This window comes from Eleutherodactylus coqui, chromosome 5 (genome assembly GCF_035609145.1).
Source record: "Eleutherodactylus coqui strain aEleCoq1 chromosome 5, aEleCoq1.hap1, whole genome shotgun sequence".
Taxonomy (NCBI): domain Eukaryota; kingdom Metazoa; phylum Chordata; class Amphibia; order Anura; family Eleutherodactylidae; genus Eleutherodactylus; species Eleutherodactylus coqui.
This window is the reverse complement of record NC_089841.1, coordinates 208,016,292-208,088,380: the sequence shown is the minus strand read 5'-3', so window position 1 is coordinate 208,088,380 and position 72,089 is coordinate 208,016,292. Positions and strand designations below refer to the sequence as shown.

The 72,089-nt window shown below is 44.8% G+C and overlaps 1 protein-coding gene across 4 annotated transcripts; it reads right to left on the bottom strand.

Annotated features, from left to right (window-relative positions):
* Positions 1 to 12,653: 12,653 nt before the first annotated feature.
* Positions 12,654 to 69,719, bottom strand: LOC136628323 (transducin-like enhancer protein 1). Of its 4 annotated transcripts, none has more exons than XM_066604132.1 (20): positions 69,227 to 69,719; positions 66,856 to 66,956; positions 61,902 to 61,965; positions 61,766 to 61,810; positions 48,289 to 48,351; positions 46,475 to 46,579; positions 39,889 to 40,090; positions 39,263 to 39,279; positions 36,333 to 36,449; positions 32,145 to 32,198; positions 31,851 to 32,003; positions 30,526 to 30,670; positions 29,454 to 29,644; positions 27,143 to 27,219; positions 24,451 to 24,700; positions 23,345 to 23,592; positions 19,175 to 19,322; positions 17,080 to 17,230; positions 15,360 to 15,436; positions 12,654 to 14,731 (listed from the first exon to the last, which is right to left on the bottom strand). In XM_066604132.1, exons 1-20 carry the CDS (start codon positions 69,248 to 69,250, stop codon positions 14,624 to 14,626), a joined length of 2,340 nt encoding a protein of 779 aa, XP_066460229.1. In that variant the 5' UTR covers positions 69,251 to 69,719; the 3' UTR covers positions 12,654 to 14,623. The 4 variants fall into 4 exon arrangements, with proteins under 4 accessions (XP_066460229.1, XP_066460230.1, XP_066460231.1 ...); XM_066604133.1 differs by having other exon boundaries at positions 39,889 to 40,093; positions 46,505 to 46,579; XM_066604134.1 differs by having other exon boundaries at positions 46,505 to 46,579.
* Between the last annotated feature and the right edge of the window lie 2,370 nt (positions 69,720 to 72,089).

Sequence of the window (72,089 nt, the reverse complement as noted above, 5' to 3'; positions counted from 1 at the left end):
TGAAGAAGTAAGTAATGATTTTTATTCTTTGCTCCACTGTATTGCCGGCGTATAAGGTGACAGTTGGGGGGTCGTCTTATACGCCCCGTCGCCTTATACGCCGGTATATATTTTTATTGTAACACATTTCTGGATGAATTGCAGGGAAGGGGTTATATATTTAACCCCTTCCCGACCATTCATCCTGCGATCGCCGGCAGCCCATTGCATTCAGTGGAACCTGCTGTATTGCTGGCTCCATTGAATTCAATGGGCAAACATCGTTCTTCTCTGTTACAGCTGTGCCAGAGGAGAACGATCTTTACACTGACAGTGCGGGGGGGGGGACCACTCTTGCCGCTATTGTAGCTTAATAGTGGGACCTGGGAACTTGAGATGCAGCCCACCATGTAGCCCCTCGCCTGCCCTCTCCGTTGCTGTGTCGTTCCCATCACTTTGTAGAATTGCCCAGATTTTCACACATGAAAACCTTAGCGAGCATCGGCGAAATACAAAAATGCTCCGGTCGCCCATTGACTTCAATGGGGTTCGTTACTCGAAACGAACCCTCGAACATCGCGGGAAGTTCGTTACGAATAACGAGCACCCGAGCATTTTGGTGTTCGCTCATCTCTAATTACAGCTGATGACAGCTATGCCCGTGTCAGTAATGGATGTTGTTCTATAGTCTATAGTGAAATACCGAAGGCAGATGCTAAAATGCTGCCTGTCAGTGTAACATTAAGTGATATAGTATTTTGTTATATAAGAATTAGTAAATGTAAAGCCCCATTTACACTTATAGATGATCGCTCAAACGACAGTTTGAGTGACAGTTTTGAGCGATCCTCTTTGCATAGTCTGTAGTAGCTAATTAGCTGCTAAAGAGCTATGAAGGTGCAGCAGGACACCGCCACTATCGCTCGGCGAGCAATACAGCTGTTTTGCATAAGCAAACAGCTGCATTGTTCTCCATGCTTACTGCTTGCATCCCGCTGCGAACTACCAGTGGGACATAAGCTGAAAGAATAGCATTACATCATACTTCAATCTGACAGGCGATCTATCAAGCCACCCCACGGGGATGGCTAAATAGGCATACTGCCAAAACAGCCCTGTGGCCTTTCAGAAGGCCCCCAGCTGCCATGACACCCGCACGGCTCCCTGCGATCTCATCTCAGAATTGGCAGCAGCATTTAAAGGGTTAACAGCCCCGATTGGCCACGGGGCTTGTCAGGGCTGTTGCCCGCAAGTGTCAGCTGTCAGAAACAGCAGCGCGGTCTCCCTCCATACACGTCCTGCAGCTGCAGGATGTAAAAACACTATGGGGTGGTCACTAAGGGATTACTGTTCCTGATCTAGACAAAAAAATTATGGAAAATGCAATTTACATAGACATTTGTTTCAGAGTTTGCTGCCAAAGCTCAATTTTCCTCCTATACTAATAGCTATGAAGGGAGTGTTATACTTCTGCACATATTTTTAAGCCTGAAAATGCAATTTCTTTCCATCCAAAGGCTATTTCTCACCAATATTCTTTATTTAATAAAATGTGACAAGCAACAGAGCTAGCAAGCAACACCCAAAGTCGAAATAAGACAACTGTGCCTAAAATGAGATTGGATGTATAGATGGAGTCCACTTTCCTTTTCCCAGGGCGAACTGTTACCTGCACATTTCCCCTAGGGAATTTCAGACTGAAAATTAATTTGTTACAGTAGTACATTTTTAAAAATAAAATTAAGAATAAACTGAGCAATTCCTACTTGCATAAGTATTCAATCCCTAAAAGTACACAGTTAAAAGATTCCATCCTAACTATCGTCTTATAGTTGGCCTCTCACTTAAAGGGGTTGTCCCGCGACAGCAAGTGGGGTTATGCACTTCTGTATGACCATATTAATGCACTTTGTAATATACATCGTGCATTAAATATTGGCCATACAGAAGTTATACACTTACCCCCTCCGGTGCTGGCGTCCCCATCTCCATGGCGACGATGAAGCCTCTTCTCTGGTCGCACGAACAGTCACGCTTGCTCAGAGTGAAATCCTCCGCTGGATGTGTCATGAGCTGCGTCCTGGCTCCTCCCTCTTCTCTGCATCATCGTAGCTCTGCCTCACGTGGTGCCGATCAGCCAATGAGGTGGCTGTAATCGGCAGTGGAACGCAAGACTGGAGAAGAACATCCACGGTGCACCATGGGAGAAGACCCGCGGTGCACCGTGGGAGAAGACCAGCGGCGCCATCTTTGAAAGAAGAATCTTCAAAGCTGCAGAACGGGGATCCAGGTAAGCGAATTTTTTTTTTTTTAAAATAACAAATGGATTTGTTTTTACTGTGCACAATGTGGGGGTCTTTAAAAAAAATTTAGGTTTCGGTGCGGGACAACCCCTTTAAGTATCATTGGTCAGACTGTAAAATGAAGCAAAGCTTTGAAAAAAGAGCATTTTAATGAAAATACTGAGAAAGTTCTAGGGATGCGCAAGTTAGAGGAAACACCTTCCTAAGAAGATTGAAGTGTCTGGATATCTCAGCTAGAACTATTGCAGCAAGTGTATGGTAAAAGCAATGCAGGAGGTGGAGCTAAAAAAGGTCAGTGTTCTACACAAGTCCACTTCTAAATCCAATTCACAAATCTGTGGCACTATTTGAAAATGGCATTCCCCAAGTGTCACCCAAGCAATGTGTGCCTGTTGTGTAGCTCTTATACACTCATAGCCTTAGACCAGAACTTATATATTAGAAATGTCATGGTGTAACATTCAATTCTGTCCTGTCCATCAAGCTGTACATACAAGTCCTTACCCCCTCCTGCCACTTCCAACTAAAGAACATCTCTCAGATACAATCTTTTTACAACCTCAAGTCAACAAAAAGGCTAGTTCATATCCTCATCAGCTCCTGCCTCGGCTACTGCAAGATCCTTCTCTGTGATGTCCCATCCAAATCTGTTGCCCGGCTAATCCACCTCTCCCCTCATTACTCCTCTACCCATATCTTCACTGGCTACCCATTGTGAGAGAAGAAGTTGAAGATGTTCTCAATGACATACAAGGCAGTCTGTAACATATACTCCCCTATACATCTCTACCCTAATACCCCAATACCTCCCCACATGTAATCTCCGGTCCTCCCAAGACCTCCTTTTTTGCTCTCTTCTAGTCTGTCCTTCACATAATCTCCAAGATTTCTCCCATGCGTCACCTGTACCCTGCAACTAACTACCACTACACATCAGACTCTACACCACTTTATAATGCTTCAAAAAGAAGCTGAAAACCTACCTCTTCAGAAAAGCCTAAAACTACAGTAGCTCTGCTGCTTTCACTATATGACCAGCTTTTACCCTCACTTATTGACTCCTCTTGTAGACTGTAAGCCCTTGCAGGCAGGGTCCTCCCTTCCTCTGTAAGTTTGTAACTCATTTAGTTCATGTTTATTGCTTCTCTTCTTCATATGTACCATATTTTTCTGACTATATGATAAAATCTTGTTAAAAAGCGTCTGCACTTTATCATCCAGAGGCAAGGGGGTCTAATAGATCCAGAGACCCCTGATTGCTCTTTTAATGATCAGGCAGTGTGTTGATCGATCATTGGGGAAACTCTGCAGCCATATATATCATGGCTGCACAGACCTCCCTCTTCATGTCTGATCAGTCCCCTCCAGCAGATAATGCTAGAGATTACTCACATATCCCCCCCAAAGTGCAGATCCTCCTCTGTACACACAGGGACAGACTATAGCAAAGATCAAAGGTTTTACAGTAGATGTTCACACACAGAAATTTGAGACTGTCTCACACTCAAAACTCAAAATAACACTAAACAACCTGAGAAAAAGAGATAAATACTTAATCAGTCCACTGAGCTAAGAAATGTGACAGTTTTATGATGTCTGTTATCTCTCCTTTAAAGTCCAAACATTTGAAAGAGATGGAAACACTAGCTCTACAGCACCACCTTATACAACAGCTTAATGTATATATATATGAGGGGGTACCCAAAACAAACAAAAAAAGATTCCTCTTCTGTTGCTAGGTGAATGTCTGTGCAACCTTTCTGAGCTGTAAAGCTTTGCATCAGTTTAAGAGCGGTTTCACACAGCCATATGTGCAACTATGCTAACTGCTCTCGGGACACTCAAACTTTACGCCATAGTGCAAATACATGCCCATGGGTTTAAGCCCTCATACGTTATGACTCATTTTGTGTATGTTTTCCCTATTTCTAATGCGCTATGGGATATGTTTGTGCTATATAAAAATGATTATTATTAAAGATTATAATTATAATGTCTTCTTTAGTCATTCAGATTTTGATTTGCTCATTTGCTATGGATTATTTCTGCATGATACATGCATATAGTTTAGGCCCCATCTGAGTTTGGTTGACGCAATCAGTTATACAAAAAAATTGGTCAGCTATGGGCAAAGACTAGTGATTATTACGGGTGTTCATTCCATGTAATTGTAATGAAGGAAATATACGCTCATAAAGTGTGAACATTCTATACGCAGCTATATAACTAGGAAAAAATGATTACAATTGAAAGCATTGGTCCTTTAAAAAATAAGCGAAGAATTGTAGAGGGTGATGAGAAAAAAGCAAATCTATTACATCATTTTTTCTCCAGTGTATTCACTGAGGAAAATAAAATGTCATGTGAAATGCAAAGTGATAAAGTAAACTCTCCATTAAATGTCACCAGTCTAACCCAGGTAAAAATGCCAACCGACCTTAAAAAGATTAAAATAGGCAAATCGCAAGGTCCTTATATGTTATAGTTACTAATTACTTTAGAAGGGTTGTTGATCCAGGGATTATTCTGATTGCCAGATTTGGAGTCGGGCAGGAGTTGTTTCTCTAAAATGAGGAAAAGTGGTTTCTACCTCCCTGTTTTTTCTTTGATCTTTGATCCTTCCTCTGGATCAGCATTGCAGGATAATAAGCTGAACTGGATGGACATGTCTTTTTCAGCTTTATACACTGTTATCTCTTTCGTAAGTGCAGAGAATTCTTCCTACAACTTATATCTTGTTTAAAAATGGAAACTCAGAACTCCACTGAAATTGATTTGCAAACTAGACAGAATTATAGATTAATGGGAGAGACAAAATATAAACATTGTTCTGACTATTTCAGACACTTAATCTGGCTCTATTGTTCAGAAGCGTTGTATGTGATGACAAAATAATTCACTCCTTTGATTCTAACCTCCTAAACTAAACACATCACTAAAAATAGGTATGAAAGAAATGCATTGCCAAGAAAATAAACACTCTATTCTGAAGAGGCAATAAAGAACATGAAAGCATCTTGCCAAAGTATAATGAGCATTTTGGCATTGGCTTGTAGATGTTATTGAGCACTAACAGCCCAGATCAGACCAATACAGCCTGTTCAAATGGATGCTACACATCAATATAACATACAAACCAAATAAATACATAAAGTGTTATAGCTCTTCTCCATACAAGGCTCCCTTTCCAAAAAGATGCTCCCTGCAGCATATGTTTATCTTAAACCTCGTTTGAAAGAAAGATTACTAGTATTAAATATGAAGCCACCGAGATGTTAGAAGAAAAAAAAAACACCTTGGTAGTTCTCCAAAAAAGCACAATGCAGTTAACCAGAAAATATGAGTTATTAGCTTATCATAATTACATCCAGTTTCTAAAGTAATGGAGCAGTCCACAGTGAATTTCTTCAGGGAAGTGTAACAAAGAGTGTGAAATGAGCAGATGGATTTAATTTTTGATGAATTTCGACTGCTAAAATGATCTCTCAAGCTATCCTTGGTTTGGCATGTATCGCGTTAGCGATTCTTAACCCTTCTGATGACAGGAGAAATTTGAAATGATGCAGCAGAAATTTGCTGTTAATTTAAAAGGCGGTTTCCATCACTTTAATATTGTTGCCCAATCCCCTGTATAGGTCATTAATATCAGATCGGTGAGGGTCGGACTCGTCTAAGCATAGCAGCTCCCTCAAACAACTGATCTGTCGGCATTAGATCCCCACCCATCTGATATTGATGACCTACTCTAAGGCCGGGCCCATATGGCCATACGCGGAATCCACTTGCGGAAGCCAGCAGGGGATATAAGCTGTGACCGTGCGTATGGCTGCATATGGCGGCTAAATTGTAATGTGCATGACCACGCAGTCATGCAGGCGGTTATGCGCAGTACACCTTTTTAAAAAAAAAAATATATATATATATATATTTTCCACGTTGTCGCTTAACGATGACGCGGATACCGGCAGCCCATATGCAATGTAATTGCGTATGGGCTGCGCGTATATCCACAACCATAGAGAACAATGGGCTGTATGCTGTAGATATCCACAGTAAAATAAAACATGCTGCAGTTTATTGTCTGTGAGCGGATTACACAGTTCTGACTTGTATGAGGGGAATTGCGGAATTCAATGCATTTGATTGATCCGTGCATTGCCACGGATCATACGTATGAGGAATTAACAATTTAAATCCAGTTGTGTGAGACCGGCTTAAGTATAGGTCATCTGTGCTTTTGGGCTTATTCACACGAGCATATATCGACCGCCGTTTTCACTTAGCCTAGCTCTGCCCCTGTCCCGCCCCCTCCTATTGCAAACAGCCGGAAGGGAGGAGAGAGGCAGACAGCCGGCGAGGGGGAGGGAAGGCATTGCAGCCTCGGCGTATATGCGCCAGGTTCAGGCCGTCTGAACGGGCGCACAATCGTTAGATTTTTGCACCCCTTCACACATTTTGATAAGACCACACCCCTAACAGACCACTTTTCAGTGCAGTTTTGGGTGGTCAGCTCAAACAGGTTTCATTGTATATCTAAAAGTTTTAAAATTTTATATTGCTAATAGCAAAACCTTAAAGGTGTTTTCTAGGCAAAAACTATTGATTAATGATGATGTATTCTGAAGATAGGCAATCGCCGCTGGCCCGCTGCTCAGGATCCCCAGCGATGAGTTGGTCGCCTGGCACATCGTCAGTGTAGCAGGTCGGACATGCGTCGTATAGGACGCAGCAGAGGTGCCCTAGCTGGCTTCACTCCCATGGAATCAATGGGAGCTGAAGAGACTATTTACTTCCGTAGCCGTTCCCACTACCGGAAATGTAATGTTGGCTTCAGCTCCAATTGATTTCAATGGGAATGCAGCCAGCTAGGGTACTTTCGATGCTGTCCCCTATGATGCATGGTTGCCCTGGAGCACTGACAACAGATCATGCGACCAGCCGAGCGGTAAACCCCTATCGACGCCCCATCCTTTATTTCATACATATAGCACATACATTCTGCAGCACTGTACATCACCAATAGCGGGTGCTAGCCCCATTGAGGCTCACCATTAGCAGGTTTTTGGACAATTATTTTGCAATAGGGTTTCATTAAAAGATTTGCACTGTTTGTATATATAGTGATATGTAGAAGCTGCAGAAAACAGTGTAAGGGCTTCGTCAGACGACCGTATTTGTGTGCTAAACACAAAAAAAGAGAACCCACTGATTTTAATGGATTAGTTACATAACATAGTATGTTGTGCTGAAAGGAGCCAATGTCCATCTAGTTCACCCTGTTTCCACCCCCCCCCCCCCCCCCTTTGTTGATCCAGAGGAAGGCAAAAAAAAAAAGCAGAAGCCAATTTAGGGTGCCTACCCACTTGCGTTGCCGATTTGCGCGCGTGAAAAACGCGGCGTTTTCCGCGCATTTTTTGCAGCCCTCCATTGACAATCATGGGTGCATTAAGAGAAAAATAACAAGACATATGCAGCTGACAGTTCCTATGTGAAAAAAACCCACGCAACGGAAAAAAACCCCAGATGGACAAGAACACATTCTATACTAATTGCTCTTGAGAAAAACGCAAAACATCGCAAGAAGGAAAAAAAACAAAAAAAAACCGCCAGTGGGGTAGGCACCCTAAGGGAAAAAAATATTCCATAAGCGCATTTTGCACACATGGAAAAAAAATAGGACCTGCTCTATTTTCCCATGTTTTGCGCGGCAAAGGCCCTATAGAAGTCTATGAAAGGAGTGAAAATACGCAAGAGGAAGCGTGAAATACTGCGCAAATAGCGGTGGAAAAAAAACACATCTGGACTTTATTAGACTTTTAATCCACAGAAAGTGCGTGTCATGCACATGTGAACGAGCCCTGCATGCGCAAAATGTACAGTAATATGCACAGAGACACATACAAATGTACCTCATTCAACCTCCATGTGCAAATATGCTACAGCGGGTGTTTTTGCGCATATGTATATGTCATGTGAAGCCCTAAGTAGGAGATTTGTCAGAGGCTGGACTGAGGGCCGATTCGCTCTCCTCTTTTGCACTTTATTAGCTAACTTAGGAGCACAACAAAAACTTATAAGAAAGTGCAGGAGAGGTGAGCGCAGAGGTAATCTAATCCATCAGTCTGGACTCACGGATATCTCCTATTGAGATTTACTGTAGACCGATTATTATATACAATAATATGCAGAAGCTATTAAGGCTGGCTTCACACAGGCCATTGCGATTTTGTCACGAGAAAATGCGGCAAAAATCGCATCTTTGCTCCCATGATTCATGTGTCAGTGATTTTTTTTTAGGCTAATCCCCCATCGCTGCCACCCACGTTGTTATAAAAAAAAAAAAAACACAAGAAAATCAGGCTTTTTATTTTTCTTTAACGCGAAAGCCGATAAGACTTTCTAATGTTAAAAATCACATTGCAAGTTTGTTGCGTTGTGATTCGATAAAAAGGAGGCTCCATAGGGAAACATGGGAGATTTAAAAAAAAAAAAAACCGCAAAACACAGAAAGATAGGACACGCTGCGATTTTTTTCCCTACTCAACATCTTATGAGTGAAAACATTGCAAATGGGAAGGAAAGCGTTGTAAATAGAGATTAGCGAACGTACTCGTTTCGAGTAATTACTCGATCGAGCACCGCGATTTTCGAGTACTTCAGTACTCGGGTGAAAAGATTCAGGGGGCGCCGGGGGAGGTGTGGCGGCGCGGGGGGTAGCAGCGGGGAACAGGGGGGAGCCCTATCTCTCTCCCTCTTCCCCCCACTCCCCGCTGCAACCCCCCACTCACCCACGGCGCCCCCCCAAATCTTTTCGCCCGAGTACGGAAGTACTCGAAAATAGCGGTACTCGGGCGAAAAAGTGGCGTGGCCGAGTAGGCTCACTCATCTCTAGTTGTAAATCATTGGATTTATAATCTGTTTTTTTTTTTTAATTTAATTGACTCTCGCATCAGGCGATTTTCTCGCCCATGTGAAACTACCTTAAGACCTCATGTCCACGGGTGGGTCAGATTAAGCATGCGGAAGCCTGGATCTGAATCCCACCCTGCCCACGGCCAAGGATACTATTTTACCTGTGTGGGTCTTGTGCATCCTGACCAGATCTTATTTCTTAGTCACGGCCAATGTCTGCAGGCACACATGCGCAGTAGTTTTATTTTTCAAACTCCTGTTTTCCTGTGATATCCGCAGTGTCAGCTGCAGACCGGCCGCGGATTGACTTCAATGGAAGCCATCTATGTGGGATCCGCAGTGAAATGGATGGCCCATGTATCCCTATGGGCAGTTTGATTTGCAGATCTTCTGTGCGGTTGACCTGTGTGGATTCCGCAAAAATAGTTAGCTCAAAACGCGTGCATTTAAATGGAAAAAAAAAAATTGCTAAAAAAGCGTCCGTAACCCTTGAAATACAACGATTCGGGCATTAGGAATCCAGTCGTAAGTCAATAAAAGTTTGACCAGCGCCCTAGATACAAAGCGGGTCACAGATGGAGAGAGAATATCAGCATGGATTGAATGATCTACATTTCCAGAATGAAAGCTTTATGGAGAGTGCAAAACCTTTGGACACCGCTCAGACTAGAGATCTAAAAGGTTCCCGTACGCCTTAAAAGAATAGAAGAGAACAAAAAAAAAAAAAAAAAGAGGACATGCTCCATTTCTAGGCGGATTCCGTGCAGTCAATGGAAGCAGTCCGACCCGTGGCCACTCCGCAATCATTGCAGAAATGCCGTGGGATCTGCGTCATCACTGTATAATCTGGACATCCGCAGTACGGAATAAAGAATCCGGACAGGTACGGCAGGTCACCAGCCAGGCACAGGTTCGGATTCCACTGTGGGATCCTGCATGCGGAATCCAACGCAGTTGTGTTCGGCCAGCATAAGGCTAGTTGCCTACATACCATGAAAGTTACGCTATAATCCTGCACATAATTGTCAAATCTCACTCGTCATATTGGAATGAATATGCAGGGAAATATTCACAAAAAACGGATCGTATTGTAGATTTGATGAATATACAAAAGGACTCCATCTGTAGTGGATTCTTTCCACCTATTGGTAAATGGGAATGATTAAAACACGATTCACTAATATCGACTGTACTTGGTTGTGGAATTTTGGTCTAGATACCCCCACCAGTATGCGGAATGTAAGACCATCCTTAGGGCTCCATCACATGGGTGCATATGTACACGCACTACGCATGGAATCCGTATTGTATGTGCAAATGGGTTCATTCTCCACTTGAGTGTATCCGATATACCAGAGCGAACCTTATTCAATACTTGTATCATGCCGATGAAAAATGTACATGCAGCTTTTAATACTGGCACATGTGGTATAGAGTTGGGCAAACACTCCTGTGGCATTGCAGCCAGATATGCTGGCGCTCCATAAAACAGCCAGGGCACGCATCTGTTGCTGAAAAAGTCTTGACAACGGCAAATCTAAACAGAAGAGCATGACAACAGTTTATAATACCCATAAAATCACATCTCACCAACCTCAGCCATGTACATGGTTGGAAGAGATATTGGATTGAGCGAAGAGGGACAGTTCTACAGGATGGTGGTATGCTTTACGGAAACCTGGTGAAACCTTTAATAAAAAAAAAAAGCCACACCGTATAGTATTTTTTATACTTTTAGTATAAGGTCCAGTCATTTGAAAGGGGATAGTGAGATATTAGGCCAGTCCAGGCATTAGGATAGTTAACCCCTCAACACAGGATGTAAAATTTACATTGTGTTCATATGGAAGGGGATTGGGAACCTTTGGCCAAAAAAGGAGCAAAGGGTGGCCACTTGGACTTTCAGCATACTGGTTCTTAGCCCTTTTCCAAACCTGACTGGAGGAAGCTTAATACTGCAGTTACTTTCAATTGGCCTGAAAGCTCCTGAAACAAGAATGGATCACCTGAGATAAAGGCTTTCCAGATAACAGAACAGTATTTTTGATGCAATTGGTTTCATACTAGATAAACAGCGTAGACACCACTGCATCCAATAAGCCTTTAAAGGCCATTGTGTAGAAGCACAGGAGCGATCACTTGGACGGATGTCAGGCATAGCATAGAGGTTGAGGGGCTTATTTTAAAGCCATTTTACACGGGCCGATCAGATGCATGCCCCTGCTCTCTGGATGGAGAACTCTTGATGTAGAAGGTTCTCCCGTAAGGAAAGCTTCCAGTAATCCTCCTTTGGCAACAGGAGTGCAAACCAAGCTTGTTTGACCCATGCAGAACTTTTTGCTAGGATAGAAAGATGGCGATTCTTGGTACGTCCCCGTTCGTTTAGTTATGCTACCAAATTCACATTGTCTGACAAGACCTTAATGTTTTAGTTTAGGATTTCTCTCTTCAGGGCTTTGAATGCTCCCAAGACCATTGCTAATTCTTTGTAGTTTAAAGAGGTTTTTTTTTTTGCATGTTCGGCCCCCAGGACTCCTGCACTAACCTTCCTTTTGCGCGATTTCCCCAACCTGCCCTGTTCTCATCTGTGGGTATTGACCACTGAACTGGAAAAAGATCACAGAACCCCCTGAAGGTGGATTTTTCCTGTTCAGTAGATATTAAAACTGGGACCAGAATTTGCCCAGTGACTTGTCTTGTGCCCCATTCTGAAAGCAGAGCAATTATGGCTGCCCTGTGGTTTTAAGAAGGTCCCATGCTGCCATGGTATGTGGATGGCACCATTGCAATCTCATTGGGGAAAAAAAAATCAGGAAATTTAAATGCCACCAACAGCAGGATTTAAAGAGTCAACAGCCGTGATCAGAGTTTTCTCTGTTAGGACGTATATAGCCATCCACTGCATATGACCGCTAACTGCACAGGGTGTGTGCAGTTAGGACATATGTAGTTATATAGGTCAAAGGAGTTATATGCTGTTGGTTTTGGTAAATGCATACTTTATAATCTGCACCATTTTGTCACGCAAGAAAAGATTTCTCAAGAGCAGAGAAAACAAAAAACCCAACGAAACAAAAATCGCAGCATGCTCTAACTTGAGGCGGCTTCTGTGCAGATGGCTTGCATTGAAGTCAATGGAAGCCGTTCGGCCGCGGGATCCATGTCATCGTCTAGAGACGGTGCGGCATAATTTGTAGTGTGCATGCCAGCACATCAGCAGTACAGATACAGACGACTGCAGACAGGTACGCGGGGGTCACCTGACGGGCACAAGGTCGGATTTCGCTACGGGATCCTGCATGTGGAATCAGACCAGTCCGTGTACAGTCAGCTTTAAAAGGACACAAACCACAAAACTGTACTAGTGTTATACATTTGCAATCAAATAGGTAAATCCAGTCACATTTGGGTAACATAATCTTACCGATTAGAACATATGTACAGATAAAACAGAAGGAATACAGTGTATAAAGGTTTATTTGGACATACTAATGAAGGAGTTTATACTTCATTAACAAAGTTACTCTTTAAAACCAATGATGTATCCCAACTGAATAGAAGCAGAAATGGTACTAGGATTATTGACCACTAAATAAGGTGTTAATTCCAAAATAAATAAATCAGTTGGAAGAAGGCAGCACATGAAGAAATGGCCATGTTCTTACAAAATGTAGCAAAAAAAATATCCTAATATTTAACCCTTTCCAATCCGCTGTCTTAACGTCTTCCTACATTCTGATTGCAGCTTGTACAGCTCCAATATCAGAAGACGTCCGACAGGATATTCTTACTGTCTATTGCCAGCCACTCTGCTGTTGGAGCCTCTCTGGCGCACACACTGGCTTTATTAAACAGTGCCATCTGCTGGCTAACAGCAAAAAAAGAGAAAGCTTTTTAGGAAACCCTGGATTTAAAATTGGATTGGAAAGGGTTAAGGCTCCATAAACAGATTTTGCTGGCATAGCAGTACCACAATTGTTGTGATGGACTGATCTTGCAAAATGGAAGAAAAAAAAACAAACTCAAAAAGTTATCGTTTCTATACTGCTACCATATAGCCACAGCCTAGAGGCTATTATGTAACAACTGCATGGGAGTCTCCTACATGTAGACCTAGCTTGTAAAGTATATATTCAAAGATCTGCAAGTGGCCATCTATACATGCATCTAGAAATTGGAAGATTCATAGTACAGGTATTTTAGAGTAGAGCGACAGAACACGATATTCTGCATGCCTCTATATATAGATGTGAAACACTCATTTCTATTATACAACGGGAGGGGAGGACTTTAGGCGTAAAGAGCTGACTAAAAAAGGTCAAGCTGAATATAATCCCAAGCCTTGTACAATTTTTTTTTTTTTTTGCAGGGATTCAATAAAATACCACTAAATAAAAAGCACCAAATCTAAGTTGTCCTCATCAAGTATTAACAAAAATATGAATGTGTACATTTCTAGTCTTACAAACGCATTTAATATTATATACAAACGGACTCTTCATAAGTTTCAAACAAAGACTGTTGCGCAGTTTTGTGCAAGAATAAAGCGTTTCCTGAATGCCAGAGTTAACAGGAAGACCCCCACTGTAGGTGAAGTTAATCAAGTTACAAACCGGTTGATAGTAAGAGAAAAAAAAAAAAAAAGAGGGTAGGAGATACAGAATATACGTTTGTAGCGATCGTTAACACGACGACCAGCGCTTCGATTTACAGCATCGTAGTTAAGTTAGAACGCGTTAAGTGTCAAGTTAACGTTTGCTACATCTGTAGGTCATTTAAAAACTAGCTGCCTGTTACACAGATCAGATGACAAAATCATTGCAGCTGCATTTTAACAACATTTACAAACTTCACTTTGCCCATTACAGTGTACCAAAAAAAAAGTAAAACAGACCTTCACAACCTTAACTGGAGTAATTACAAATCCTATTTACACCAGCGGAATCAATTTACATATTTGACAATAAAAAAATGCTGTTGGTACCAAAGCCTTTACTGTAGGAAAACAAATATTTACAATTTATACAAAAACTTGACCTTCAACAAAAATACAATAAAAAAAAAAAAAAAAGGACAACATTGTAGAACACTCAGGAGCATGTATTTCAAGAAAACTGGTAAGTCCCCCATCTTCACGGTATCGGTGCGGCAGCACGAGTCACATTAAAAAAGGACAAATAGTTAAAAAAAAATATATATCAGCAGACACATTAAGACATTTGATGTCCATCTTCTCTCGACTTCCAATTTGTTCCGAGTCATTACCGAACCCACGTAGAGTTGCAAGTCCCCTCTATATACACAGGTATAGAGTTTAAATAGCCATGTCAAAAACAAATTCTTCTTTTAGAAGTCTTCCTACTTCTACACAAACAAGCAGATTTTGGCCCAGACAGTATTTCCAAAAAAAATAATATTTCAGGTCACTTTTAGTAGATCACTTCATAGACTGTAGCCTTCTTGTCCCCAGATCCAGTGACAATGTATTTATCATCCACGGAGATGTCACAGCTCAGCACAGATGAGGATTCTTTGGACTAGGAAGACAATTGGAAAGTGATTAATTCACACTTCTTTAAAGTAGTATTAAAGCATACCTTTACTTTCAGAATAAGTGGTAATGTGTGCGTATACAAGGACCACCACCATTTCTAACCAGTATTGGACTTGTATAGTGCATTGCTTCATCACTTTCATGAGTTCTCAGTTTTCTCTGACAGATCCAGCTTCTCTTCTACAGAGAAGCAATAGCATAATGGGAGACATTTAACAGCAGTACTGAGCAGTGTAGCGGTGATTCCAGTAGCTGAGACACTATACCCTATTAAATTCAGCAGCTCCTGTACTAATTACTTCTTCCTCCCTCCTCCACAGACTTCTATAGGCAACATGTAACCGATTTGTCAGTGGGCCGTTTACCAAGACTGACTTAGCAGTGCATTTAGTTAAAAACAGTTTTTTGATAGGTAGGGAGGAGGTGGTATAGGAAAAGAGCCCGATAAGTTGAAAAAGCAGCATTTTCCGCTAATTAGATATTACAAAGCTTCTTATATGCCACCTGCACTACTGATTCATGCAAAGTTGGTTAAAAGGATAGTGACTACTTAAGGTTGTATCATCAATAAAGTTGTATTGTAAACATCAGTGATGAGTATAAACACCTACCTGGAAAATACTGGCTCCGTAAGGAGTTCTCCAAGCATTGAGGAGGTTGTCTTTTCCTGTACTCACAAACCATTTACCTGTATTAAAATAAAAAGATGTCACTGGAAATAAAATGGCATTGCTGAAACAATCACTGAACTGCAAGGCCATATCAAATATTCCTAAAAGCAGCGCTTCTTGCACAAAATACTTGGGAGTGGCAAAACACATAAAATGAATGTTGGCAAAACCCATCAAACCATGGGACCACATGACCATCTAATGTGTATAGGGATGTCCTGACCCTTCCTCAATGGCCGATGTTGGGGGGGGGGGGGGGGGAGGCTGAGGCACATTGGGCATGTTGGCATTTAACCCTTTCCAATACAGTATGTATCCCAGTTTTCCTAGGGGGCTTACTTTTTCTGCCATTATACAACTGCGCTATATGCTGGCTAAAGCCAGTACTGCATGAGGTGACACGTTGGATAGGCTCCGACAGCAGAGAGGCTGACAATATACAGTAAGAGAACCCCGACGGACGTCTTCCAACATCGGAGCTGTACAGCCTTAAATCATAATGTCTTTGGAGGTCAGACAGTGGATTGAAAAGGGTTAATCTATTCTTCTCTGTAGTGAGAAAACATGTAGACTTGGCCAAGCTGGCATGTATATTCTAGGGGAACAGGGTTCAGGAGGAATAGCCGCCAACCCAAACGAACATTAGGCCATCAACTATCTAAGATATATAACCATCTTTAAAGGCAAAACTTAACAGCTGCAGATATGTGCCCATTAGTATCTGGGTGTTCTCAGAACTCAAGATCTGCAAGAAAGTATCATAGGGAATATATTTCTCTGGACTTTGTGTGCAATTCCATTAAACAAGAGTGCCTTTGTAAAGGCTGAAATAATAGCCTACAGTCAATATATGAACACCGCTACATCATGTAATGGGCAGTCGTATGAAAGAAAACCGGCAAATTACCAAAAATATATCACTAGCAGCCTCACAAAAGATAGGCAGTTACTAGCGTGTTAGCTGCCCAAGAAACAAGTGTCAAGAATGGAAACATTATGTAACTTGGGTGAAGTAACATAGAAGCTGCTTGGGGGCCAGGAAACCAAGGGGGTCTAGCTCCACTGTCAACAGCTGCAAAAGGAACTTTTATTGTTGCCCATAAAAATGGAGGATTAATACGCACTACCTTTCATAAATCTCTAACACAACAAATGCACACATTTCATTTTAGTAAGCACTTAAAAGGGGGTTGTCCACTAAAAAAATAATATATATTTTTTTTCTTCTTCTTCTCTGGCAACAGCACTAGTAACTTGAAGGTCTAAAGTGTACTGAGACATTGTCCTCTTCTGGCTGGTCTCCTTAAACAGCAGCTGCTTTTAAGTCATTCTGGCCCTGAGCTACATACAGACCACAGTGAATTTATGCTGCAAGCCACAGACTCCCTCCATTTTATTGTTGGCGAGTTGTTTTATTAGTGCCATGGTGGAGCCTGTGCCAAGCTTGGGTTGGAGACTTTCCAACACACTTTTTTCCCCCTCTGAGGTTGAGATGCTAGCCAATGCAGTTTACTACATTTTTCAGACCCTTCTACTGTTGAGCACGGTCACTATTGCAGAACTGCCAGTATTATCTTTTGCCGTTACAGGAAAGTTAAAGGGGTCGTCCAATATTTTACTTAAATTACATTATGTTTTTAATGTGCACACATTTACTTACCACAATAGGCAAACTTTAGGGACAAGACGCAGCTCTCATGAAGGTGCAGCTGATATTTGTCAGGCTTATTAACGTGCAGAACCTCCACATTACTGCTCTCCATTCCTACCGCAAGCCATTCACCAGTTGGACAGTATCCAAGAGAGAAGATCTAATCATCAGAAAAACATTGGGTTAAATCAATAACTCAAAGAGAAATGTCAAGTCCCAAAGGGAATCTGCTGCAGGAGCGGGCCACCACGGGCATCTCACAAGAGAGGACAGTCTGCCAACACCGCCTTATAGCTGGAAGTTCGACCCGACCCCTTAGACAGTGTTGTTTTTAGGGATGGCTTATTCTGGCTACTTTGACTTTGCTATTATTTAGTGGATGTAATTTCTTGAGATCATCCACTGGCATGAGCCGTAAAACATGAAGGATTTCTGCTTTGGAAAAATCCACCACATTTCTGCTACACAGCAATGTGCTTTACATGTACACACCAACATGCATCTAATTGAATATTGCAGCTTCCACCATCAGTGCATACCTGCAGTCAGCCTGCTGCGACTGGAAGATGAGTGGCGTGTGTTGGCTCTAAGGCCTCGTTCACACAGGCAACACAGCATCGCCATGAAACATAAGCCCAACCCCGAAAATAAGCCCTAGCTGCAGAACTTAAAGCACAAAAAAAATTTACATCTTTGGAGCGCTGTCCAGGGCTCCGCTGCAGCTTCTCGGTCCCCGACACGGTTTTTCATCCCTTCTGGCCAGGGTCTGAGAAATCCCTGCCTCCTGGAAGCGGTGGCTGTGATTGGCTGAAGCTTAGCCAATCAGAGCCAGCACTCGATAAATGGCTGTGATTGGTTCATTGAGCGCTGGCTGTGATTGGCTAAGCGTCAGCCAATCAGAGGTAGCCCTTCTAGAAGGCAGGGATTTTTCAATCCCCAGCCAGAAGAGTTGAAATAAAATAGTGCCAGGGAGAAGACGCGCCAGAGATCATAGCGCTTCTAAGGTGATGCATAGTAATTTTTTCCTGCAGCCAGGACTTAGATAGTAGAATTTTCTCCTGTCAAAGTAGCATTGCACAAAAAGCGCGTTTTGGTGCGATGCAAAGAGAAAAAGGCTCCATAGGGAAACATGGAGCTACAGAACCTCACGAGTCGCGTGCATATCGCCGGACTCGCGAGGTTTTTGTGTTGGGATGCCGCATGCTACAAAACATCACACGTGAATATACATACATACATACGATTTGTAGCAACGTGACAAAAATCACGTCACTTTGTCCACGTGTGAATGAGGCCTTAACAGTACAGTGGGGGTCTGTGAGATTTGACAAGTGCTGCAAAAAGCATGCCATGGGCAACGCAGACGTCTGCTACCTAATAGGGCGCTTTTACAAGGGATGGAACATATTACAGAATAAGCAGCTATCCTAATCCAAAAGGTCTAAATGAGGACTGAAAATGGAAGAATTCTGCTAGCAACTCCACATTTATTTCGCTAGACCTGCTCCATTGCATCCTGCGGAATATATGTGGAAGTGCACTTGGTATGGCCTGTCACAGATCACTTCTAATCTGACTGCAGTTTATTAGGATGGTCCATTTGGACAGCCGCGCAGACCGCCCATGTTACAACCAGTTATTGTGTGGGAGTTAGGCCGGCTTCACACAGGCTACAGAAATTCAGTATTTCTAGTACAAGTCATGTGCAGCGCATAAAAAAAAAAAAAATCTCCTTCACATGGAGCAGAAGTTTTCCACAACGAATATGCAGAGTTTTTGAAAAATCTACAGTATGTCCATTTATGCTGCGGAATTGAACCCTTGCAATACAAAGGCAAAATTCCACAGCCGATCCGCAATTAAATACTGTGCGGATTTTGACACTGCAGATCTATAGCTCTGTACCGCCATCTCCTCTGAAAAGCAGCAAGGTGCCACAACGCCTGAAGGGAGAGGCTCGACGGGCCTCATGGTAGAGACGCACCTGCCCATGGCTTTGTTTGAAGGCCATGTAGAGCTAAAGCTTACTTGGCCACGGCATAGACAAAAAGTGGAACGAAAACTGGCTGCAAGTTTAAATCAAAAACAAGCAGTGTAACATTACCTGGGAAGTGAAGTCATGTTGCTGGAGCTGTCGGCCTTCACGTAGATCCCAGGATCGTACCGTGTTGTCCAAACCGCCAGTCCAGAGCTTGGTGCCATCATTAGAGATGTCAATGCAGCTGGCTCCATCCGTGTGGCCCTGGAATTGCCTGATAAGAAACCAGAATGAATAAATCTCATGCCAGTAGTCAAGGAAAAAACTGTTAGCTGGCCTTGTACTTCCCTACATATGTCATCTCTTGTAAACCCAGTGCAATGGAACACCAGTCCTACAAGGGTCAAGCACCAACCAGCATTATTCCAGCCAGTTCAAAAAACTTGGGTATTAAATTACGACAAGTGACAAAAAGGCAAATATTGCAAGCAAGACGATAATGCTACAGTCATTTGGGAACCCTGGATTGGTTTAGTAAAGAGTTGATGCACAAGTTCCCTAAAAACTTTCTGCCTACTTTTCCCTTGGGGCAAACAGTAGCACACTCATAAGGCCTCATGTCCACAAGCAGATTTAAATTGTGGAATCCTCGCAGACTATCCGCAATTTAAGCCACCCATAGGGAGACATTGGCGTCCAGAGCTTAAAAAAAAAACCAAAAAAAAAACCCCACAAACATGCAGATTTGTTTTGCGGATCCTCTGTTCCAGAAAACAAAATCGCTGAATGCTTCATTTTGCAGCGGATCCTGGAAGCAGTCCGATCCACAGCCTGTCCGCAAGATGGTCCGTGTATTCCATGGGAAAGCAGAAGATTTACCAAAAAAAAAAAAAATCCTGCACGGCGCATGTGTGGCGGCATGCCTGCACACATCTACAGAGGAGAAAATGAAGACCCCCAGAAGCTTTGGACAGGTAAAGTAGGGAACCTGCAGTATCCACTGCCACGTGCAGGGTTAGATTCCGCAGCGGGTTCCCACATGCGGAATCCTATCCGCCTGTCGAAATAAACCTGTACACCATTAACTCCACTTGGAATTTTTAAAAAAAGCTTTTCTCATTCCTTATATGGCAAGTTACATAGTAACATTGGAGAATACAACTCGTCCCGCAATAAACGAGTCCTCAGACAGCAACGACGTTTGATAAATGAAAAGTTCGGATCTTTTGAAAAGTGAGGATGGAAAAAACAAAAAAGTGAAGTGCAGTGGGCGGTCCTTACGGGGTTAAAGAAAAATCCAGAAAAACTATTAGCACCATCATGACTCTCAAACCTTCAACAGCACTAGTGCAACAAATTAAGGCTGAAGTAACCATTAATAGGAGTCGGGATCATCCAAGCCTGTCAGTCTTTTAAAACTCAATTTTCTTCATGTCGAGTCCCGTAAAACTGTTTAACAGATACACGGCACTTGGTGGGGGGGAGGAGGGGGGGGGGGGGGGTTGGCCAAGAGGACACCGGCTGCGCTTGCTTAAAATTACATCTGAAGGTTGGGAGGAGAATTATCAGAGTCCCAAATCTGTCATGCGCCTGCCAAACAGCCTGTAAAGCCTGGTGGATTTAGTCCAGACAGAATAGTTTGCTGGCCTTCTATACAAGCAGGTTTGCCAACCTAATAGGATTCAAAAAGATGTGAGCTACATACAACCTAGCTCTAAGAGCAATTAAATAAAAATCCCCGCTAAGCCTTGTTTAACCCTTCTGGCATTCGCTGCTGGTATTAAGATATTCCAACTGCCAGGGTCAGGGAACATAAAATACTAAAGGTCAGCTCCCAGGAACGCCGCGTCAGCAGTTCTCTCTAATAAAGTGACATTACCCTCCAGGAAAGCCATCAAAGTAGATCTCATTATTTAAAGAGAAATCTGCCTTCCAGACCACCTGCCCCCCCCAGGAGAGGAAGGAACATAAAGGCAAACCGTTGCAGATTCTTATCTGGTAATGGGTACTAACAAGGGGATAGCCCAAAAACCGTGTTAACACATTGGAACTGGAGTATATGGAGCTCTGTGAAGTGAAGAGTAGAACGGGCCACATTCTACACACCGAACTTCAGCTGCTTTTGTGCAAGCCTGGAGATTTCGATCACGTGGAATAAGCTATTGAAGTAAAGCTGTAGATGGCAGGCAGCTTTCAGAAGGGTACACTCCGCATGGTGGGACTACACATTGTGGTCAGTGTCAAACTAGAGATTCATATTTGGGCAAAAGTGGAGGTGAACCTTTAATAGTGCCTTTAATTTAGGCCGGCTGCATACGAACGGGTTGGACTTCACATCGGAAGGCCGCAGTGGAATCAGACCCTGGTCCACGCGTATCTGTCATTTCACTCCATCTGTATTGCGGATGGCTGCAGTGAGCCGGCAGTCATGTGCAGTACAGGGTTTTGGGTTTTTTTACGCTCTCTTCCTGCACTGTCACTAGGCGATAATGCGGGTACCTGCAAGCTATCCATAATGGACGTGCCGTGGGTCAGACGGCTTCCTTTGACTTCAGTGGAGGCTATCCGTTTGTGTGCAGGAGGCCTTAATCTACTGAATCTACTGAGATGCGCAATTTAGAAGGAATCCATTTACTAGGTGGTGTTACACAGGTTTTGGAGCATTTTTTCATCTGACTTTCCCTAAAAAACTACAAGTGGATTGAAAAGAAATAGAAAAGTATAAAGAATAACTTCTCCTTCCTGTCAGATCCACTTCTCGTTTTCGCTCAAAAAAAAAAAAAAAAAGTCAAACCCATGTACGAAACCACCCATAAACAAGATTTTTGTAATATACCAAATTCTTAAAGTTAGCCTTAGTTTACAACAAGTTGGCCAAGGACACACGAGGTTCTCGCTTCTCAGAAACACTGTCGTTTTTCCATTTTTTTTTTGTTCTGCATTTGCAATCCACTTTCAGGGAAGGGGCGTGTGGCAAGCTTCACATTCTGCCAGTACTTCACTGTCCTAGTTTCCTTGCCCTTACTTCCTATGCTGCATTGCACCATTTCTGTTCTAATCAACAGGGAGGCAGTTTCTGAATGCCCACCCCTCTGCTTTCCCAGGCATCTATAGATATTCTAGCCAAATGATTAGTAAACCCACTATGTGTGCAGACATACACTATAACAGCAGGAGAGGCAGACACTGTGGTAATCATCAGTGTCTGCAGATCTGTCAGCCTGCGAGCACACAGGAACTGCCTGTAAATATATAGTCCCTCCCTGTTTCTATATAAACATCTGCGTCCTTGGTACTATAGAAACTTTGTACCCAAGGAAAGAGTGGATTGCAGAGAATCAAGAAGGGAGACCACTTGTACAGCGTTGTTTCTCTACCACTGTACACGATGTACAGTGGTAGAGAAACATTTTTAAAGCATGTATAATACACAAGCTAGTAGATGAACATAGGTTGTCTGAAAAGTTATTGCCCCTTAAAGCTTATTTTATTAGGATATATGCTATACAAGTGCTTTGAAACAGTGGCTGGAATTTTCTTTCAACTAATAATGGATCACCAAATATAAATTACCTTTATTTAATGCTAATAGTCAATCTTTTGTCCTTTTCAGAACTGTTCATCTTGTGTCACCTATCTTGGCAGCTTGCTTAAGCCCCATTTACATGGGACGAATGTCAGGCAAACGATGCCAGACACTCATCCCCGCATTACTCGCTCCTGTACTGTTACACAGGAGCGAGTACTGCTGGCTCCCTGACAGATTGGCCAGCAGGGGGCGGTGCGGCTGGAGATTAAACGATGAAAGACAAGCTGAACGAAGATCGTTCAGTACTGAACGGCTGCTGTTTACACTGAACGGTCACTGTGTTAGTGATAGGAGAGGGATGGGGGAGTGAGGAGATAAATCTTCTGCCGCCCAATGCGAGCCAACGATACTATCTCCTGTGTAACAGCACGGAAGCGAGTACATGCAGGGATGAGTGTCGGGCATAGGTTGCCCGACAATCGTCCCATGTAAATGGGGCTTTACATGCAGCAAATGTTTTGTGGGACCAGACCCCTGCAAACACAAATCTGATACCTCCAATTAGAACGAAAATTAATGTACTTAAAGTATATTTATAGTGAAGTTAAAGGTCTAATTCACAATAGTTTCCCAAAAAGTTGTATAAAAAAAAAAAAAAGGCAGCACTATCCACAGCCTGAGCAATGATCTATAACAAGGAGAATTCATTAAAAAGGATGAGATTTTAGTCCCATTACTTTTTTTTAACAGGAAGTGCTCCAACTTACCTTACAAGGGTCTGATTATGTAAGTCCCACACTGCAATGTTGCCATCACTACAGCAGGAGAAGCAGACTTTGGAATCGGGGCTGATGGCCAGAGCGTAGCAGGCAGGAGCCGATGAGGTCAGCTCTGCTTTTATACGTGGGGTAGGCGCTGCCAGGTCCCATATGGATAGCGTGCTGGCTTCCCCTCCAACAATCAGAGTGCATCCATCAGGAAGTAATTTGCATGACCTGATATAGTTATCCCGGTTCTAGAAAAAGATGGAAACAAAAAAAAACACTAACATTACGATTTTTGCTTTTTTGTAGTTCTTCCACAAATATCAGAATGATCATTGATTCTAGCAAAACCGGAGACAAAAAAAAAAAAAGGTAAACTTGCGGAATATTACAGCCACCCATGATCATCCGCTTGGACTATTTCTGTGGTTCGAAGCAAGTTAAATACTTTTATTTACCATCCTAATGTTATAAATAGTACAATATTTGAACAGGTACATTCCATCAAAGTAATCACAAAAGGCAGTCTGTACGTGTACAACCAGAGAAGCCTAGGTAAACACTCATCATAGCAACGCCAAGTCCTAAGATTATTTTTCATAACCGTCATCTAACAATTTCCAACCACCTACTTGGCAAACAAGCAGAGTAAACACACAGTGGAGATCACCGGCGCTCTGGATACAGTGCATGAGAATCTATTCTTTCCATTATCACACAATGAAGTACTACTTAGGTGGAGCTCAACAAGAGACAAAGTGATCATAAGCAGCTCGAATACAATGTTTATGCCGTTGTGTAAAGTGATGAATAAGCCAAGCCTACCATGCTCTACACCTCTCCCCCCCCCCCACCCGGAACACACACATCTACTACCCAGACCTTCAAAAAGTTAGCGCTCACAAGGCAGTATTAACCACTACTTAAAATATACAAAAACAATAAAAAAAGTTGCCTATGCCAAAATAGTTGTATGCATAAGACAACCTAGAAAACTTGCTCTGGCAGTCTTCCACGTTTTAAGACAACACAAGTTAAAAAGAGGCGAAAACCATTTCCTTCTTCAGTCTCCAAGAAGTTACCTAGAACACAAGTTCCTGCTCACTTACCAAGCAGTCCAGCTGAGACACAGGACTTTTGTTGCCAGGTTGGCTTATGTCCCAGACCTTGACACATCCCTTTCCACCAGTGTACACGTGTCTTGTCGGGTTGCTGATGGTAACGGCACAAACCACTTCCCCGTGATTTAGTGTGTTTATCTGTCGAGCGTGCCGAGGGATTCCTGGGCCAATCAGAGCATCGGGAGGGAACGGAACCGGCTGCATCTGGCCGTCTGCAGTAACGTGAAATGAGTAAGCCCTGGGGGAGGAAAGTATATTCAACAATGATGCAAGGAACACCTAAGATTGTAGCATAAGGAGCTCTACAACAGACTGTAGTAATGGGCATGATGCTTTGGAAGACGAACACAGCCGCTATGGAGCGCGCAGGAAAACACTTAGCATTGATTAAGTATAGTTTCCGATTTGGCCCGCAGCATGGAAAACAATTAGAAGTTGAAACTTCTAAACATAGGAATAGTTTCTCTCCTGACATACATCTTCTGCGACGACTAAACAATCTAAGTAAGAACATCTGTGCTTCCACTTCTTGTAGTCTAATCGGACACTGGAAGCCCTTTCCTTACAGCAGGATATTCAGACGGTGGAGCCCCTCTATAGGGGACAATATACATTGGAGCAGCCAAGTTCCACCAAGTGTGATAGAAGACAAGGTTTTAACCCCTTAACGGACAGCCATATGTGTTTTTAACGACCGTCATTAAGGGAACTTACCCTAGGCCACCATAAAAACTTGACTTCCTATTCTAAACGGCCAGCACAGGATTTCCGTGCTGGAAAGAGCCAAAGTTGTCCGACAGCTGGGCTCCTGCTCTAATGACTAGGAGTAAAAAAAAAACAAAAAAACTTTGATCTTAGCTGTTTAACCCCTTACATGCCACACGCAATTGCAGCATGTAAGTGGTTGACAGGAAGGGAGCTTCTCAACACACATTGGCACACCGCAATGTGATCATGGTTGCAATTGAAAGCTGGATGCATAATCAAGGCTTCCGGTCTGCTGTGTAAGAGTATACTGCACTGGGGATTGAACAATCGCATCTTCAAATGCCCTTCAGGGGCAAAAATAATAAAAACATTAAATTTAAATAAAAAAAACATTTAATCCTTACAAAATTTTAAAGATAAACATCAGGTATTGCGCTCTCATAATGACCTGTGCTAATTATACGCAAGGACAGAAAGTCACACATGCAGAAGGGTCCTATACAGTGCTATCGCTATAGTCAAGGTAGTTCAAGCATTTACGCAGGGCTTGAAATTGTTAATTACAGGTTAATCTGCCCGCCAGCCTCTTTCCATTGGCTGACGGCAGTTCTAAGTCTCATTGGCAGATCTGCCTAAGACTCATAGATTAGCCGAAAGACAGTGGGGTGACAGTAAGGGCTCCTGACCACGGGCTAATTTTCACTGCGTTCCTCGCAGCGATAATCCGGCCGCGGGGAACGCAGTGAACGCTTTCCATAATGTTGCTATAGAACGCACAACCCCCCTTGTCCACGAGCGGAGAATCATAGAGATTCTCCGCTAGCGGACGGCAAATAGCAGCATGCTGCAAATTGCCGCGATTCTCCGTGGTTTGCCTATCTGTCAGATAGGCTCACCGTGGAGATCCGTCAGCTGGCTCCTGCTTCCCAGGGGCGGGATATCAAAACGCCCATGGACAGGCAACCTGAGAGCAGTCAAACACGACCGGATTTGGATTGCAGAAACGGCGATAAGTCACCCGCATGGATTATCTGTGGCATTCCGTAAACCATTAAATAGAGCATTCACATATCCACTCACATGAGCGGACAGCGATTGCGATTTCCACGAGCAGAAATAAAATCGCAGCATTATCTATGTGGATTCTGCATAGACTGCTTCCATTGAAGTTAATGGAAGCCAACTGACCCTCTGCCCTTCCGCAATTCACATTACGGAAAGGTCGTGGATTCTGCGACGGCGCTGGGGGGAAAAAAAGCCAAAACAAAAAAAAAAAAACACAAATTTGTACAAGCTGTCAGGAACCATCCACATGCAGATGTAAACATTTCTGCGCAGATGCTGGCAGCGGTCAGGGCCGAATTCTGCGGTGTGCTCCTGCATGCGGAATCCAACCAGCTCATGTGAGACGAGACAGAATGATTGGAGCAGAGAGCGCGGAGGCAAAGGCCAGCAGAGGAAGTGCGCAGTTACTGAACGGAGAGCAGAGCCACATGAGGAGAGTTAGTGAGATCCTGTATGAGAGGTGAAGCGCCTGAGGCCGGGTATAGTCACCATTGGTGAGCGAGTTAGGTCAGAACTAGGCGCTCGATGTTGTGCTAAGGGTTACTCTAGAAGCCAGCACCATAGTTGGTACTACCACGGAAAACCATCTCAGCCGTATATCCCCAAATCAGCTGCACATGTACCCAAAAGTGGTGCCAATGGAAACTACAACCCGTCCTGCACAGAACGAAACTTCAGATCGCTCCACTGGAGAAAGTGTTACGGGTCTTAGAAGGTGGCAGAATTGTCACTTCCCCAAGCTGCTGTGGGGAGTCTGGCTGCTATGACCTCTTCTAGACATGGGACAGAATCTGTAGGACTCACACGGTCTAGAAAAGCTTTTTCCCAAAAACAGGTGTAACAGAATAGACAGCAAATTGCTAGAACTACATGGCGAGGTATACGGGATGAATAACTGTATACATACGGCTTTCCTCCAGGGATTCCAGCTAGGTTGGGAGGGATTCCTGGCACTCTCATATGAGGCGGAGTGTCAAAGCTAACCTGTACAAACGTAAAGAGGAAACTTCAGTTAATGCTTTCCAGGTAACAACCATAATACATTGTTTAACGAGTTAGAGATTTTGATTACAAAAATAAATAAAATAAAAAAAATTTTAAAAAAAGACCAAATGAAGCTGAGTTCACACATGCCCTCATTGAATATTTACATTATACAATAGCCGTAAAGTCCCCTGTAGACTGACTACTAGGGTGCGTATTTTTATTTTTCCCACACTCGTTCGCTCTCTAGATTAGCAGTGGCCACCGCATGAAGGCCATGCAACGCACAAACAATTGGCTCTTCAGAGTTCTGTGCATGCGCTCCTCTATACAAGACTATGGGAAAAGTGGGAACACAGGACAATAGCGCTACAAGTTAGCATAAGATAGTTTATGGTGCTTTAGGCAGGTGACAGGTCCCCTTTAGGCCTAGTGGTAAGCTACACAGGACAACGGCTGGTCAGAGACTGGAACCAATCATTGGCCAACTAGTCGTCAAGCATGTTTATCGGCGCTTGTTTGCCTTTCTTTACATGGGCTGAGAATCACAGCCATGGTGACAAACTACTAGTAGAATGGCTTGTCCCCCGTAGGCTGTTTACACAGGAAGACATACAGCCAAATAGCAAGCATTTTTATGCTAGCTGAAAGTCAATGATCTGCCATTGCGTGCACCTGCGTTCGTTCACCTGCAGAGCCTTGCCCTTTCTATAGGCCTGATGAAGAGTTGTGCCTTTATATGTACAAATAGCTGACCAATTTCTGTCCAGATTTCCATCTTAGGCTTTGTTCCCACGAGCGAATATTGGCTGCTGTTTTCATGGCTGCCATACGCTACAATGTGAGGTGTAAAACCTTGTGAATGGGCACACAAATCTAATGTTTGTGCGCCCATTCAGACAGCATGAGTCCTGGCACATTTACGCCAAGGCTGCCATGCCTTTGAGCCTTCCCCTTCCTTCCTCCCTCTCACCGGCTCACCTCCTCTCCCTCTCCACCGCCTGATTCCAATGGGAGGGGGTGTGATGGGGCGGAGCCAAGCACCACCCTGTCCCACCTCATCCCTTTGCTGTCTGCAGACAAGGGTCGAGAGCTTAGCCCGGCCCCATCCCACCCCTTGTCCGCAGCCAGCCTTAGGAGGCAGGACAAGGCGCTGATCAGCTGATTCCATAGGGAGGGGGCGGAGCTAAAGGGGAGGCAAAAAGGGAGTTTAGCAGTCACGCTGCTAAACTCCCTACCACCTCCCTTCTCTGGCCGCTGTCATTGGAGTCCATGCAGCAGCCAGCGTAATTCTGCCCAAAAGATAGTCTAAGAACTATTGTTTAGGCCCAGACGTAAAACACCCGGCGCTATATTGGCCAGCCGGGCGCTTTTATGTCATGGGAATATGGCCATGTGATCTGATGCATTGGAATCCAATGCATCAGATCACAGAGTACATCGGCCAACCGATACACGCTTGAGGATGGGCACCAAAATCCACACGAGTGGTGTGCTTTTTGATACGGATGTCTGTGTGGATTTTCAGCACCTTTTTATTTCTCATGTGAAAATATCCTTAAGGTTCTCTTAGGCTGGACGAACTCTTAGCCCAATCTAACGAGCACCAACTGACACGCACATCAACTTATGGGTACAAATGAACACTAATTACTCAACTCCATAGACCAGCTGTAAGTCTACAGCCAGTCGGCGCACATTTTTATGCTCTATGAAGCCGAATAATCAGCCAATAAATGAGCGCTCACTCTTTCGCCGGCTGATCGTTGGACCTTTCAGTGTCAGATTGTCGGGCAAACAAGCATTCCAAGGAACATTTGGGCTCGATAACTGGCCCGTGTAAAAAGACATTTAATTGGTGTTTGTAAATGGTCCTCTGATCTGATTGAAATCTTTTCATCTGCCAGAAAGCTGATCTGTCACACTTAACAATTTGCCGAATCAGCATCTAAGAGACAACTCCATTATCAGGGACAGAAAGGCTTTCTTTTAGGGCAATCTCTGCAGATAAGCAAGCTGTAAAATGGTTCTACCCTAACAAAACGTGTAAAAGGCCGACCCGGCAATTCCTCATCTGTAAGATCTGTCTGATAAGTCAAGAATCGATGTACAAAACCAAGATGCTACTTTTTTTTTAACTTATCTGTAAACTATGGAGGCTTCCATGTCCTGCATAATCAATCCAGTCCATTTTAAATTATATTTGATCTGTCCCAATGAAATATCGCACTCACCATCGGTGACCTGCCATACGCCACAACGGCAGCTGCTGCAGCGGCTGCGCTCATCTGCGGCGACATATTATGTAAACTTGCATATGCGGCTCCCGGACTGGTCAGTTCACCATTCATTCCAGCATGAGGTACCATTCCAAATGGGGCAGCGTAGGGGCCTGGAACTGCTAACGGCGTCCTCAAACCAGCAGCTAGAAGGAAAGAATAAGCGCTTATTATCGGTCCTAATATGTTCCCAAAATGTTAAAAAAAATAACATCTCATGTGGCGGGGAGTGTTAAGGCATCAGAAATGCAGTTCTAAGCTCTCGCTCACAACCTGAAGGTTGTGAGTTCAATCCTCGCTGGTTCAGGTAGCCGGCTCAAGGCCTAAAAGCGCTGCAGAATAAATTGTTGCCATACAAATAATACGATTTATTTAAAATGCCCTTCTTATAGGATCTTTCCGGGGTAAAGCTTAGTAACGCAGCACTTTTCGGCTTTGCTTCTATCCGTCATTAAACCACATAGACTTCCCTTTTACTGCAATGGAATTCCACCCCGCTTTCCTTAGCCGGATCTCTTGTTTACAATAAATTTGCCTGTGCCAAAACCGAAAAGATAAAGGCTGAGAGATCTGGAATTAATCTTATTCTAGGCCAGACTCCTGAATTTAAATAGTCGCTTCACAAAAGGGAAAATAGATTTCTTCAAGGATTTACATGAAAGGACTTGCCTGTGAAAGTAAACATTGCTGCGTTCATTTGCTGTATGCATATAGCAAATATTAACCAACTGGAACTGGGAATTATGGGTTTGAGAACAGCATTACACTGAGAATAAGTAGATGGATATCTTCTGCCTGCCTTTCTGAAAATTGGAGTATTTGGAATTAAAATAAAGCCAAGTGTAAACAGTCTGACTGAAAGTGGTGCAGCTGCTGAAAATGGAGTGCAAACATCTGCTATTCATCAGACCTCTTTGATGGGCGGAAAGGGGAGAAAAACATATTTAAGATTCATTGGGTATTATGGACGTAACCTATGCAATGTCAACAGACGAGAAAAGGAAAAAAAAAAACGGGGAATTCTTACCAGCTTGGTTAACCAGAGGGTCCATGGAGGGAGGCTTGCCAAGTCCTGGACGAAGACCTGATGTAGCACTTGTGCCGGGAGTCGGTACATCACTACGAGGAGTTGGCGTGCTTGACTTCAGAACAGGCGTGCTGGCTTTTTCATGCTAGTATCATTAAACAAATTAAATGAGTATTATTTTTAATCCAGGCCATATTACACAATTTATCACAACAGCAGCTGGGATACTGGGCATCTACTACCCGCTCCTTCAGCCAATTTTCATAAATCCACACAATGTTGACAGCATTAACTTGTGAGAAAGAAATGTTGACCTTTAGTTCGACTGCCAAAACGAAAACTCAGATCTGTAGAAAGTGTTACACTTTTTTCTCTCTCACTTGCTACAGCCGCATAAAGGAGATTGTTTCAAACTAATTTCTAAGCCTGCATATAATTTCCTCAATGTGGTCTTTTCACAGAGCTTGACAAATTAAGGACTCCTCTGGCTCAAAAGCACTCTTACATCCAATACCCTTACAATTGGCCTACTAAGCTCGTGGAAAATCAAGGCCTCATGAATTTGCCATCACTTAATGTAGGAACCACAGCCAAGCACCATGTTCTGGATGGTAGATTTTTCCACTGTGATGCATTCGGCTCGCAAATACATAAATAAAAACGTAGACAGGATTTGACAATGACCCAAACAATATAAAAAGCTTAAAAAAAAAAACACACACAACTACACCATTCCCACAAATCCATGCACAGTATGTTCATTGGTACCAATGTGACTACTCGGCACTTGCCAAAACCTTCCATTACAAAACACTGAGAAATTCCCCAAAGTCCTAATGTGATTATGCACTAAAGGAGTCTGAGACTAATGAATAATTCATGTATACATAGAACTGGCAAGTGAGTATTTGGATTAATTTTGGATAGGAGATTCCTTGCAACAAGCCATGACCATGTTGGACCTCCTAAGGTCTTGCGAAGACCAGCTTGCTACTTTCTAAGTTGCACATACTGCCTGCTTGCATTCCACCAGTGGCTCGTCACAGGTCAAGATCAACCCCAACGGGTGCCAGTAGAATGGTAGAGTTGGAAGGGACCTTCAGGGTCATCTGGTCTAACCCCCCTGCTCAATGCAGGATTCATTGAGTCTTCCCAGACAGATGTCTGTTCAGTCTCAGTTTGAAGACTTCTATTGAAGGAAAACTCCCCACCTCCCATGGTAACCTGTTCCACATACTGATCATTTTGTCAAAAAGTTTTTTTTAACATCTAATCTGTGTCTTCTCCGTCTCAGTTTGAGTTTGACTTTTGAAACATTTACCTACCATACTCATTTCCTTCGATTTTAATGACGTTGAGCTCCCCGATGATGCAGTAGAGGCCGGACTACTTGATGCGTCTTTCTTCATCAACCTGCTTTTATCAATTCCATTTTCCCGCGGCGAATGAGCAGGACTTGCTCGTGGGGAAGAAGGGTCCTTCAGATGTGGAAACATGTTGTGGTACAATAAGTGACCAAACATAATGCAAAATAGCTTGTTTGATGTAAAAAGGTAAAAAATAAAAAAAAAATATGCTTTTTTTTTATAAATTAATAAACTCTAAAAATAAAGACTCACCTCATTGGAAACATCCACTACCAAATTGTCATCACTTTTGTCCCCATCACTATCCTGTACAAAAAAAACAAAAAAGTTTGGGTGGTTAGTATTTTTTCTAGATGTAATTGAATATTGTATTGCCAGAATTACAGTACTTCGTGCCGCAATAAAGCACAAGTTATCCATGCCTACAACATAGTAAGAGAACAAAACTCAAGACATGACGATTTTGATATAACCACATTGTATCCTAAGTAGGAGAAGAAAAAAAAAAATAAAAGACCAAAAAAAAGCATAAAAGAGTGAATATTGAGGATATTAGAAAAGTTCCAGAAATGTGACCCCTGCACGTTTTGTCATCTCTACTAGATGGAACTACTGGAAATGCCTGCCTTTCAAACCGGAAAACCGAGACTGTTAACTGCGTCTGGCTTTTTGAAAGACAAACAGGAAATAACTTTGCTTCATGAGACAGGGTTATCAGAGGGCTAGAGCACATCTCTTAGTGTGCTGCCAAGTATTTAGATTTCATTTAGCAGCTTTAGCCTGTATCGCACAAACTCAAACATCTGTAGTGAAGAGCAACCAATGGTTTGAGGCCTCCACGCCGCACACCACGTATAAATGACTAGGGTACACACGCCGCACATCACGTATAAATGACTAGGGTAGACACGCCGCACACCACGTATAAATGACTAGGGTCCACACGCCGCACACCACGTATAAATGACTAGGGTCCACACGCCGCACACCAGGTATAAATGACTAGGGTCCACACGCCGCACACCAGGTATAAATGACTAGGGTCCACACGCCGCACACCAGGTATAAATGACTAGGGTCCACACGCCGCACACCAGGTATAAATGACTAGGGTCCACACGCCGCACACCAGGTATAAATGACTAGGGTCCACACGCCGCACACCAGGTATAAATGACTAGGGTCCACACGCCGCACACCACGTATAAATGACTAGGGTCCACACGCCGCACACCACGTATAAATGACTAGGGTCCACACGCCGCACACCAGGTATAAATGACTAGGGTCCACACGCCGCACACCAGGTATAAATGACTAGGGTCCACACGCCGCACACCAGGTATAAATGACTAGGGTCCACACGCCGCACACCACGTATAAATGACTAGGGTCCACACGCCGCACACCACGTATAAATGACTAGGGTCCACACGCCGCACACCACGTATAAATGACTAGGGTCCACACGCCGCACGCCACGTATAAATGACTAGGGTCCACACGCCGCACGCCACGTATAAATGACTAGGGTCCACACGCCGCACGCCACGTATAAATGACTAGGGTCCACACGCCGCACGCCACGTATAAATGACTAGGGTCCACACGCCGCACACCACGTATAAATGACTAGGGTCCACACGCCGCACACCACGTATAAATGACTAGGGTCCACACGCCGCACACCACGTATAAATGACTAGGGTCCACACGCCGCACACCACGTATAAATGACTAGGGTCCACACGCCGCACACCACGTATAAATGACTAGGGTCCACACGCCGCACACCACGTATAAATGACTAGGGTCCACACGCCGCACACCACGTATAAATGACTAGGGTCCACACGCCGCACACCACGTATAAATGACTAGGGTCCACACGCCGCACACGAGGTATAAATGACTAGGGTCCACACGCCGCACACGAGGTATAAATGACTAGGGTCCACACGCCGCACACGAGGTATAAATGACTAGGGTCCACACGCCGCACACGAGGTATAAATGACTAGGGTCCACACGCCGCACACGAGGTATAAATGACTAGGGTCCACACGCCGCACACGAGGTATAAATGACTAGGGTCCACACGCCGCACACGAGGTATAAATGACTAGGGTCCACACGCCGCACACGAGGTATAAATGACTAGGGTCCACACGCCGCACACGAGGTATAAATGACTAGGGTCCACACGCCGCACACGAGGTATAAATGACTAGGGTCCACACGCCGCACACGAGGTATAAATGACTAGGGTCCACACGCCGCACACGAGGTATAAATGACTAGGGTCCACACGCCGCACACGAGGTATAAATGACTAGGGTCCACACGCCGCACACGAGGTATAAATGACTAGGGTCCACACGCCGCACACGAGGTATAAATGACTAGGGTCCACACGCCGCACACCACGTATAAATGACTAGGGTCCACACGCCGCACACGAGGTATAAATGACTAGGGTACACACGCCGCACACCACGTATAAATGACTAGGGTACACACGCCGCACACCACGTATAAATGACTAGGGTACACACGCTGCACACCACGTATAAATGACTAGGGTCCACACGCCGCACACCACGTATAAATGACTAGGGTCCACACGCCGCACACCACGTATAAATGACTAGGGTCCACACGCCGCACACCACGTATAAATGACTAGGGTCCACACGCTGCACACCACGCTTGGCAACATTAGACGTCCGGTTTAGGTTTTTTTGTATTTAAAAAATTGTATTAGTTTGGCTACAAGTATGACATTTCTAAAAGCAGGCAACTAAAAGTTCACTTTGTTCAATACATTTATTAAAAGAGATATCTTGCCATCAGATGCCAAGATGTTGCATTTTACACATAGCACTTTTATAGTTATTGCCATGCCAGAGGGGGAAATACATGCCACCATTATATACCAAATCGGAAACTAGAAAAAATGACATAGAAAAAGGACTATGGGGGTTTTCGTTAAAGGGGTTCTGACATGAAGAAAAAAAAATTGTACTCACCTTGCCTGGCCTGGCCCGATCGCCAGGCATGTCCCCTCCAGCCGGCATCATCTTCTGTGCCTTTAAAGCAGAGCAGGAGCGGTCAAAAAGACCGCTTCCTGGCTCTGCTCCGTCCGTCAGGCACTTCCGAGGTCAACGGACGGACCGCTCACAGCAAGCACGTCACAAGCAGTGCTTGCTGTGGGCGGCCCGTCCGTCCGGCTGAACTCCGGAGTGCTGCGCATGCGCAGTGGAGACGCAGCCCGTCCTGACTCCTGTCAGAGGGCACCTCTCTACTGCGCATGCGCGCGATCCCGGAGCGGCGCGGCTGCTGGAGGAAGAAGACTGCCTGCCGGGAGCTGACCCCCCGATGTCAACAACAACAGAAGACAAGGTAAGTGTTATATTTTTATGCTTTAGCAGCCATTAAACCCTGGGTTCCCTGGGTCCATTAGGCACACCAGGGGACAATGGCTGCTAAAGCATAAAAAAATTATTCATGTCAGAACCCCTTTAACTGTAATCTTAACTGGAGCAACCAGTGTCAGGCAGCTGCTACCAAGGCAAATGGGATCATGGGGCTCATCAAAAGAGGTCTAGGGTCACATGATGAGAACATTGTTCCTCCTCTTTACAAGTCACTATTAGACCACACATGGTATAGTGTGTACAGTTTCGGGCATTGGTACTCTAAGACCTATCAGAGCTTGAGCGGGTACAAAAGCAAAAACCTAAAAGTAATAAAGAGTGGATTACAATACCCAGAAGAGTTATCAAAATTGGAGGTTAAAAAAAAAAAAAAACACACCGTGACTGAGGGGCGACCCAATAGCCATGTATAAATATATTACGGGTCAATAGAGATTTCACGTGGTCCATATATACCTGGGACTGTAATAAGGGTGGAGTCCTTTATGTCTATCTAGTCTTCACTCCAACGTAGCAGAAAGGGGTTCTTTACTGTAAGAGCAGTGAGACTATGAAACTCTGTCTGAGGATGTGGTGATGGCAAATTCTCTAAGAGTTCAAGAGGGGCCTGGATGCTTTTGAGTGTTACAATATTCCATGCACTAGTTACTGACTACTTCAGAAGTGTCAATGATTCGGGGATTATTCCAATTGCCAGATTGAAGCAGAGAAGGAATCCCCTCCACTCACCCCCCCCCAAAATAAAAAATGGCTTTTACCACATTGGTTTGTTTGCCCTCCACTGGATCAAAATTTCAGGATAATAGCCTGAACGTGTCTTTTCAGCCTTACAAACTATGTTATTACCCAACTGGAGCCACAAATACCCCAATCTCAGTGCTGCTGGCCATGAAATGAAGGAGTTTGAAAACAAAATTAAATTCCATGAGAGAATGGAAAAGATTTCAAAAACAGTCGAACACTCATCTGTTATGCTTCCCTGCCGAAAGGGTCATTAACTTACATAGTGGCTTGAATCCTTATCATCCACTTTCCTCTTTTTAAGGTCATTAGAATAATCTGGTCCATTCCTCCTTTTATCTGATCCTCGCAGGCTGTCAGAAACCAACAAAGAGTTACTCTGCGAAAACAAAAATTGTGTTTCAAATCATTAGCTTCAGGTGAATTTGCCACAGTCATTAACCCTCCACACAAATCCACAACCACTTCCATACATCCCTAGAAGTCTGCAATGAAGCTTTACAGCTTCAGAAACTTGAACTAAACCAGCTGTGCTCTTCCAGATGAGCGGTGAAGAGGTCTGCAGAGGTTGCGTGCCATGATACAGTACGAGCCCACCACTGGACACGTCCGCCATCTCCATGCTCACCAAGTATCATTCAGCCAACGCTGCCAAGAACCTCAACTGAAAACTTACAATGAGGCTCGCTGCGTCATTCAACAGCAAGATAGTCAGCCATTAGACTAGTCATTCCAAAGGCAGAAGGAAATTCCAAGACCTTACCAACCATCTTAAAAATAGACCAGACTGATAAGTAGTTTTAGAAGTCTTTTTAAGTGTTGGCTGGCAGGACGCATCTGTTGGGTTAGCATCGAAGGCCATGATCACACTTACATTTGGGCATTTGATTTTCCCGTCCCAACAGAAAAACTAAATGCCAGCCAGAAATGGATCAATCCCATGAAATGAAGAGCACCACACTAACTGCATTTACTATAATGGGATCCGAGTGGCTTCCATCACACCGCCCGGCAGGTTCGCAGACAAGATACAGTAGCAGGCTGCACGATTCCAGTTTGGATCTTGTGCCAAAGGCTTCAAATGGCACCTCTGCCACGGATGTGAACAATGCCCGACAGACCCGCTTGTAGAAGAAAGCCATGTAGAACAAGAATAGTTCTGTCTGATCAGCGACCAAAGTAACCATTCTAAAAATATTTGGGCTGTTAAGCAGTCATTTACTAGTGGATTAAATAATTTGAGTTATTAGTTCAAAAAACTAATTCTACAGACTGTTAAACTCGGTGGACCTCCAAGCAGTAGCTGGACTTTTAAACTACTCAATTGAAAGTGCAGCTACTCTTAAAAACACTAACTTTTGACATGCCAGAGAGATTGATCAATGGAGATCCCGCTGCTGACACCCCCACCGATTGCTAGAATGAGTGGGCTGCAGACTGTTCCGGTGAGCTGTTACCCCTCAGCTATCTTTGCTGTTTTTCGGCTCCTTCTATCCTCAGAGGTCTATAGAAAAAAAACCCGCTTAACACATCTAAGGCAGTCTACAGTTGCCGAAAGGACCCAAAAAGCAGCGAAAGACAGCCGAGGAGGTACAGTGCCCTTTTTCTAGCAATCAGTGGGATTCTCTGCAGCAGGACCCCCCACCAAATACTTTTGACATGTATTTTGAATTAACTTTTGACAACTCCTCTAAGGCTGGGCTCACACAACCGCGATTGCCGACCTGCCGCATGCATGCTTTGCTGTGTACACCGGATCCCCATACACCATCATTGGTGTGCAACTGTGCCAAGATGGTGCATGATGCAACTTATTTTTGTGCTCATGTGAGCACAATTAGAGTCCGTGCAGGTAATACGCAGGTGAGCATACAGTTGTGCGAGCTGGGCCTAAATCAGTGTATAAAAGCTACCGCTTGGAACTAACCCTAGAGCGCAGAGTTTGGCACCACCTCAGATAAGTGTACGGGGCACAGTAGGCACCACACTATACTACGTCCTAATAGCATCTCAGATGCTACGGTTTAAATATCCTCCAGCCCCAAGTTATCGATGTACAGAGAACTCCTAATCGATTTTCTCACACCTTTGCACCTTCCACCCCATCAGTCTCCTCTGGACCCACACTGCACAGGGACATCAATACTTTTATGGGAAATGTAGTGATAGACTGATAGTCCGTGAGAAGCTATGGACTAATCTGTGCAATAAGTTTCCAAGGGAGACCAGGTCATTCACAACTGAGGGCGAACTGATAAAAGTTTACAACCCTCTTAAGTTTGATGGCAACTATCATAAAACAGGTAAATGAGCTTCTTTAGTTTTCAGACATCAGCAAACTAATATGGAGGAAAACAAAAGGCTTCTCCATGTCAAAGGAGATCGGCGTAGGACAGACATGGAAGATCTAGCTAAGGGTTTCAGCTTCTAAAAGCCGGCTCGCGAAGTCTAAAACTAATAATGTGCATTTCGAAACTTGTTCTCTCACCCAATCTCAGCTTGATAATGCTTTAAAAAAAAAAAAAAAAGTTTTTTTTTAAATAAAGTACAATAGGGAGAAAAGAAAAAAAATGTATACAGCAAAAAGATAAGTCACAAACACCGATGTGAAGAGCACAGTGACCTTGTACAACAAGCGTCTGGAGCACGTCCAGCGAAATCAAAGGAAGGAAAAGTGTCCATGGTAGGGTACAAGGTCTACAGTTGCCGGATGGTGGAAAACTTCTTGTTAAGGCTCTTATTTAGTTTTATTTTAAAGGACACAGATTTGAGATGACGGAGCAAGACCTTTATGCGTTTATCCCAATTAACACCCAAATTGGAGGGTGTTGGGGCGAAAGCAATGAATGGGTGGGGGTAAGAAACCCACAAAGCCAGACCACTGTAACGTGGCGGTATTACTGCACTCTACTGTATGGAACACTGATTACTATAGAACTCTACGGTGAGTTAGGGCCGTTCAGTAGAACCACAGAGGGGAAGGGGGTGGTCAAGGTTCTCCAGCTGTAATACAGATGTCGAAATGTGGCGTCATTATGACTGTCTGGCCTTCAATACTACAGATTTTTTTGGGGGGGATGGACGGGGGGGACCAAACCAATAAAACCAAATTTTGAAGCAGATCCCCAGTTTAAATCTGAGATATGCAGACACTTTTGAGGAACAAGGATGTCAGCATGAAACATTACTTACTGTTCCTGGCTCTCTCTCTGCTCATGAGGGAACCCACAAATGCAGACATGTCCATTGTGGTAAAGCAAAACGCAAACAAAAAGAAAAGATGACAAATTAGAAGTCATGAAAGTTTTTAAAGGGCGTTTTATTTTCCATTCATCATAATGACATTTACATTTTACAAAAAGCAACAAAAAACAAGACTCAAAGTGCAAATGTGCCTGTTACACAGCAGACTGCATTGCTGTAGCTTTTGCTGCAGTTGGTAATAGACAAACTATACAGAATTTGATAAAACACAAAAACCATCTGCAAATTTTACAAATTCTATTATAAAATGGATTATACAAACTGATAAAAGCTCTATGGCCATCTACATTCTGTACATATACCTTTCAAGTCCATGTAATGTAAAGCTGATCGACTTTCAAGGTAGAGAGCTACATTGCCCTTTACCTTGGAGTGCTATGGCATAGTTAGCTAGAGTTGGTATAGCTAGAGACAATTATGGCAAAGCATGGTTACAGAGTGCTTATTATAAAGTTTTCCTTTGAGCATTAGCTTGCAAACAAACACATGGAAAACATACAAATGCTAAGAAAAAAAAAAAATTCTACCCTACACCTGCTTGCCGTTCCTCTCACCTCTATGGTGGTCTGAATCGTGATGCTTCTTGTCATCCTTTATGGCAAGGTGAGATGGCCCACCAAGTGCATTAGAAAGGGCAAGAAGGCCTGCACTGCTTCCTAGAGGTGGAATACCAGGGGGTTGGAGTCCTGATGGATGTGGAGTTAGAGGCACTGGTGGTCCATGACTATGCGACAAATGTTGAGCTTGTAACTGCTGCTGCTGTGGTGGAGATCCATTGGACAGACAGGTTGGGATTTCCCAAGCAGAAATTGGGAGAAGTTGTGGTGGGAGGAAATAGAAAATAAAATGCTTTGCGTTAGATGAGAAAAAGGACCAAAAACTTATATTTCTTATGTCTAGAAGATCACGATAAGCAGCAAGGTAGCTTAGGTTAAAAATACTGCATACACACAGGTCATTTGACATTACTTAATGGGAACCGATCAGTTCTGACCCTTAGAAGCCAGTGGCAGTAGGCTACAAAAAACTTAATTTGCTTTTCACACCTTTGGAAATTAACTTTTTAAAAAACATCCTGTGCCGTAAGCAAGGTTTGAATGGCCCTGGTGGGTGTAAGTGGACGGTTCCAGACACCCAGTCTTCAGTGTAATTCAGCCCCCCTGTCTTAAAGCGACATGGATGATCCATGACTGACTAGGTGATCCACAGGCCAGCGTAGACCATGTCCCGAAAGTCAGAGCAAGACTGAAGAATGCGCAGAGAAAGCTTAGTTGTCTACGCGTCAGCCCTGCTCTGACTTTCAAGACATTTGTTATCTACGCTGGTCCATGGCTGAGGTAGTTGAGGTCATCCACGTCCCTTAAGAGGTAGGGGATAGACTGAGTGGCTGAAAGGTCCGGGCACACCTAACAGTTTTAACACAAGTTGCATATGGAGCAGGAGGTGGTTTAAAAAGTTACTTTCCAAAAGTGTGTTGGCCTAATGGGACATGCAGAAATGCAGCCCTAAGCTCTCACTCACGACCTGAAGGTTGCGAGTTCAATCCTCACAAGGTTCAGGTAGCTGGGTCAAGGTTGCGTCATCCTTCAGAGGTCGATAAAATGAGTACCCAGCTTGGTGGCGGTGTTGGGGGGGTGGTAATAAATTTAAAGTTACCTGAAAAGCGCTGCGGAATAAGTAGGCGCTATACAAATAAGATTTATTTTATTTATCCATACATGCTTCGACTTGATCCTACTGCCAAGATAATATGCCCCCACAGGTTTCTAAGGATCAAAGCTGGTACAGGTTCCCTCCATACCGCTCAGTAGTCACACCAAAAACCATCTTGTAACACAACTTACACCCAACACAGAACAGGAGGCATGAGAGAAGTCATCAAGAGTACTAGCCACAATGCATGATCACATTGGGAACACCTTCAGACCAATCATCTATATACTCCAGGACATTAAAAAGATCCTATATAAATGGAGAACCCAAAAATTATTTGAACCACATGATCATGAATGTATTAGAACAGACATTATGTATGTTTTTGCATGGAACAGACTGAGCTTAATTTAAAAAACGCACGAAATGCTACACCCAATTCTGAAACAGCACTCAGGAACCAGTCGGCGGTGGATAGTTGATACTAAATCTAGGGATTGGAAACTAAAGCCAACAGATTACAAACTGGAGAAAAGATAAAAGCAGACCAGGATTAATTTAACAGATGACTACAACGTTTTAAATCCTTCATTATTAATAAAAAAGGCCTTCGAAAAGGACAATCCAAAAAGAAAAAAAAAGTAGGTTCTAAAAATTTGGGAAGAGTATTCCCACACCTGCCATGTAATATTCCATGCCTCGTCTATGACAATATATGTAACCTAGTTATTTATAGGCTTTCCAAGGATTAACTAGATACTCGCACAAATAAGCCCTCAAGAGGTTAACCTCATCCTCTTAAGCTTCACACACTACAATCCTAGATATAGCTGGCAACCACAGCCAAGGAGCGAAATAAACCAGCATCTTGCTAATCCTTTAGCCAATCACCTCATGCAAAGCGAGCCTGTTAGGAGACAGACAACTCAATCCGCCGATGCTGGCTCAGTGCGAGCAAACAGACTTTTGACAGAATGCTCGATCATAAAACGTTATGTAAGAAATGATCGGAGGAGCTTGTGTGTAACGTCCTGTGCCAGCAAACCTAGTCAACCCAGAGCGAAAGCCAAGAGGCCTCGAAACCACCTTGTAAAACAAACAAGATGAAAGAAAATTGAAGAACACATTCCGAAGAATTCCAAAAAAAAAGGCCAAGTTCCGAGAGGAAACCCAACGAGGTCATCACCACTTATCCATAGACATGACTATTAAATCATTTGGGGAGGCCGGATTGATTTGCCGAAATATTTAGCCCACCGCCATCCCAAATTGGCTGCTGCTAGAAGCCGAGCCCAACTTGATCGGATAATTATGTCTAGCTCATTTGCATGAGAAAACACATGATCTTTCACACTCCTAATAGGTGTCTAAACCGTTAAATTACTATTTCTTTTTTTTCTGGTGTGAAAGACGCTGCTCATCAGAAGCATGCCCCCCCCCCCCCCTCCTATTGTTCGGTCTACCAAGTCTACCGGCTCAACAATACTGACAGCTGCCATCAAACCGGCCAGTGCATACTTCCAATGCAGCTGCTGCTTCTAGCAACAGACCGAGCCGGCTCCAATCCCCTCCCCTCCAGGGATACAGGTTGACACACTGCATTTTCAATGAAGGGGAGCAAAGGTCCAGTGAATTGTCAACCCAATTTTATGCTCCTGTGATTCTGAACGATGCACAAAAGGCTTTTTAGGAAAGGAAAAAGCATATGCCGGAGAATGAGCCTGATTATCTACAAAAAAAGGGTATTGATCATCTGAAGATAAGATCACTTAATATATGCAAATTGACATTTAAAAAAAAAAAAAATCCAAAAAATTAAAAAAAAAAATTAAAAAAATCCAATTTTAACAGGGGGAAGATGAAGGCACTAATCGAAACATTCATGCAAAGTGAATGAAAGCGATCCTCCTGCCCAGCGATTGGATTACATCTATTGATTTAAATGTGTTCCACGGTGGTTAAAATGTAAAATAAGCTGTGTATTTGGGGAGTGGGTGATGTAAATGAAGAGCCGCGTTCAGGGGGGGGAGGGGAGGGGAGCGGAGTGAAGAAGGTTAGGGGGAGGGAATGTTTATGCAAGGCTAAGCTGTCAAGTGTAATAAAGCGGCTTGAATAAAACGTAAGCTGAAAATCCACTGAAGCTCCCCATTTCAGGGAGGAAAAAGCTATTAAAAGGAAATGAAGGTCACCCTCCCAGTTTATTTCACCTAATTGACTGCCAATGGCTTACCACAGGCAAACCAACTGCAGATCTGCAATTGAGAAACTGATGAAAGGAGAGTTTTCAAGCTGAGACTCATTCTTTTTATCAGCACTAATCCTCCCGCGTTTTTTTTTTTTATGTTTTTTTTTTTTTTTCCCTTCGGTCTCCAGTTGGGATGTAATTTTAAGCACAGATGGATTAACTGGTCCCATTGTCTGCAGACGTCACCGGACTATGGCACTGTTAATCCATACAGCAGCATGTCTAATTATCATTACAAAGTGTCTGAGGGAACCATAAAAACCAGCAGGGCATCTTCTCACAAGCAATTAGCATAAATTGATAAATGAGTAATCTGAATCGGCTCAAGCCGCTCACATGAATAAAATCAGAAAGGACAGCTCCTTCATTCGGTTACTTTTTTTTTTTTTCCGCCCGGCGTTGGGGAGGCCAAAAAACACAGCGAGAAATACTCTAGACTATGTGGCGGGAATAATTGAATTCACACAGAGGGAGGAATGCTTGCTTCAGTGAATTCATTAATGCGGAACAAATAACTTGTGATTGACAGTCGCAACGGAGGCGGCATTAGGCAATAAACAGATTTAAAAGAAGCAGGGATAGAGGGACTGAAAAAAAAAAAAAAAAACTCAAAAGCTGCAAGACACCATCATGTCAAGCAATTAAATATATAAGCACAGACAAGCTGCTCAATCTAGCGCCATATTTCCAGAAATGGACATTGATGAAAAAGCCCCTTGGGGTTTGAAGAGCAATTGCTATCAACAGTGGAGGAACAATTTGCACCATATCATTGAAAAAGAGGAGTTTTAACACCCTGCACGGTGTCACCTATACATAATGGGGGGGGGGGGGGGGGGGGGCGCAAATGAGATGACAAAGATGTTAATTATGTCCACTGAATCTCTCGCTTAATGTGACCATTAATTATACAGGTTCTCCACGATTAGTTTTAATTCAAGCCAATAATGGGCGGATTTTAATAGTCTTTCCGTTTACCTCAAGGTTGTGCAGTAAAAGTAAAACACACTTGAAAGTATACTTTGTGAAAAAGCTTAGATGCTAGGTTGTAAGTAACATTTTTTTAATGTTTTACGTTAACCCTTTCCAATCCCGTCTGACGTCTTCCTACATTCTGATTGAAGATTGTACAGCTCCAATGTCAGAAGACGTCCGACAGGGCATTCTTACCGTCTATTACCAGACAGACACTCTGCTGGCGCACACACACTGGCTTTAGCCAGCAGATGGCACCGTTGTATAACAGCAAAAAAAGAGAAAGCCTTTTAGGAAACCCCAAATTCAAAAATTGGATTGCAAAGGGTTAATGCACACATGAACATAAAACATAAACCCAGATGTCACTATAGTGGACTCAAGTCCATTTCCCACATATCAACCAACAGATATGTGGAATGACTTGTAGGGAGGGATTTGTTCCATCCCATGACAGACAGTAACAAGTCTTGGGACAATAAGAAAGCAATAGGTTGTGAGTCTACGAGCAAGGTGATCATCTCATCTCTTCTTATAGGCAGATCAGCACCACGAAGGACGGATTCACACCGGACAGACCCGCTGCGGAGATTTCTGCAATGGTCCCATTTATCCAAGTGAGGCTTGCAGAAATGCATGCGTTTGTTGCAGAAACAACCCCGTTCCATTGCACAAACTTCTGCAGCAGGTAAGTTATTATACCCTACAGGGGCTAGGAGAGCAGCCAGAACTGCGGTGGGCAGTCATCATATGGAATATTCCAATTTTTAAGTCAATTAAATCCCATCTTCACTGTAATACATTTAAAGGGTAGACTCCTCATATAAACCAAACGCACATACATACAAAACTGCGACAAGCAACCGCCAATATTCATTACATATTGAGACAGTATGCAAAGCAAAGTGTATGAAGAGACACCACCAAGTTAGTTCACGGCCCACAAGCTCCATTGTGCCAGTCATTTAACTGAAGGGGGCCACTCATCCAATTTGGGGAAGGTCTTCATTTTACCACAATACAATCTACAAATTAATGGCCTTAAGCCTCCAGCTCACCGATGAAATGTTTACTTCCCTCTTTAAGGCCTTGTTCACACAAGCGCTGTTCGCGCACAGTATAATAGATGCACACAGAAAACGCTTCTATAAGAAGCAACTGGAATCTTAGATGTGCAAAAAGCTCACAATCAAAGATAGATCATTGACTGCATACTGGCATCTAAGGTCCATGCTGCTAGAAAGGATAGGACCTGACCCGTCTTTGGTGCGTGCTTTCCATAGACTCCTATGGGAGCTGATAACACACCTTGGATCGTGTGGACGGCCTGATTCAACTAGCTGGAATTCACCCGTTCACGCAATGTTTAGTGCAGTACAGGCGCGATCTTTTCACATGCCTATACTGCGTGCAAAACAGCACACATGTGAACGAGGCCCAAGGCTGCTGCTGCACTGAAAAACACCGGAGGAGCTACACTGATGACAGCCGGACGTCTCAGTTACCGAACGAAGATGTCCAGGTGCCGGCTGTCATCAGTGTAGCTCCTCCTGCGTTTTGCAGTGCAATCAAGTGTGTAATACCACAACTTGGTGCACAGGTCAGCCTTTTTAAGCTACCATTTAAATGCATGATGAATCAAAATGGTTAGTTGATGTTCAATACAACAGTCAGCCAAGACGGGTACAATCTAGTAGGCCGTGAAGCTGAAGGATGACATGAACTAGGAAATTTAATGCCCTTTTACACGGACAGTTTCTTCGCCCAATATATTGCGTCAATCGACAACCCCCACATTCGCTCTCATTACAGCTGTTCACGTCCAGTGGAGGATCAGAACGAATGATCATTCAATAGTTTGCTCCCACACAGTATGTGATGGCAGCCCCTCCACCGGTTTACACGGGACAGATGTGCGGGTAACATGCAATTTTATGGCCATATAAAAGATCCCATTAGCCAACAAACGAGTAGTTGCTTGTCTGTTGGCTGATCTTGGGCATATTTGGACGGGCTGAAGATCACCGACCTGCGTAAAAGGACCTCAAGTCTCTAATTACAGTTGGAGTCCAACCCAACGTGAGCTTGTGTTGAAGTCCGTGACAAGAAACCAGAACATACAGGTTGTAAAACGATAAGGGACTTCTCCAAATACCCACCAGTATTTCACGTAGTTAGATAAGCAGAAAGGTTAGATACACTCAAGCAATAAAAGACACATTGAACATTATGATATTAAACAAGTAAAGTAAGCTGGTTATACACACTGTAGGAGGTAGACCTGGAAGGCCACGTACCCCGATGATGGCATTCAGTTCTGCCATTGTCACTTGTTTGGCACGCTCTACAGCTTGAGCCACCTGTTGTTGATGCTGCAGAGGAAGAGATATTCAAACAACTAGATTAGAAAATGAACAGGGAAAGCCCCCCTGAAGTAAATTTACATTCTAGTTCAAAGATGTATTATTGAGAGCGACTATCAGAATAGAAAGTATCCTTAAAACGACCCTCTGGTTTCGAGACAAAACGTCCGTCCTGGGACAAGAGGGAGGCGCTTGCAGTTCTTCTCTGCCACCCCTTCAATCCACCAGTTCCCATTTTCAACAGTCTGCAGCAATTTTCTAGCTACCCAATGAACATAGTGCACTGCTCTGATTGGCCAGTGTTGATCATGTGATCATCGTAATTCGTGGTGTGCCAGCTAAATACACAATGCACCCTCTTCAAAATAGAATGTTGGGATTTTTTTTGCACGTGTATTTCGAGTGGCAACATGGGAGATTGGTACAGCATATTACATGTGCCATACCTGCATGCACAATATGCTGTAACCATATGCTTAAGTGAACTAGGCAAGGTGTTACAAATTATAGGTCACGAATGCCATCTTCTCTCCTTAGGGCTCCTTCCCACGGACGGATTTCCGCTGCGTTGCCCACAGCTATTAGGTTCTATTGAACCTAATAGCGCAATGTTCACGGTGCGGAATACCATCGCGGAATTCCGCACCATGAAATCACCCGACCTCACCCGCGGCATGTTCTATTTGCTGCGGGTGTACGCGCGGACGGCTTCCCTTGCAGTCAATGTAAGCCGTCCGTCACGCTATCTTCCGCTGTAGCACAGCGGAAGCTACTGTGAAACCACTTCCCTGCCAGCCATGTCATATGACGCGGCCGGCGCATCACATGAAGCTGCGGCACGTCACACGCTCTATTGAGCATGCGCGCCGAAGCGTCATGCGGGACGGAAGACGCCGGATCCGCAGGTAAGTATTGGGGTCCCCGGGGGGGGGGCCGCACCGTGACGGGCACCGCCGTGGAATTCCGCGGCGGAGCCCGTCACGGCCGTGTGCAGCCGGCCTTAGGGAGAGCAACTCGGAGAGGAGTGGGGAGACTTATAAGACCATCCATGCTCTAGGTAATATGCAAAAAAGGGAGATTGAATACTACCTCTGCAGCGCCACCTATTGGAAGGCAGCATTCCTGCAAGTGCGCACTATAATATATGCTAGTTTGTTGGCATGCAAAATTCACAAATTAATCTATATGCCCCAAAGTGCTCAATAAAATGCATAAACCGTTCGTATTCAAGTAAAAAACAGACCCCCTTTTTATTACCAAGCGGTATAGAAAGCCAGCTAGTTCCAAATGGTTCACTTTTGCGAATTGTTCTCACAAGGAAAAGGTTTCCCCATTTATTGCTTGGTAAATATTTTATACATACATGGAATGACAAAAGCTAGCAGGAAAGACCCCATAATGGCTGCCCTGCTAAAACCAGCCACCAAGCTCTTGCATTACAGTCCTCCATCCCCCACGCTGATAGTTGCCCTATTCCGGTTAGCCTTCGTACAGTAATTAGAATAGTAGACTTTCTGATATATGAAACATCCGTCTTCGCCATTCCCATAGACGGCCCTGCAATCTGTTATGTGAAGAAGCAGGGGGCTCACCGCACCATAACCAGAACAGATGTTCTTCACACTTATGCAACGCGATAAAATTAACATTGTAAAGCTAACTAATTTGCAAACAGAGAAGTAGCATAATTGCACTTTAGCAGCCAGCATTTTACTTACTTCCTGAGAAAGAAATGGGATGACTTGTGCACAAATCGTATTCAGTCTCTTGGCAATTTCTGTCTGTGGTGGAGAAAAATGGGAAAATGCAAGTTAAGTAAACAGGGGAAAAGTCTTCAGCTGGCCATAAATTTAAAGACAAAGATCAGCTGCAATGTGGCCGATCAATCATCCGTGCGATGGATCGGCTGAGAAATGATCTCCCCAGGAACACTACATCAAAAGTGGACAATCAGGGAGGCAGATTAAAGAGGAAGAACAACTGTGCTCCAAGATCTGGCTACAGAACAGGCAATGGCAGATCAAGTATTTGCAAGTTAACCTCTACAATGGAAGGGTTATTTTGGCAAGGGTCAACTGACCCATTAGCCGTTTGAGACTAGATAGGCATATTTCAAGTAATTTGTAATGTTTCTACTTCCAAGTCAATTATAGGACCACTTCTGCAGAGGGCAACTTCGGTGGTCATGGCCTCTCATACACAGTACATCATGATCTACACTATCAGCCATGGTATAGGGTGCATGTCAAACTCAAGGCTCTGAGACTATGTAGCCCGTGAGGTCCCGATGCAGAAGGACCAGCTCTCCACTTTTCCTAGAGGATGCAGCCAGCGCCATCTTGGATTCTGAACTCCAGCGGGCATCTCTGCTCAGCAACTCACAGGAGGTGGCACAGCTGTGCCAGCCCTACCCAGGCACCCTAGCCACCCTCCAACATAGGTAGGCTGGTGCCAAAGAGGCGGAAGAGTTGTAACCCCATCAAAGTGCATGGAGCCATATTACGGAGTAGTTACATTTAGGGCTTATTCACGGACCGAAATTGCGTACTTGGACATTCTTGTGCATGCATTCACGCCATTTTTCACATGTACAAAAAAAAAAAGCCTGATTTCTCGTGCCTTCATGTATAAATATACAGTGAACACGCAAGTACCATGAGTATTTACATGATCCCATTGGCTTTAATGGGCAGTTTCAGTCTGTATCATGGCCAAAACAGGATATGTAATTTTTTACAAAACTGCATGTCTGAACACCCCAGCGCAAATCAATAGGGTTTAAGCTGTCTGTATTAGGTGCATAAGACTGCGCAAATACGCCCATGTGAATGAGCCCTTAAAAACGGCCCTTTGAAGGCAACCGTAATGCTGATGTGGCCCTTGGTATATAGTGCATCAATGGTAAAGCGTGGGTGGGGGGGATAAAATGCAAAAACACACTAAAAACAAGCCAGCCTGTGCATAAGAGATGAAATGCAGTACTTAAGATCTGCAACAAGTATCCTCAAGTGCAAGGCTTCAAGGATATTAGCAATTATGTATCTGTTGCATTTTGAGTGGTTTTGCGGCCAGAGTACAAATGTGTAACATGTATATTCAGCCCCGCACTGCAAATCAAGATAAGCAGGAATAAACCAGATCCTTCATGCTTGAAGCAGCTCTGGCAGACAAAATAGTCATAATTGTCCAAGTTCTTTGGCACCATAAACTGCAGCCTACAATGTCAGGAAAAGGCTCTTGTATCTGTATGGCAGCTCTCAGAACATCTCAAGAGCCCTTAATTGTTTATGTTCCTAATGCGGACTCTCGAGTGGGTTCATTTTTAATAGCTGGCTCAAGTGTACGGCAACACAACTTCACTCATTGGCTGCGGCTAGCACAACGATGACCGGGGTTTATTTGCAAACGACAAGCTAGTATTCGAGAGCTGTCCTCCGATGTTAACGAGCAGGGAAAATTAGTAGGAGGAAACAAGAATTCTACAAATTGAAGATGTGAGATTGAGGGAAACCAGTTGGCATCTAGCCTTGGCAAACAATGCCTTAAAGGGGTATTCCCATCTCAGGAATCCCATTCCAACGTGGGCCAAATATGAAAATACTAGTCATTAGAATTATTTATAGTACCAGTGTTTCCTGTGGTGCAATGTACCACTTATAATATAGTGAATGACATCACATGCAACTCTGACCAACTCCAATAGTCATTGCAGGTCCTTCAGAGTATTGAAGGACTTGTGATGATGTCACCATCATGTGATCAGGGGCGGAGCATGTAAAAGTCTTGAAGGCCCTTGGATGACATCATGTGATCAGGGGCGGAGCATGTAACTCACTCACAGATAAGTGGTCATTAGTTCTTTGAAAAGCACTCATTCATGTTCTGAAAATGCTCTGTTTCCCTAAAATGCCGGCTAGGAGAACCGACCATCTCCACCTTGAAGTGGAGACAGCTGGCACTTTCGAAATTTAAACTCCCCATGTGATCTGGGTGGCAGAGATTGAAAGAGAACTGCACACTAACTCCTGGCCTGATTATTGTTACCGTTGCACTCCATTTCTTTCTACAGAAGGGCTTCTCAGCAGGTTAAACGAGTCCTTCTTTGCACCACCCAAAGCCTTACTATGGTGTACAGCACTTGAGATCAAGATCCTAATGTGATCTTCAAGGTGGCTGTGGAGTGTGCCAGCTATAGCAGATCCCTCGCCAACAAGATGTAGACTACTGGAAGGAATAGGAAAGCATTTCAAAACACAAATGTAATGGCCGAGCGCTTAATTCTCATATCTAGAAGACGTTGGGTTGAGATTCCTAAGCTGCGAATACCCCTTTAAATATGTAATACGTAGAAGCATTTTTTAAAGGCCAATTAAAATCAGTAGTGCGGTGTCTGCGTTAGGCTGGTCTCACTTGATCGAATTTGAATTGCAGATTTGGCGAGTGTACGATCAAATGCATCGGATTACGCAGTTCTGCTCACATCAGAGTGTGGGAACCGCATAATCCGCTCGTGGAAAATAAAGTGCAGCGTGTTCCATTTTACTGTATGATATCAGCAACAGAGCCCATTGTTCTCTATGTTCATGTATTTACCCGAAGCCCATACGCCATACTGCATACCGGCGGCAGATATCCACGTCATCGCTAAGCGATGGGGCAGGAAATAGTGCACTGTACATGACCGCCTGTGCGAGTACACAACATAGGCAGTACAATTTTGGGGTCAAGCTCACAGCTGGATTCCGCTGACGGCCCTGTGAGCCTGGCCTTAACCCTTTCCAATCCACTGTCTGACCTCTGAAGACATTCTGATTTAAGGCTTTACAGCTCCGATGTTGGAAGACGTCCGTCGGGGTTCTCTTACTGTATATTGTATATTGCCAGTCTCTCTGCTGTCGGAGCGTATCCAACGTGTCACCTCATGCAGTACTGACATTAGCCAGCAGATAGCGCCGTTGTATAATGGCAGAAAAAGAGTAAGCCCCCTAGGAAAACCAGGATACAAATTGGATTGGAAAGGGTTAAGCAGGTAGAAAGCTGCAGTGGTCATATTGGAAAGTCACAAAGCAGGCCTGGAAGCGGTAGATCGCAGAGAAGTACTACAGGTAATATTCCCTTCATCCCCACCAGTTCCAGTACAGAACTGTGTCCCAAAACCAGAGGGTCATTTTAATGCTCATTTTAAGAAAACAAAAAAAATTAAGACCCATTTAAGAAACCCCACAGATGGATCTGAGAAAAAAAAAATTTAAGAAGTCCGCAGTACCTACATGCAATACTGCTAAACCAGGCCTTCATTACTGACATCGGGGTTAAACTGCCTGGCTCAATAGCTCTAAAGTCCTCCTAGATATAAAAATGGACTTCCTGCCATTTATACTATGCAACATTGTAAACCACAGAGGAATAAAGGTCAATGTTGCACTTTTTGTCATTACTGAATCATTTGAGATAATCTGTGTGGCGGATGAGAGAAAAATCGAAGGCAGTGAGAACGCTGCAAATGGCTTATTGACCTCAGAACAATTTTCATCTCCATCTGTCTAACAGCAGACATATGGGCAGGGGGGAAAAAAATGCTCTCTGCGCCGAGCATTCTTCCTTTTTAAATCCACGCCACTCTTAAATGCTTGGCTCTCATTATGTAAACTAGGAATCCATTAATTGATTGTGTCTTTTTTTTTAACCAAAGATCCCCCCCCCCCCTTCCCCGCCAGTTTTTAAAATGTAGGTCATTAATATTAAAAAAAAAAAAAAAAAAAGTCAAACCCGATCCAGCATGTCAAAAAAGTTACTAAAAACTATTTAAAGTTTTTAAACAAAAATTTCCTTCTGCATCACAACATCAGCTCGCTGCAAGTGGATGACAAAAAAGTGTATTTGTGAATTAGTAAGGGATGATCCATTATAAAAAGTCAAGTCCTGTGGATCTGGAAGCGGCGGTCCCTACAGTATATCAATGTCAAACAGCGTGTCAACCCAAGAATCAATTCAGGTGTAAGCCACTGCCAAATTTCTCTGATCCCAAATGAGCTTTAAAATTATTTCATTGCTCAAAATTTAATTTGTTCCAACTTGCGTCTCCATGACAACGTTGGCCAACCCTGCAAATCATTTGGGTAATTGGATATCTTATCTCTCTATTGCTCTCAAATCGAATGATTCTGCTGGAATTGTAGCAGCCAATCAAATTTACAGGTCTCCAGAGTAAAAGGCTTAGGAAAGTAGCCACATTCATCTCCTCTTTACTGCCATATTAACTGGGATATGACAAACTGCAGAGGTTGCTTCTCAAAGAGCATTTGGGATTAAGAACAGTTATCTCCGCACGGCCTTCCTACATTTGTTTCTTCCATCCATTTATGTAGCGACGCAGCGCAGCCGTAGTCCCTACAGATAAGAAAAGCTTACATGACCGAATTATAAAATGCACAAACTCCTCAAGCGTTTATAGCAACTGCAACGCTCTGATGCGGTTTTAATCACTACACAAGAATTGAAGTTTACTTTCCTTAAGAGTCTTTTCATGCGTGATTTATAGGAGTTGTGATGCACAGAAATCACACATGAAAAGAACCTATTATTTTTAAAGGGGGTTGTCAGAATTGTATCATGTTGGTACCACCTCTTAGCCATTGAGTAACAAGTTGTCATACTCCCCTCCCGCCCAACAGAGCTCAGCGATCAATCGCTTTTACATGGGCGGTACAATACACAGCGATCAATCGCTGAGCTCGTTATTGGCTGCAGCTCCCTGTGAGGTCCCGTAAAACAGGCGGGACTGCAGCTGAGAATGGAGCGAAGGACCAAGCGCCATCGCAGGACGCAGCAGGGAGAGGGGAGTATAGGACAATGTTATGTTACTCAATGACGATGGGGTTGTACCAAGATTGTACAATTCGGACAGCCCCTTTAATGGGATAATATATAATAGAGATTTGTATTCCATAGCAGAAAAATCTAAACATAATCCATTTCCAACAGGAGCCAAAAAAGTTGCATCGCATGCATGTAAGTGATTTTCACACTGATGCAATGTGTGGCACGTGACATGGGGGGGGCACATAACATCCTGCCCACCATAACAGCTACTGTCCAGGAGGAAGCGGCATCAGTCATATGCTGTTCCTTGCACATGTGATCACCAAGCCAATTACTGGCTTTAGGAGCCGCTGATCACAGTTGAAGCTAGCGATTGGATGAGCAGTCGTGTACAGTGATCATGTGATAGCTGTGGTAGAAAATAGAAAAGTGGGGTGGGAATAGTAGAAACGACATCCAACCGATGAGTATGGTTTTACTTTAGCCACTCCCTGTCTGTACAAGATTTTCTCTTTTAAGCGGCTGTACCTTCTAGACCTCTTCACCTATCCAAAGGATGGGTGATAAATGGTCAAGGGGGTATCACTGTCGAGACTGCTGCCGGCCCCAAGAATGAGGGGGTCCTGTGTCCCCTCTCTTCACTGCACACTCCCCATAGTGATGAGCAGAATGAGTTGAGCAGCGGTCATGCATGAGAGGTGCTACTCCATTCAATGGACTACTGGAGATGGAGCGCTTGTACTTCAATGAAATGAAGCCACTGCTCCATTCAATCAGTTGTCGGCTCGGGTGGATGCACTAAGCCAGCAGTGATGAGAACCCCATTCTTGGGATCTGCTGGAGTCTTAGCAGTGAACCCCCACCCCCTATTCCTCCAACGACTTTTATCACGTAATCCTATGGCTATAGGTAAAGTCTACTCTGGTGCAAACCCTTTAAACCCTTCTAGAAAAAAAAAAAAAACATTTAATATAACCTCTAAAATAACCAATATGGCCATCATAAGAGCTCCAACAGGGGTTGTTGCCCAATTCCCAAGATTCCAGAATGACAAAAGTTAAGCCAGATACCAAAACTCTACAGAATCAGAAATAGTCCGAGCCAATTGGAAGAGCGATATTGTAACAACATAGTGGAATAGAAAAGATTACAAGTTCCACTCTAGGAACCAAACTATGAAGTTAATGAAGGAATATTCCTGCCACTTGTCCCATCGTCCGGCTCGCTAGCAGCTGTAACTGCTGCTGACATGAAGCCAATTGGCAGCCGAAGACCCTTGTCAAGATCTCAAGAGTTTTGCTCTTGTACATCTCTAGCGTGTCAGAACTTTTAACCATAGCTTGAAACCTGATAACCCTCGAGTGCCTGACAAGTTAGACACCACATTGTTTTCACAATACTCCGAAGAAAAAACTTTGTAAGGGCTAAGGGAGGAAAATGGCCAAATTGGCATTATGCTTTCACTAACTGAGCGGATGAAAATGTCAGCAATCAAGCAGGTGTCATGCTGTCACAAAGTCAACCTTTGGCTCGTAGACATCAGTCATGACATAAAAATACTACAGGCTACAATTAGCAACAGATGACATAGCATGACTACTTAAGTGAAGAGCTAGAGCAAGCAAATACCAGAACCCTACCACCAGTAAGTGGCTGGCAATCACTCAACGTCTTCAGAGTCAAAACAATCCACACTAACCAATAAAGAAAACAAGCGCTTAACTACTCCCCCATGGTCAACGGTGTGATGTCTGGAACCCGCAAGCAGCACTATAGCCAAAGCCCTTATTCTGACATCAGTTGACTAAATGTGCCCATACATAATACAAAAGTTGGCTTTGACCTTTTATGGTGAATTTCTAAAGTTTACAAAAAACAAAAACACATGAATGAAAATTCACACTGGCCGAAACAGGATGGACATCCTCCAAAACCACCGCCCCCGTTTGTACCGGCAGCTGACGACATTTGTTGTGGTTTAAGTCTAACATTTTCTGCAGACGTAATATACTTATGAACAAAGTGACTGAGGAGGGGGGAAAACTGTTAGAAGAGTTTTTGGGTTGTAATTCACATTAACGAACACAACCGAGCATGCACTACTTGCCTTCTAACACGTATGGACAGTAGGACTTCAGATCTCGAGTCGTAGCCATGGTATTTGGACCATATACAAATGGGGAAGATTAACTACTATTTTAGGAATCTGGTGTTCGTTGTGCCAACATCTTGGCGCAAGTCATTTTAGACAAACTCAATGATTTATGACAAAAAGAACAGAGGTTTATGCCTTCAAAACTAACTAGGAAAAGGGTCATAAGCTTGTCAAGTCAGAAAAGGCACCAGATATGGCCGCCTGCACACGAGCGGAAATCCCACTGCGGGATTTCCCGCGGGATTTCCACCGCTGAAAGTTTGCATAGGAGTGCATTAAAATACGCACTCCTATGCAGACGGCCGCGGTTTGGCCGCGTGAAAACTCGCGCGGCAAACAAACCGCGGCATGTTTTAATTTTCTGCGGGGCACGCACTCACCCGGCCTCCGGCTCCGGTCTGCGCATGCGCCGGCTGCGCGGCAGCCGGCACATGAAAGAGCCGGGGCCGCCAGGCGCGGGTGAGTACGCGCTCGTCCCTGCAGGCGCTTGGGTCGGATCGCGCGGCGACAATTCTCGCTGCCGGATCCGACCCGCTCGTCTGCAGGCGGCCTATAGCTGCAAAACAATGGTGAAAAGTAGGAAGTAGCGCAACTTGTGCCAAACCTACAAACTTGCAATAGTTGGACAGATTTACACGGCATCTTTGGACTGCCTCGGTACCATTACCCCGCCTGCTGTATGACTACCATGTATCGCTGAGGGCTAGAACTTTGCATCTGTAAGCCGGCCCGTTGGGAGTTGTGATAATTTGGCATGGAATGGCTCATGAGTAAGCGTAGCCAATCACTGTACACTATAAAGTGCTCTAAAGTTATCAGAGCATAAGTTGTATAACACCCGAACAACCACAATTAATGAGATTTAACAAAAAAAAAAAAAAAACACACACAAGTCTTAAAATAAAAGCAGTAGCACTTACCCGTTCTATTCCCCTTGGTTCTGAGTTTTAGAATGACCACCACCTCAACAACCAGGACCACCGTAGCTGCAGTGCTGGATTGCCAAGGAAGAGGCTGTACAAGTACCACTGCTTTTATTTGAACAGATTTGGATATATTTCTTAAAATTCTATAACCCCAGACATCCCCTTTAAGGTCTTTGACACGTACCAGACCAACCACACTAATTATAATTGGGTCCATCCAGCATGTTTACACCAGCGCCGAAGGCTTCGATATGGCTGTTCACTATGGCAAAGGCGCCGATTGCCGGACACCCCAGAAAAAGTCCCACGCCTGATCTCCCCTATTGAGAATTGAGAGTCTAAATATGGCAGATTAGTTCTTTTCCTTGGCTTTCTTCCAGATGTAAAGCAGCCACCACAGATTTGGCGTGGCCCTAATTAGAACTGAAAAAATCCATACCAACTCGTTCCTGCAAAGTGCTAAAACAAGCGATATTGGCAACGTCAACCCAATTACTGGAATCCCACGTGCTTACAGACAGCTCACGGTTTTAACTAACTAATGAACAAGCACCATAAAACGGAGGGATTACCGCACACATCACTGGAAGCTGAATTCATTTGGGCGATGGTAGTCTTGTGTACACATGACCACCGAGCGACCAAAATATAGAACCAGCGACCATCGGCCCGTGTAACCAGACGGCAGGGGAAGGATTGAGGGGTCCAACTGAACACATGCACTTGTATGGACGGGTGCGGAGGAAGAGCCATCAGCAAGGACATGCAGGAGTCTAGGCACTTGCACGGGTTACATGGACGTTTGGCATGGCCTTCACCCTATACATTGCAAACTGGGAAAATCCACAGAAGGAATTGACATGAAGCAGATCTTAAAGACAAAACCACATCAAAATTTAGCAAACATAATGCAAAATGTGGCTCACATCAGGGTTTTCCCACCACTTAAATTTCTTTCACAACCCCTCTGCCCTTCCTGGTTGCTGCTGACCAAGACATGTGACTACTGCAGCCAATCACTGGCCATGGTCACTGCTAGGGCCAGTGATTGGCTGCAGTGGGAAACCCCTTTAAACGTCCTTCGTAATCTTACACCACTCCAGCCTGCTCAGTTTATGAAGCCCCACCCCCTTGTCCCACCCTCATTGCCCTTCTGTCTATAGGATGGCTGACTAGAGGGGGACACGTGTCCATAGACGGCACTCCTCCATAGTAATACAGGATGCTTGGGCATCGTGCAGGAGGTCGAGTGAAAGAATACAAAATGTATATTAGCAAGTTACTCAGAACCTCATTTACAAAGTTTTTTGTTTAACTAGTAATTGGCCAACGCCCATAAAAGGGATCGGGCAGTAGGGAATTCAGATTCCCATTGCTGCACTGTCAATACACAATTAACAATACTGACATTTAAAGCAACCCTCCAGGTTTTGGGACAAGATTCTGCCCCAGGACAGGAAGGGGGTACGCTACCTGCAGCTCTCCTCCATCCCTCCCTACCATCCGCCAGTACCAGGTTTAGTTTTTGGCTGTCCAAGATTGCCTGCAATCTTCAGATTACCCAATCCCTACACTACCAGTATCCTGATTGGCTAGAGGTGGTCACGTGATTAGCTCTGTCCGAACAGAGCAGTGTGCATTGCTAGGAAGTTGCAGCAACCATCTTCAACAGCCAAAAACAGAGCCTAGAACCAGTGGTAGAAAAAAAAAAAACTAAAAAAAAAAAAAAAACACAAGACGTACAGGTAGTCTCTTTCATCTCGGGATATTTTCTTACCAAAATTGGAGGGTCATTGAAGGCCCTCTTAAATGGGATGAAAGTCTCATGATTTTCGTTCACCTGAGCTGGTGGAGTCATCACCAGCTCGTCCAGCCTGTTTAAACCGCGCGATTCTCATGTTGTGCACTAGTCATTTAGTGTTTTCACACTCCTATGTGAAATACGACGAGCGGGCGTTCGTTTGTTATGCCAACTGGATGAGCGAGAACCTTGATCGTACACTGCATTACTTAGTAGTGCATTCTAAGCCTATGACAGCAGCCTGCTACTCTATAAGACCCTGCCTCTGGCAGAATTTAATAGGCTGCATTACATGGCTGGCATGAAGGCTTCCAGGTGCCATGGGAAACAATTGCCATCTTGCAATCACACTGTGGGGTGCCGATGAGTGACAGAAGGTTCCGACCCTCCCTGTCATCTGCTGCAATTGCTAATGATTGTGGCATATGTGGGGTTAAACTGCCAGAGACTAAGTTTGCTCTGCTCCTGGCTGTTAGAGCAGGAACCAGCCTATCAGTAGTCCGCTAAGCCAATGCCTTAAAAAGATGCATCTGAAGGTTAGCGAGGTCATTAATGAGGTCAGTTAAAGGCATATTGCAGTCACAAAGGGGTTAAGCAATTTATTAACCATTTCCAATCCACTGACATCTAAAGACATTCTGATTGTAGGCTGTACAGCTTCGGTGTCGGAAGACGTCCGGCAGGGTATTCTTACTGTAGATTACTTTGCCGCTTTATTGTTGGGGGCCTCTCCAGCATGTCACATACTGCAGTACTGGCTCTAGCCAGCAGATGGCACCATTGTATAATGGCACAAAGCGAAAACCCCCTAGGAAACCCTAAATCCAAAATTGGATTGCAAAGGGTTAACCAAGTGTAATATGCAAAACATGAAAGAACTCTGCACTAATCAGCCCATGGTGGGTAAAGGTACAGCCCCCTGGTGCAAGCACAGAGTCATCACTGAGGTGTCGTTTTCTTGGCAGACATTTTGCGGATTGGTTTGCCATTGCCTTCCCCAGTCATCTTTTACCCCCCAGCAAGCTGGGTACTCATTTCACTGACCTCAGGAAGCCTTTGAACCGGCTAACCATTCAGGGATTGAACCCACAACCTTCAGGTCGTGAGCGAGAGCTTGGGACAGCATACTGCTGCCCTAACACTCTGCGACACACGGGGCTCAACCAGCCCATTCCACAATGCAAATCTCAATAGCAGATGGCTGAGAGGTCAGAATTATAGAGGCATTTAAAATGCTGATTAAGCCCCAGACGTTACCCCCATCCACGCAGAGGAAGCAAGATCCGACGACCGCTTCAGCAAGGCAGAACACTGTTTAGAAGGGCAATTTTATGGCTCCTCAAAAAGGCTTTGTGATCAACCTCCTAGGGGTTACTTAACCATCGGCTGGGGGTCTCATCTTACACTAAAGCCTTCTTCAGGATAAGGCAATAAAAGTTACAAGAGACCCCATATAATCCTGCAGACACAAACTATATACTACAGACAGATGTGCCGACTTTACATAGGGGGGGGATTGCTGTAATGCACACAGCCATGGCAAGTCTGCAGATATTTACCAAGAACATATGCGTTCCCGCATCCCAGTGACAGCCGCTTTCACTAAATGTACGTGAAGCGTCTACACAGCAAGCGGGGTGTAAGAATGTTAACGGCGTCTCTGCGGATTGCCTCGGCCCCTCTTCCCAGTAACAAAGATGTTGTCAGAAATGACATTTTTTGTGTCCCCAGATGATTCCTTGCTACCATTTGGTTATAAGCCATAAAGCAGGAATAATTCCAGCCTGTCAGGAGTCGAGCTAATGCCCAGTTTTCCCCTAGAGAGAATTCCTGTCAAACGTAATGAGTGCTCCAAAGGCCCTCTACAACATAATGAGCACTTAGGCCATGCTGGTGATCAGTCAGCAAAAAGCATCAATTTGAGCCTGCCTGCACCCTGGGGTCTACACGTCACCAGCTTTAATAAGAATTATGATTACTAGCTACCAAATGTCTCCTTACAATTATGAATGGCTGCAACCGAAAGAAAACATCCCGGATAAAGAGGTAAACCGCCGCCGCTCCTCGGCCAATCCTTCTTTCCAAGTAGACGGTACAAAGTGTCGATAAAGAGCAGGTTATTCTATCAGCCACTAAAGGAGTAGACCTTGTGACATGATGAAGACATTAGCGCGGCACTGACGAATATCCCCCCAACGAGGATGCAAACGTGTAGCGCGCGATCTGCCTCCGCGAGAACCTGCGTGACCCCGAGCAATGAACAAAAGCACCTTTCTTGGAAGCGTTTCCATGTGAATGCTAATGTCTACCCTACAGCTACATCTACACCAAGAAAACCCCCCACAGAAACTCGGCTCCTTACAATTGCTTGCTAAAGGTCTTTGAATATACTCAAGACCTGAAGGCTGAACTAATCAATTTCTCTGCTGTGCCCTGGTCGGTCAGCCATGCTCTTTAATTTAATGAAACAAGAATTTCAGACGGAGTAGCACATATACATCAAGCACGAAGTGTATTGTTGCACTTTGAAATGTGTCCAACTGTGCAACTTCATCTAATGATAATCTTTTTTAAGAGCCGATCGATTTCTTAAAGACTTATTGTACCATCATCTCGATGAAAAAGTGGAGCGTCAGCATATCTGCTGAATACTTACACCCCGGCATTAATGCTTTCTTTGGCAGACAATACAAGCTCAATTGAGGGTCCTCTGGGTTGAGCAATCATTTAGCTGCTCTTCTCATAGGAGGCCCTTAGTGCCTTGTTCCAGTTCAATACTCTTTTTATTCACCATTAGCGTGGTCAGAAGTGAGAATTTTATGGGAACACGCAAACCAAAAGCCCATACCTCAAGTTTGCAATTCCAGTGACCTATTGGAAAGTCTCAGCACTTGAGAAGTACAAAGTTAATGCGCTCAACTTGATACGGCGAGGAAACGGCGCCAAGTAGTAATACGGCGAGGGGAACGGGAAGAGGGGAGACGGTCATTAACTTTAGGAAGACACAACCTTTCGCTTTCAACACGCGCCTGAAGGGATCACAACACTTCCAAACACCTACAACTATTACAAAACTCATTTTTGACTTTAACCCTTTCCAATCCACTGTCTGACGTCTGAAGACATTATGATTTAAGGCTGTACAGCTCCGATGTTGGAAGACGTCCGTCGGGGTTCTCTTACTGCATATTGCCAGCCTCTCTGCTGTTGGAGCCTATCCAATGTGTCACCTCATGCAGTATTGGCTTTAGCCAGCAGATAGCGCTGTTGTATAACAGCAGAAAAAGAGTAAGCCCTCTAGGAAAACCAGGATACAAATTGGATTGAAGAGGGTTAATACTAACTTCTAAGTGCATCAAACTGTAGCGAGCCCCATGGTGGTAGTTAAATACCCAACCACAAGTCTATACAGAACCTCAGACAAGTTTCACTACCTGCAGTTTAAGGCGGTATTAGAAGTAATAGAAGTAACAATGCATTACACCACCTACCTGTTTGTGCATTTCAATGTTCAGTCCATAGGACATCTCGTAATACTGTTGCAAGAAGAAGAAGAAAACAACATGACTACACCGAACTAAGCAGAAGCTCAAAGAGGCGAATACATGGGAGCAGAAGGCGACTTACCATCACATAATGCCGCTGCATCTCCGTTTTTTCGCTTGCCAGTTTTTCACATTCCAACTTAAGGCTGTAGAAGAAAAAAAAAAAGAAAAAAAATTATACACTACTTATGTATAACAGGTTTTCATGAACACGCAGTGGGTAAAAGGACACCCTAAAGTAGATAAACGTTTTCTCCTAGGCACAGGATAGGGAATAGGTTTCTGAAACCAGGGGTCCCAAAAAGGAATGGAGCAGCAGGCACACATCACACTGCAGTTCCATCCATTTTAGTGGGAGTACTGAAGATAGCAAGTTCAAGCAGCTGGCAATCTCGGGCATGCACACTGAAACGAGTGCAGCAGCAGCGTGCATGCCCGACCACTGCCCCATTCATGCGGGAGTTCCCTGTTCGAGATCAGGGAGGGTCCCATCGAATGGATCCTCACTGTTAAGTCTTTCCTAAATGTTGTAAGTACTTTAGACAAAAACTTTACAAGGTGCTCTCACACCTATTACCATTACTAAAGGTACAAAGAGGACACTGTACAGCTTACTAGGGATTGGAGCACGGATTTCACCCACTGCAATGCAAAGCATGAAGCGCACACCATGAGGTGCAGGTTTGCTGTGGATTTTATGCATCAGACATTTCACCACACAAAAAAAAAAAATCCAAGAAAAAGTTAGACCCAAGTAACAATGTTTACCCAGATTGGTGCTACACAGGTTGCTTTGTTGCCCTCATGTGCAAAGTCCCTTATACAGCAAGCTGCCATTTCATTAGTGATACCATCCAGTAGCGCATTGAACCTCCTTGGGTCTTCAGCAATTCGTCAAGAAATAGTTCCTTCAGGAATATTGGACCATGGTGAGTCATCAAAACTATTTACCATAGCATTACTGGAGCTGGTGCCACCTGACAGGAAGGGTTCAGCAATTCATGCTTCTTGCGCCAAATTCTTTTTTTCCCCCAACTGCTCAGTGATCCAATTTATGCACTTTTCTCCGCAGTGGATTCTTCCCTTTCGGTTCCTCTTAGACAGCAATGGAACTGGTGATAGCACATCTGTGGTAGGGAACGATGACTTGTGTGTTTGGACCCTGCTGGAGCCACCGGCATTGCATTTGGGTGCCGTTTACTTGAACGTGCCCCACCTGTTCACCAGAACAATTCCTGACATCCTAATGACCCCTTTTATTGACACCTTGTTTATATCCACAGGTTCCCATGTCGCTAGATGTTTGTCCTCGAACCAAGAAAATCCCACGCGGTTGGCAGTGAAATCCGGGCCCCAACTATTCCAGCACCGATGACCGGGCCTTCTCCGAAGTCGCTTGCTTTTCCCATTCTAATGTAGATTCCCACTGAAACTGACTTTATGCTGCACTCCGGGGTCATGCGTCTAATATCCATACAGGGAAGCTCCAACCATGAAAGGGCCAGTGAATCCAATAGTGGAAAGGGGTAGTTAGTACAACAAGAACTAATCCGGAGTCGTTGTCAGACTTGGTGTTGCACACTGCCAGGCGGCGTCTTCTATATCAAGGTTGTTGGGAAGCCCGAGAACTCGGTGCAGCTCAATGCTTGGTATACAAGGGTAAAACAGGCACAGCCAATCCTCAAAATTTGAATCATATAGGCACCATATCAAATTTAAAGGGGTTTTCCAGTAAAGGCTACTGATGATCCATCTCAGAACAGGAGGAGACTTCGCCAACAGATTTTACTCAGAAAACCCCTTAAGGAAAGAAAACCCCCTTGATAAGGCCATGCAGCCTATACAAACAAGCATGTTCCTGATTACCATGTGCTCACAGTAAGCCCATTGAGGTACAGAAAAGCGTTGATACTACAGTAACCCGTCCCCCCCCCAAGAGGTTTTGGAAAGTACCATATTGTAAGTGTGGCGTTGATTTAAGGCTTTTCGGTACAGTTTTTAAAGCCAAAACCAGATAAGGACCATAAAAGGAGAGAAAGAATCTAGAACGGACCCCATTTCTTTGATCCACTCCTGGTCTTGCCTCAAAAACTGCATATTAAAAAAAAAAAAAAAAAAAAAAAAAAAACACGAAAAACACTACTTTTACTGCAGGTGTGAACACATTAATAGCTCAAAGTCGTTTGAGGGAACCCAATTTATGCTAAAGCCAAAAAAAGACATTCGCTAAACTATGGCTCAAAGTCCTGCAAGAGATGCCAGTAGTATTACTCATGCCAAGCGATGGTTACTACCCTCCCCCCCCCAATCAGGGTACAGTCACACGCTGCAGGGGTTTTTGCCAACTCCATTCATAGCACTGGGGCGGCTGCAGAAGTGTGACTGCCCCCTAAAAGCAGGCGAGTACTGGGACAGCGACACTTGTGCCCAATTCCTGCCGTCCCCATCACTTCCGCCCGCGTGTGCTGCAGCCAGTTTTCTACACAGTAACTAATTTCCTATTTAAACAAAGCCTTATTACGGCTAAGCGGCTCCGGGAGGTAAACAGCTTTGACTCATCTGGTGTTTTCAAGTCAAGATTTTGTTACAAAATGAAGAGCAAATATTGACAGTTCTCAGGCAGGTAGAAAACAGCACAGACAAGTTTATTTGTACAGGACGAGCCACTCGGAAAACAATGGTGCAGGGAGAACAACAGACGTCTGCTGAGCATCGCCACCTACTGGGGATGCAGGGGAATGCAGCGTGCAGGGAAGGAATGAAATGCGCAAGTCAAGTAGCGACTCAGAAGCGGCTTGTGATCCGCCTGCTGCGCGCGACTACTTGTAATGCATCATTATGGCTGCTCTGTTTTAGGGACGGCTCACATAACGTTTTGAACTCGTGTTTGGCGCATGCAGTAAACGTACGTGAACATAGCAAATGTTAAGCATATGTTTAGTGTATATGTTAAACATACGCAAGTTTTCATACATTGTGTCCATTTTTAAACACTTTCACTGTAAAGTCTGCATAAAGTTTTGCAGTTGAGCACTTTTAAGGCATAAGTATGGAAACAGTTCATTCCCATATAGCGAATGAAACAAATCTGCTGACTACTGGACTTTGTAGCGGTGTGTTAAACTTTTGTATCTTACAGAAAGTTAAGCCGTAGCTCCACCCCCATCCCACCCCGCCCATTATAAACAGAGGGGGCGGGTACTCTGTGCACTGCTCCTGGCCCGACCCGCCGTGTGAATAAGCCCTAAAATGTATACATTGGACGGGCGGCTAAAACAGAATGTGTACAGCCCTTATCACCATGGGATACAAGGGCGTGTTGGTCTACCTGTTCATCGGGTGGGTGAGGGTGCCACACAGGCCTGAATTAGCTGCAAGAAGAAAAAGTCACAGTCCAATTTTAATTTTTTTTTTTAGTTGATCGGCTCCCTGGTCCCGACATTGTTACCGCCAGATCGTGCCATGCACAGCACTGTGCACTTTACCATAGAAGTCTACGGGAGGCCATGCGGCACACGCTCTTCGGTAGAGGCACTGCGGGAACCAGGAAGTGGGGGAGTAGATATTTAAATATCACACAGCACCATAAGTTAGTTCATGGTGATGGAGGGAGGTGACAGGCCCTTTTTCAATTTGCATCAAAGTTTGCAGTAGCCCTGCAGATTTGGGTGTGTTGTGGTACAGACAGCCATTTCCACCCTCGGCCCCCACCTGTCTGGGCCTTCTATTTTCTGTACTACGGATGTGTGCAGAAATGCCAACTGGCACACATATGCCGGGCAGTTTGGGGTTTTTTTTCCCCCCTACAGAATCTGCAATGTCAATAGCGGACGCACCGTGGATTGGACGGTTTCCATTGCGGAATCCAGAAAACAAATCCACATATGTTAATTGAGGTGCGGACGCCTATGCTTCCCTATGGACGGCCTAAACTGCCGATCTTCCCACGGGTGCCCTGTGCGGATTCCACAAGTCAAATCTACCCGTGTACATTGGGCCTAATACGCAGCTGGGATCAGACCGGGCACGGACACCACCCGCATGTAGGGTACTGCATGTCCTAATCTTGCTTGAGAGTGAAAATTACTAGTTTCAACAAACCCATTTGAGTTCTGCCCATCTCAGGGCTGGCGGAACTTGGGCAGAAAACTCACCTATGCCGAGAAAGATCTGAAAGTACACCCCGCTCACCTGTACACAAGAGGTAGAACCCTCCCACCTATGCCGAGAATGACCTGAAAGTACACCCCGCTCACCTGTACACAAGGGTTAGAGCCCTCCCACCTGTGCCGAGAATGACCTGAAAGTACACCCCGCTCACCTGTACACAAGAGGTAGAACCCTCCCACCTGTGCCGAGAATGACCTGAAAGTATACCCCGCTCACCTGTACACAAGATGTAGAACCCTCCCACCTCCTTGTAGACGCTCACCTGTGCCGAGAATGACCTGAAAGTATACCCCGCTCACCAGTACACAAGATGTAGAGCCCTCCCACCTCCTTGGAGCTGCTCACCTGAACCGAGAATGACCTGAAAGTACACCCCGCTCACCTGTACACAAGATATAGAACCCTCCCACCTGTGCCGAGAATGACCTGAAAGTACACCCCGCTCACCTGTACACAAGATATAGAACCCTCCCACCTGTGCCGAGAATGACCTGAAAGTACACCCCGCTCACCTGTACACAAGATGTAGAACCCTCCCACCTCCTTGGAGCCGCTCACCTGTACCGAGTATGACCTGAAAGTACACCCCGCTCACCTGTACACAAGATGTAGAGCCTCACCTGTGCAGAGAATGACCTAAAAGTACACCCCGCTCACCTGTACACAAGATGTAGAACCCTCCCACCTTGGAGCCGCTCACCTGTACCGAGTATGACCTGAAAGTACACCCCGCTCACCTGTACACAAGATGTAGAACCCTCCCACCTCCTTGTAGACGCTCACCTGTACTGAGTATGACCTGAAAGTACACCCCGCTCACCTGTACACAAGATGTAGAACCCTCCCACCTCCTTGGAGCTGCTCACCTGTGATACTGCGCTTGAAGAAACTGGAATTCCTCCTTGATGCGGTCCAAGGACTCTGGGATGGTGAACTTGAAGGGCTGGCCTGCGGCCTGGTGCGGCGTCTGCGGAGCCACAAGACACCACATTAAATATTAAAGCACAAGCTGCAGTCCGGCTCCCACCTGAGTGATCCTGGCGGCGGCGCAGACATCATACCCCGCAGTCTATGCCCACAGAGAAGCCACCAACACAGGTTTCCATCTCACTTGCCAAGCAAAGCAGGAATGCTGATTAACCCCTGCAGCGCCGGCGCAAACACAGCCAGGATTGTTCTCCGCACATTGTGCCAAGACCTCCCCTGCACCCTGCCGGCAGCGCGTCCCGTCCCGTGACGCCACCTACGTCACAAGGGCCACCGCCATAGGTCAGGGAAAAAACTACCGCTTTCCACGCAATTCTTCAAGCATTTGTTACGCGTTTCCTGAGTTCCACATGCGATTCGCATCCGGTTTACATGCACATTTTTCACGCTCTGCACTTTGTTTTTTCATGTGGTCGCCATAGTAACACGCAGTAAAAACGCATTGCACGTAATTAGAGAAGTTTGGGCGAATTAAGCCACTCAACTGAATGGGTTGTATTCGTGCGCAAATTCTATCCATCTCGCAACTGGACAGAACCCGCAGAAGGAAGAGGGGAAAAAAAAGAAAACACGCCCGTGTAAATACAGCCTAAGGCTGCATTCACACAGGGCGGATTTGTCGCGGTTCTGCCGCAGCAGATCCGCCCGCGGCCGCTAATCTCGGGATTTGCCAGCTATGTGGACGAGGTTTCTGAGAAACCTTGTCCACACGGGACGGCTAATCCGCTGCGGTAAATCCGGTCGAAACCGCGGCTGCGGCCGCCGCGGTTTCAAAAGGTTGAGCATGTCTGTTTACAGTCGGTTTTTTGTTTATGTTACGGCCGCGCTCTCCTCTATGGAGCGCCAGCCGCAACGGAAAAGCATGCGGCCGGACCGCTTCAAAGCCGCCGCGGCTTAAACCACGGCGCTTCTCCCGGCGGAAATCTTGCGGTTTTTGCTGTGGCCAAACCGCGAGATTTCCGATGGGAATCCGCCCTGTGTGAACCCAGCCTAAGGGCTCATTCGCACAGATGCGTCTTCAGTCCGTATTACGTGCGCACTTTATGTGCGTAATAGTCAGCAGACGGCCCATTCATTTGCACTGGGTTGTTCAAACGTACGTTTTTACGCGCATTAAAAACACAGCGCGCCGTATTTTGTTTGGTATCGCAAACCAGAACCGCCCATAAGTCTAACAGATGGCGTAAAACACAGTCGCATGCGTATTCGCTGTGTTTAACCACTCTTTCCTGGCAAAGGTGGTCAATTTGGACTTTTTGCGGGTTTTTTGCGCACATTTTAAAAACAAAAAAAAAACAAAAAAAACACGAAGTGGATACATGTGCAGAACACACACAACAAATCCACGTATATACATGCAGTAAACACTGCGCATATCACGGACCAAACGCCAGTGTAAATAAGCCCGACAGCTGCACGCAGCGAGCGCCGCTACCACAAGGCGTCTGAGGCTCCTAGGCCTCACAGCTCTGGATACACCTTCACCGCACGGACAGCGCAATTCTCATCTGTACTGGGGCTCATTCACACAAACATCTGCCAATACAAAACAGGAGGTGCTGCATTTTTTTTTTTTTCCGCACGCGTCACAACAATCCAGTTAGAAACCAGAGGCGCCCTGCGCTGTCCGGATAGCGAGTGTAAAAAGCAAAGTGCGCATTATTACACCCAACGCGAATGAGCCCAATAAGACCACCACTGGGGGATTCAAATGTGTTTCACGTGCGCAAAAACCAAAAAACACATCATATCCCATTTTACACACTAAAAAGCGCCAACAGAAACATGGGTGCGCAAAAAAAAACAAAAAACTTTTCCAAAAAAAAAAAAAAAAAACTACTGCAAAGTGGCGTGAATTTTGTCTTACTTTTTTTAGCGTGCGCAAAATAGTGAATACGGATGCAAAACCGCTGCGTTTTACAGACCGCATCTGCACATAAAAATACATAATAGGGACCAGAAAAAAAAGCCCCCTAGGAGGGGTCAAGGCGGTCTATTGTTCTCTGAGAGCAGCCAGCTCAGCCCCAGCAGATGTCATCCAACCCCCCCTCCCCGCTGATCTGTCATCAGTCACCGCGCCGTGACAGCAGCCAGGGGGCAGCAGAGAGGCGAGGGGCCGAGCTCTCCCCACGTGGGGACTCCGCGCTGGCACCGAGCAGGAAGTTACCGCTAATTGGCAGCCACATAACGGCGAGACAATGCTGGTGGCGGGGCGGTAACAGCTGGCAGCCCCCCGGGCCCCACACTCACCGGGTGTCTGCTCTGGGGAAACATGGCTCTCCCCGCCGCCGCTTTACTCCGCTGAAGCTCAATTCTCGGCGACTTCCCGGTAACTCCAGTAACAGTGCGGCTACAAGCTCCGGGCAGCGGGCATCCCGCCGCCGCCTCCGGGCGTCCTTTGTCTCGGGAGAACGGGGCTTTCCACTAAACTTTCCCGGCGGTAGATCCACAAGGCTGGGGGCGCTGTATCCGGGGGTCCCCGAGCATCAGCAACGGCGGCGGGGGGTCATGGCCGGAGGAGGAGGCATCCAGCTGGAGAAGATCCCGGCAAACAACAAAGACTCCGTCGGCTTCCTAGCGGCTCCGCCCGCTTATCCCCCGCCGGTACAAAGTACGGGAGCCACACAACAGCCGCCGCGCAATCCAAGGCCTCGGCGGAGACTCCCAGCAGCAGCACGGGACACAGAACTCGGGCCGCCCTCTCCGTTCCACAACTGGTTACATTAACACGCGGTTTCACACTCCTCCAGCTAACCAGAACCCGGCCCCGCCCAACCCATGCAAGGTTCTGAGCGCCGCAGCCAATCACAGCCCCGCTGGACCAACGTGGGGTCATGACGTAGACTTACACCATACAGCCAATCAACGGTCTCCCCTTGTCGTTCTCGGGGAAGCCTTCCACCCGGACTGCAGGGCGCAACAAACAACCAATAGTGTGAGGGGAAGGGCGGAGCTATGTGGCAGGCGGGGTGGGAGGGACGGGGAGATGGAGAAGTAGCTGCTTGACTGTCAATCAAAGTAACGTGGGGCCGAGAGCGTCAGCGGCGTGTGTGTTTAGAATGGGCGAGCGGCGAGATTGTAGCGGAGCCCCCCGACATTAGTGGAAGCGAGGGGGCTAGTGTAGTATATATACAGCGCCAGCACGGAGGGGTACAAGGGGCTCTCCAACCAGCAGATGGCATCCATAGAAGTCAATGGAGAGCTGGCAGCAACAACCTTGAAAGGACAGAAGCGCCTCCATTCTGGTGGTCTCTGCTTGCCGACCCCCCAGCAATGCTAGTGAGGGGTCGGGGCTAGCAGGCCATATAAGCCATTGGCCCCTGTGGATAGAAGTACCAATAAGGCGGAATGGAGAAATAGAAGTCTACGGTTACAGAAATCGAGGGAAATTACACCAAATTTCTCAAAATAGTGCAATTCGCTAGACACCTGCGCCGCTGCACTGCACAGTAAAAAGTGTCGCTATGAGATATAGGAGGACGGGGCACGGAAAAGTAGTCCCGCACCGCCACACTCTTACGAAGAAGGCCTGTTCACACGGGCGCAAGCACATTTTCATTTGCGCAAAAAGTGTGTTTGAGCAACAGAAATGCGCTTCCTCGTGCGCTCACACAGCTGCGCTTCGCATTGATTTTGTGCGTATATGCGCAGCAAATATGCAGGTCTTCGGCGTATGTTGTGCGCATTTACACACTTCCATTGCTTTCGTTATTGCATTGTGCAAATACGCACCAAGATTGGTCATGCCGCGGATTTTTTTACGCGGTCGGCCATAAAAAAATAGGCTCATAACAAACCAATTGAAATCAATTGCGCAAATGCGCTCACGTGAATGAGCCCTAAGGGGGTGCGGCTACTTTTCTGGCTGCTACATCTGGTTTTCTCTACTTTTAGATACTGGGCAGGAGATCTAGAAGAATGTATCTGCCGTGGTGAACCGCCATTGATTGAGGGACTGAGTGCCCATTGGCCAAAGGCACCGGGCAGAGCCTGAGTGCCGGAATGGTCAGTTCCTGTAAAGCTGCACCCAGTAATATCCCCGTATTTTAGGGTCCATGTTTCCATGGCAACAACTAGACCCGCATAGTGATCTGCGGTCGGATCTATAGAACCACAATGAATGCTGCGCCATCTGCACTAGTGGAATGGGTGCAGGACGTCTACAGTTCCTCCAGCACCACCCATGGGGGCAGAAACCTCTTTACATCCCTAAATTTATGACATTAGGGTAACTTCACATGGGCATATGCATTTTTGCGAGCATGTAAACGCAACAGTGCCTCGAACAAGGCGCGTTTGCACGCGTGCCTGTGCATTTTACTGTACTTTTTAGCGCGCATAAGTCATGTTCACATGGGCGCGGGACACCCGCCCTGATTTAAAAGCCCATTCAGCCTAATGAGGTCAGATGTGTTCTTTTATCCGCGGTTTTGCGCTGTATTTCACGCATCCCGTTGTGTATTGCGTGCACATTTGCGCACCCACCATAGACTTCTATGGGGTCCTTTGATGTGTAAATGCATACAAAATAAAGCAGGTTCATTTTTATTTTTTTTTTGCATTCGCATGCATAATAAAGGGAAATGAGAATTAACCCATTCATATCAATGGGTTCTACTCTTTGAGTATTGCGCGCGCAAATACTCAGGCAAGTACGCCCGTGTGAAGCCGCTCTGATTCTGTGGAATTTAACCCTTTCAATACAAAGCTGTTCTGCATTCACAATCACCGGTAAATCTGCACCATTTAGGTCCAAATTTGGCCGCCGCGGATTTCCCGTGGAAGTGCTGCCGCTATACCGTTTGCGGAATGCCCACAGCGTCTCTGTCCTGTGAGACCGGCCTTACTGTGGTTTCCTATGTCCTCACAGGGCATGCACAAACTTCATAGATGGGTCAACTCAGACTCATAGCCTTAGTGCCGCCATACGGAAAGGTTCCCAATCTATTAGCCATTATGTGGGGTTAATGAGTCCTACTTCCTTCCGATCCAAGTAATTGCGCGCTCTCCGTCCGCACGCTCTGCCAAATGGTGATGTAGTTCTCCGTAGGCAACCTACATCTTGCCGGTATACTGCAGGCAGCGTACGTGAAATGCGTATAGTCTCCGTGCT

Bases quoted from the DNA above. Each gene is read 5' to 3' on its own strand.
- LOC136628323 (XM_066604131.1), bottom strand. From the start codon at position 69,250: ATGTTTCCCCAGAGCAGACACCCG. The intron at 61,966-66,855 runs GTGAGCAGCTCC...TTTCTTCTACAG, and splicing joins CTTCAAGCGCAGTATCACAG to CCTTAAGTTGGAATGTGAAA. The intron at 46,580-48,288 runs GTAAGTAAAATG...CTTCCTCTGCAG, and splicing joins TCCCATTTCTTTCTCAGGAA to CATCAACAACAGGTGGCTCA.